The sequence below is a fragment of the Salvelinus alpinus genome, chromosome 15, assembly GCF_045679555.1.
Source record: "Salvelinus alpinus chromosome 15, SLU_Salpinus.1, whole genome shotgun sequence".
Taxonomy (NCBI): domain Eukaryota; kingdom Metazoa; phylum Chordata; class Actinopteri; order Salmoniformes; family Salmonidae; genus Salvelinus; species Salvelinus alpinus.
Window position 1 is genome coordinate 38480577 of NC_092100.1, and position 72089 is coordinate 38552665.

Consider the following 72089-nt stretch of genomic DNA (forward strand, 5'->3'; position numbering starts at 1 on the left):
ACATGTACGGTAGACTATTAGTCACGTTATGACTGACTTGTGATCATTGCACTTGCTGGTTTGATTGTATTGATATTCCCAGTCTTAGTTACAATCGTCCGTCCGTTTTTGTTCAAAATATTGAGTCATTGAAACTGAAATGTTGCATCCCGAATGCGTTGCGGCAGTGTACCAGGCCAGCTGTGAGTTACAACCTGATAGCAATATTTTTTGGACTACAAATACATGTATTGGTGAATTATATGAATCATTCATATGAATCACGCAACTGCATCCATCTATTCTGCCAACAATGTCTTACTGTACTTCGTGGAATTGTTTGTCAAATAGAACCTATTTTTAAAACATTTTATGAAGTTGGTTGTGAAGCATAAACTGGGAATTTGATATTTTTTACTGATATTTTGAATGTCTTTGTTTATTATCGGCAAAGTAGTTACAACGCTGCCAGTTCCACTTTAAGAGCAATGCAATCAATGCATAACAAAAGTAAGGATGGCCACATCAGTAGAGCAAGCTCATCAAGGGAGGTAGTGAGAGTACAATCAGAGAAGGAGATAGATACAACTCTGAAGATGTGGCTTGCAGGTCAAAACCGTGTGTATGGGGCTGGGGGGACGGTTTGGGCTGGGCTGTTATGGTCAAATCTGCTGCAAAACGTCTCGCCGCTGGCCAAGTTTGGTTGTGAAAATTAGCATGTGTTCATCAACCTCGTCGTGATATCAGAGAGACAGTGTAGGAGACAGAGAGGGGGAGGAGGGTGTAGTCTCCCGGGGCACTGGGGGTGGGCGGGTAGTTTAGGAGGCTGAATAAGTCATCTAGTCAGCACTGGCTGCTGTGAGATGTCAGGCCAGTCCAGAACCACCCTGTGCCACAGTCAGTGCGACTGACATTCTGCTTTTATGTAAATACAAAAACAAGTACACCTATTTCCATGTGATAAAACTCCAACAAAGCCGTAGCCTACAAATAACACATTATTTTACATTGAGCAATCCAGTATATGGCAGAAATAACATCTACAATGTTAATATTCATAATGTCAAGATAAGAGGTAGCAGGTGAGAGTAAATATTGACCTTACACATTGATTCAAACATTAAAAATCCCTATCTGTATCAAAGCCCAGACCAAAGCTCCTTCATGTTCCATTTCCTTATGGCATCCTAGAGAATTGGAGCAAAATTACGCTCACTATCGAGATCGGCATCAATCATGGACGTTTCGCCAGAGTTTTGGGAAAGGACTTTAAGAGCAACTTGGATGGGTGACATTAAGAGATTGAAATTGCCTGTTAAAGTGTCCCATATGTCAGCTAGTTCTTGTTGCTATAAAAACAGACGGGATGGAAGGAAGGAGGGAACATGTCAGATGCTGCCCCTGCCAGTCCACTCTCAGACAGCAGACGTAGGTAGCATTTTACTGCTGAGAAAAACAACATCTTCTGATTCATATTTGACTTTCATTTGACACAAATAGATGTACTTTATTATCTGCTTTTTTATTGTTGACTACTGACTTCTATAGAGTCCAAATACAATCTTTCTTCTGCAATGATTTCACACATTTCATTATTCGGTAGGAATATGAAAAACTTAATTGTACAAATATTGTGTATATGTGTCCGGTGAAAAATGTATATTTTAATAGCATTTTCTTTTAACCAAATGTGTTTATTAGTGGGTGAAATAAAGAGTCATCTTTGAAATGGAACTAACATTTCCCTCTGTCCTCCAAATGCAGAATTAATGTACATTTTAAAATCATTAGTTTAATTTCCAGGATGATAGTTCGGTTATTTTGGCTTTTGAACTGCTATGGATATGTTATATCCTCTCAGATTGTTTGCCTCATTCAAGCAGTCTTTTTTAAATAATGAATTAAGCATTATTAGTCAAGCGTGGAGCACCTCATTTAGCAGCGCATCCTTTCCTTGTGTGTGCCTGACAGGCAATCAAAGTTTTTATCAGTGCAGAAAATCTGCAATTTACAAATATACTTGCTGCAATTAGTAGCTATCTGATAACCAAGAATTGGCAGGTTGGTGTGAGAGTTGACAGGATTAAATGGAGTGGATGAGAGCCAGGCAGAGCAAAACAAAGAGTCAGCCTTTAACTTCTCCAAAGTGATAGGGTGATAATAGGTTCTGTTCCTTTGTTATCAACCAACAACCTAACAATCTCTCTGCATGAAAGCAGCCTCATTTCATCGACAAGTTACAGTGACGAACAACTATAGAGGAAGTCACTTCAGGCTGTCTGTGCATCTTCCTGTGTTCTCAGAGGAGGTGTTTTTGTGCCATCTCTCTCAGGCACAATTACAATGCTCAGAATGAAAGGGCAGTCCAGAACCAGAACCCTACCATGTGTAACTGACCTAAATATGTCTGTGGTCCCATGGGGTCTGTCCACCATGGGCTTTTCAGGTAGGCCTTTACTTGTTTATAGCCATATTCATAACCCAATAAACTGTGTAGTCAAAAGCATTTGACATGTTTTTAGTGTTTGTATCGCACATGCGCGCGGGCGCGCCACACGGAGCGAGCCGCAGACCCTGGTGCTTCACGCCGGACAGTAATGTGGTGAGGAAAAACACGGGTCCATTAAAACATCTCCCCACCCTTCTCTGACCCTCATTAAATACACGGCCAGTCTTGTTAAAATACAAGCCAGATTTGCGCTTAATGATCTAGAAAGAAATGTAATTGACTGTGCATTACCATCCAAATGGCTTCCCAGCACACGATGTTTACATATTTCTGACGGGATTGCTGACCAACTCAACATCCGATCGCTGTTGATGAAGAAAGTGTCTGACCAAAGATAGAACCAAGGATTTAACCCTTCGGTCCATTACTCACTATGTAGCCCCAGCAGTTTCAAACATAATTGTGTCGGTGTAAATGCACAAAGAATAACCTACAGCGCATTGCAGTAGACTAGGCTACTAAAAAGGCACACCACTGTTGCGACCTGAAGGGAGCTGTCATTTCAGCACCACAACGTGTCCTCCGGTCCACAACTCAAGTGTTCACTGGAATCGACAGATCATATTGTTGACACAAATATACTCAATAGCGAACACAAATGCATTCACTCAATAGTAGGCTAACACTACCTGAAATGGTTGACATCTTTCAGCCCAGTGCTTGCGTGACAGTGGGAGAGGGACAGAGCTTTTCACGCCACGGTTCTCATTAAAATGTAACATCCCTTGACATACTCTGGGACCTCACAGACAATGTGTGCATATGCACACAGCTCTTCAGTTTTCGTTTTTGTTTACTGCAAGCGGTAGTTATTTAAATATAACATCGTGGAAATAATCACAATTTTGAACATGGGCCAAAAACGTGAAACTTTGTTTCATTGTATCGTGTCTCAGTTGCATTTAAATAGAAACGACAAAGAAAGTGATGTCAGATCATTTTATTATTTTATTCGTATAGACTACCCCAAACGCTGGATAGGTATTTGAAGCCAAGCCATGGATTTCTGATATATTTCTACCGCTAGAGGGCATTCAAACATTATGAACCAGCCAGGCAACCGCTGCAGCATGAGCGTGATAAATTATCCGTGGTGGAGGAACCCTGGCTAGGATGGAGTCAACGGAACAGTTTACCATACTGCCACGGACTCTCAAATAAATTAAAGCAAACCTTCAATCACAAACGTGGACCTTACTAGTTAACTGTATACGAATACGTTGGTGAGGCATAGACAGTTGTAAGCCGCGCTACACGATCACCACCTTGGCTGCCAAACAAGCTCAGAAAAATGCATTGAAACTCCGGCTCCTGGGCTATGCCATGTAGGCTTAGCAGGTAGCTTTAGTGAAGCAATAAGCAAAGCAGTTGTACTATGTAAACACTGGACCACTGAGTTGTATTTTCATAAAGAGTTAGGCTTATTTATCTATTTTTGGTAAAGTGCTTTGGTGAGCCTATAGGACAATCGATTGAGTGTATTTTTATTTTATTTTTTCCATGCAGAACTGCTCCATAGTGTGATTTTAGCAGTTGATTTGTAGAAGAAGTGTGAGCGTTAAGGCCTGTTGGGTATCCTAACTTTTCCAGCTGTTGTCTGTATTAGAGCTAATCAAAGTCCTTAGACCTGTCACAAAGTCCACCATGCCTGCAGGCAATACAAAAATAACAATAACTTTGATTTGCAGATATTTTACGTGATAAGCAGTGGCATGGTTCTCCTGTCTTTTCGATGCGGGACTCATCTCCCTGACTAGGCCTATATGCATTCATTCTGGCAAAGAGAGAGAACACTACACACATCTAAAAACACTGTGTTGATGCTGTGTGGCAGAGGCGTCACTGTATTTGGCCCAGTCAAAAAAAAAATCTTATTTTAGAGTTGTGTAAAGTCAGGAATATTTTGTGTTTTCAGTCCAAGTCGCACACACAGATGAATAAAGACCATATTTTTTTCCCACAGACAATAACATGGTTTTCCCAAGTAACATCAGTAAGTAACCACAATTCATGACAGACCACGGAAATATTAATTTAGCAAACTAAACACGGCCAACCCACAATTACGAACTAATACCTCGTTGCATGAGTTATGAGCAATTATGAAAGCGCGTTTGACTTTTTGTATTGTCTATTGACAACCTCTGTCGTGGAATTAAATGGTTAACATTTATTTAAACCAGTTCCAGTTAATTCATGTTAAATCGTTTGGCCTCTACCATACATGAGCAGCAAGCTGATGTCCTTTAGAGTAGTTGTACATATAGGTTGACAGTCATGGCACAGTAGTCGCCATTTTGGATTCTATTTGTAGCACACAATAAATGTCAGTATTTGCATTGAGTATGGTGGTCATGCAGCTGGGGAGATGTTATGATAACATGAACATGGGTCAATGACCAGGTTATCAGGTGCAGCAACCAGAGGCGATGCCATGCCAGGATCCGATGCTGGATTATAATTGGTCCAACATAGAGAATGTAGTCACCTGACCCCAAAGCATTAGATAGTTTTTTAGTTTGTTGCATATGGAGCTACATAAAGCCTGTACTGTAAAATTAAAAGTGTGTATCATAAAACATGAATGTGTATTGGCAGTGTTTCGGCCGCTAAGGGGTGAATAGAATAGGCATACATAGCCTACTATACAGGGCCTAATCAGGGTTCTCTTTGATGTATTTCTCTCACACATTTACCAGCAGAATGTGGTAAGTGATTAAGACTATTATTTTATGACAAATCTAGTTTAAATCTATTGACATTTCTGATAATAAAAAAATATTGGTTGTATTTGCCTGTTAAATTTGTATAAATCAATAATTACTGGGCTTTATTGTAAAGGAGACAATATACCAGTGCTCATCACGTGGTCACACGATCTCCCAACGTTCGAGTTATGCCATCAAACTAACGCGTTGTGACTGCTCCTCTCTCTTGTGACAAAGTCTTACAGCTGCCTCGAAATCAATAGATGTCAAAGAAATATGAAAACAATCATGACGAAGAACTTAAATCCTGCCTCCGAGCCTGTGTGGGTAATGACAAACGTGTTCCTATTCTCAAGACAACAGATTAATTCAACTCAAACTTTGGTCGAATTGTATTTCGTATAACTTTTTCCTCAAGCAGATAATGGCAGTCAGTCACATCTGTTGGGTTTGTAGTGTAATTTGTAATTACTGCCCTTCATGTGGTCTACAGCTTTGAACCATCTTTAATTAAAAGCTTAATTAAGGGGCTATCTTAAACAAGATCACAACCAGATGGTTTTCTGTCGACAATAGACGATGTGAGGCCTTACGCTGACTTGTCACTAGGCGGCCATTCACGTTCATTCAAAAGAGAAAAAAGACTCTAAACTTTAAAAAACTAATTTAATAAAATTAAACAAGAACATTTAATTAATAACACTTCATGCAAAAAAATGTCCCACAACCAAGGACAGGTGTGTGTGTGACCTGCCTGTTAACAACAGTTAACACTATTCTTAGTCTTGCCTTGGGCTAGATGTTAACAAATAAAAATTATTCTGATAACTTTATCATTCTGATTTTCCCATGCATTACCACGAATTACATTTCTATATAGGATATACGCTATATCTTCTTTAATTGTCTTCAAAATATCTACTTTGGGACAAAATGTGTATTCTACCTAAACAGTCATTATCACTCCTGTGGGTCTATTTTCCAGACGGTTTGTCGTTCATATTGTTTGATTCCGTGGGTTGTTTGGTTATTTCTAATTACTCTGATATATATTATTTTTCCCTGGATGATTATCTCATAGACATAGTAATATTTGGTAACTAAAAGGATAGCGAAAGGAGAGGAAGAAATGTTTAACTCTAATGTAGCATGACTCCTTTGTTCAGTGGTTGATGTAAAACACGTTTTCTTGGGGAGAGATATTGGTGTAATTTAATTTGAGCCATGCTCTCCCCCCTTGCTGTGGTACACAGCACGCGCGCTGTGCATTCACTGCATTCTTCTGGTCTGTAGCACCTGGAGCTGCCTGGACGGGGAAATTAGCATCGATATGGAATTAGTTCAAATGCAATCTTTTAAATCTTTGCAAGAGGCAGGCAAATAATTACACGTTCAGTAAAATGCCAGGGGTCACTGTCTCGGTGGACCTGACATGCTGATGCCCTGACAATACAGTGTACATGGAGCAAAGCACCGGCTGCGATTGCAGTGTTAATGGAAGGAGTCGCTGGGGAATGGGGAGTGGTGGGGGTGTATCAGGCAAAAAAAAAAAAATGTTCAATGCATCTATGCTGAACTTGGTCTGCTATATATTATCATTGAGTCGAATTTAGGGAATGGACTCATGCAACACTGCAAAGGAGAGGATGAGATGCTCTGCTTAAGGCTTTTGCTTTGTGCATGTTATATATGAGAGTAAATGATTTGTTCCTAGTCAGCTAACATACAATGTTAACTGTATATACAAGGCTGGCAAGCCGTTTGTCTGAGCAACATTGTAGTGTGCATATATATTATCAGCTTGGAACTTATACATGCTCATATGCTCGGTGATCCTTATGTCCTGTTCTGACCAGGTCCCAAACCCCCCTTTTCCTGAGTAAACTAAATTCCACTGCTATGCAGCTCACAGTATTAGCATAATGCCACAGGTGGTAAGTCAAGTCAAGTTAAGGCGAATACAGAACATACCATGTAGATAATGTAGGCCTACAGTGGACTATGTGGAAAGTGAACGTGCACAGAGAGAGAGAGAAAGAGAGAGCCTCCAGCTTGGACTGTTTCATAGGTGGTGGCATCGTGGAATGCGGCACCATTTATGGATGTATGATCAGAACCATGAGATGAAGGTCAGCCTGCCTGATGTTACTGATCATGGTAGAGAAAGGAGAAAGGAAATAACCATTTATGGAGTGGAATTTGGTCTGAATACCTCGAACTAAGGTGTGGAGTGCAAACACGTTTTGGATTAAGCATTATGGTGATCAAATCAATAGTTTCCCTCACTATTTTGGTCACAAGTTTTTATTGTATACAGTAGCCTCTTATAACATAGGCTACTGTTACAGTACCCTATTTAAAATCGCATTATGTCAATCAAATTTTCGCCTTAAGGAAGCAAATAATTCCATCTCTCTAATTCAGCGTGCTGGAAGAGAACATTCTACCGACACTGTTCTTGCCTCTGCATGGGCATAGCCCTCATCATACACTATAGGTGATTGAAGCAAGTGAAAATGTTATTTGACAAGTAGCCTATGGGATGTCATTTGTAAAATATGATTGAACAATACATATCATCATCGGCAGGCCTACAACGCGTTTACAAGTCCACTTGATTAATTATGCACGTTGTGGCTATTAATGTTGGACGGTGGAGAGGGGTGTGTGTAGGCCTATCATGTACACTGAGTATACAAAACATTAGGAACACTTTCCAATATTGAGTTGCACCCCCCTTTGCCCCCAGAACAGCCTCAATTCGTCAGGACATGGACTCTACAAGGTGTTGAAAGCGTTCCACAGGGATGTTGACCCATGTTGACTCCAATGCTTGCCACAGTTGTGTCAAGTTGGCTGGATGTCCTTTGGGTGGTGGACCATTCTTGATACACACTGGAAACTGTTGAGCGTGAAACACACAGCAGCGTAGGAGTTCGTGACACACTTTTAAACCGGTGCTCCTGGCACCTACTATCATACCCCGTTCAAAGGCACTTAAATCTTTTGTCTTGCCCATTCACGCTCTGAATGGCAATCCATGTCTCAGTTGTCTCAAGGTTTAAAAATCCCCTTTATCCTGTCTCCTCCCCTTCATCTACACTGATTGAAGTGGATTTAACAGGTGACATCAATAAGGGATCATAGCTTTCACCTGGATTCACCTGGTCAGTCTATGTCATGGAAATAGCAGGTAGTCCTAATGTTTTGTACACTCAGTGAATGTTTAAACAAATAGGCACATAGAACATTGTAAGACATCCCGGTAGAGTGATTCATTTATTAAAGGAGATGTTGCCTACTCATTTGTATTGTCAACATGTCTGATATCCTCATTAGCCTACATTTTCTCCTTGTCAGCTCATGTGTCGTTGGCAACAATCTCACACGCAATTCGTGGCAATATGTACAAAAAGTATTTCAGCAGATTTTGTGTGTGTTTTTGTTTGGCTCAATTTGTGTGAAAAATACACATTTTTGTGCGACTTAATTTGTAGGAAAAGACACATTTTGGTGCGACTTCACTTATAGGAAAATACTTTTTTGGGGGCAAACTTCAGAACAATCGTTTGAAAGTCACTAGAGCAATGCATGATGGGCAATGGTGTTCTACACAGGCTTTTTTTGTGTCCCAAATTTATTTGTATGTAAAACTAATGTGTTAACAACCCAATATTGTTAATCAACCAGGTTGTCACCGAAGAGTATAATATAATATATCAAAATATAATAGTAGCCTTATGTTGTTGTTTTTTTGTTAACGCCAATACTGTTTTCTATGCTTGTTTTTGCTTAATACTTCGGCATACTGGTGCACTAGTATTCAGAAAGGCACATTTTGTCGTGTAGGCAACAGTTGGCCTACATGATTTTCTTCATAACACATTTCATATTTCGTGGAGCCTACATCACACAATTTTCTTCATACTGCATTTAATACAAGGCTCCATTTTTTCCGTGTACATTACACCATTTCTTCCATAATGCATTTTATACAAGGGTTATACAAAAAAAAATTACGAGGGTTGCCAGATTTGTTGTGGGTTAATGATGAAAGAGTGTATTATATATTATCTTTAACTGGTTAAATGTTTGGAGTTTGCATGTTTCAATAATGATTAACATGGTTAAATAGTTGAATCTCTGCTTGATTTAGCTTTTGGTATATTTAACATGTTAATACATATTCTGTATTTCCATTGAATAAAGCAGTAATTAATCAACACACTACTGTAAATAAATGGACACTACCTGTTATGAAATGGAAATAGCTCTCTGTAAACAAAATGGTGAGAAATGCTCATTCTGAAGCCATTTGGCTACGGGTTTCACAGCCCTATAATGATGATACAGTATAAGATATAGCATCTTAAGTTTTTTTTTTTTTTTACAACCTATGGGGTATACATGTTGGGAATAGCAGTATAGGAGTGTCTGAAATGAATTAAGTACCCTAACCGTAAGATATGTTCAGTGTCAGAATAAATCTCCAGTGAGAAATGCCCAGTCTGAAGCCATTCGGCTATAGGTTTCACAGCCCTATAATAATGATACAAGTTATATCACCTTTAATATGGTTTATTTACAACCTCTGGGGTATTTCATGTTGGGCAAAGTGGTATAGGAGAATCTGACATATAACCCCTAACTTAATTTCAGTCTATGCCAATGAGAACCAAGAGGGGCCTAGCTTCATCCTTCATGACTGGGAAAAGCCTAGATTCTAGGCCGTAGAAAATCCTACATCCATCTCATTAGATCAGAACGGGATGGATCAACTATTACTGGTTTTCATCCTAAAAAAAAGGATAGTTGTGTTTTGCTGGATGACACACTTACATTATTTGTCTACCCATATGATGTGAATCATTGTCAGGTTATTAGACGTATACGTTTCATTAACAAAATAACACCATGGTTGTAGGAATAACACTTTAACCTTTTCACACACCTACCAACAAACGGGTGTGACCATTCTACAGCGGTTCCTGAAGTGTACGCTCAAACCGGTGTGATTAGAACGCTTATTTAGAACGTCCAGTTTCGAATGACGCAACAGTCAGCGTTTGAGCTGGCAACACTGTTTCTTCACGGAAACATTTTGCACAAACGCAGTCCTTACAAGATTATGTCCTGAATGTGCCGTTTAATTTTGGATGCAATGTTCAGATTCACAGAAGTAGCTACAGCATAACACAATTATCCAAACCGGAAAATGTAGGCTACATTTGTCCTTGCGCTAACTGAGAAAAGATTGACGTAACACAAGCGGTCATATTTAGATAACTCTCGGCTGACAGAAACCACAATATGAATGAGCTAATAGCCATTACTATTTATAATGCATCACATCACGGGTGAGGAAAGCATTGATCGAAATAGTAGAGTAAAACACTTTCTAGAAATTGAAAGTAATCTGACGATGGGTAGTTTGTGTGCACCACGTTGCTTTTTTCACGTCAACCAAAGACAATAAGAGGAGAGAAGATGAGTTTGGTCTGTTTGCAGTATGTATTTTGGAGGGGGTGTGTCGTCTACGATCATTCACTTCCGGAAGTTTACTCGAAAGATAAGTGAACCATTCCTTCACCTCATTATAACATCTTTGGTCTGACAGATTGTTAGTGACACCCAGAATGCATTGTATAATGTCAACAAACATGGCGCCACACATAGCTGGCAAATAGCTAAGCATTCGATCATTACAATCAGTACAACCTTCAAAAAAGTATTTTACACACATCATATGTGTTCATTACAATCCATGCAATAATCAGAATGCATTATTTGTCACCAGCACTTGAAAACGTGAATAAAACTGTAAATACATTATACTCCAAACATATAGTATGTCAAAAGTTTGGACACACCTACTCATTCCAGGGTTTTTCTTTATTTTTTACTATTTTCTACATTGTAAAACAGTAGTGAAGACATCAAAACTATGAAATAACACATATAGAATCATGTAGTAACCAACAAAGTGTTAAACAAATATTTTATATTTGAGATTCTTCAAAGTAGCCACCCTTTGCCTTGATGACAATTTTGCACACTCTTGGCATTCTCTCAACCAGCTTCATGAGGTAGTCACCTGGAATGCATTTCAATTATCAGGTGTGCTTTGTTAAAAGTACATTTGTGGAATTTCTTTCCTTCTTAATGCGTTTGAGCCAATCAGTTGTGTTGTGACAAGGTAGGGGTGGTATACAGAAGATAGCCCTATTTGGTAAAATACCAATTCCATATTATAGCAGGAACAGCTCAAATAAGCAAAGAGAAACGACAGTCCATCATTACTTTAAGACATGAAGGTCAGTCAATATGGAACATTTCAAGAACTTTGAAAGTTTCTTCAAGTGCAGTCGCAAAAACCATCAAGCGCTATGATGAAACTGGCTATCATGAGGACCACCACAGGAAAGGAAGACACAGAAATTGTTGAGGACTCCAGCCACCCTGGTCATGGACTGTTCTCTCTGCTGCCACGCGACAGGCGGCTCCGGAACGCCAAGTCTATGGCCAAGAGGCTTCTAAACAGCTTCTACCCCCAAGCCATAAGACTCCTGAAAATCTAGTCAAATGGCTACTCAGACTATTCGCATTGCCCCCCACCCCCTCCCCCCTCCATACCACTGCCACTCTCTGTTGTCATCTATGCATAGTCACTTTAATTAACTCTACCTACATGTACATACTACCTCAACTAACCAGTGGCCCCGCACATTGATTCTGTACCGGCACCCCCCTGTATATACAGTGGGGAGAACAAGTATTTGATACACTGCCGATTTTGCAGATTTCCCTACTTAAAAAGCATGTAGAGGTCTGTAATTTTTATCATAGGTACACTTCAACTGTGAGAGACGGAATCTAAAACAAAAATCCCGAAAATCACATTGTATGATTTTTAAGTAATTAATTAGCATTTTATTGCATGACATAAGTATTTGATACATCAGAAAAGCAGAACTTAATATTTGGTACAGAATCCTTTGTTTGCAATTACAGAGATCATACGTTTCCTGTAGTTCTTGACCAGGTTTGCACACACTGCAGCAGGGATTTTGGCCCACTCCTCCATACAGACCTTCTCCAGATCCTTCAGGTTTCGGGGCTGTCGCTGGGCAATACGGACTTTCAGCTCCCTCCAAAGATTTTCTATTGGGTTCAGGTCTGGAGACTGGCTAGGCCACTCCAGGACCTTGAGATACTTCTTACGGAGCCACTCCTTAGTTGCCCTGGCTGTGTGTTTCGGGTCGTTGTCATGCTGGAAGACCCAGCCACGACCCATCATCAATGCTCTTACTGAGGGAAGGAGGTTGTTGGCTAAGATCTCGCAATACATGGCCCCATCCATCCTCCCCTCAATACGGTGCAGACGTCCTGTCCCCTTTGCAGAAAAGCATCCCCAAAGAATGATGTTTCCACCTCCATGCTTCACGGTTGGGATGGTGTTCTTGGGGTTGTACTCATCCTTCTTCTTCCTCCAAACACGGCGAGTGGAGTTTAGACCAAAAAGCTCTATTTTTGAATCATCAGACCACATGACCTTCTCCCATTCCTCCTCTGGATCATCCAGATGGTCATTGGCAAACTTCAGACGGGCCTGGACATGCGCCTGCTTGAGCAGGGGGACCTTGTGTGCGCTGCAGGATTTTAATCCATGACGGCGTAGTGTGTTACTAATGGTTTTCTTTGAGACTGTGGTCCCAGCTCTCTTCAGGTCATTGACCAGGTCCTGCCGTGTAGTTCTGGGCTGATCCCTCACCTTCCTCATGATCATTGATGCCCCACGAGGTGAGATCTTGCATGGAGCCCCAGACCGAGGGTGATTGACCATCATCTTGAACTTCTTCTATTTTCTTCTATTTTCTAATAATTGCGCCAACAGTTGTTGCCTTCTCACCAAGCTGCTTGCCTATTGTCCTGTAGCCCATCCCAGCCTTTTGCAGGTCTACAATTTTATCCCTGATGTCCTTACACAGCTCTCTAGTCTTGGCCATTGTGGAGAGGTTGGAGTCTGTTTGATTGAGTGTGTGGACAGGTGTCTTTTATACAGGTAACGAGTTCAAACAGGTGCAGTTAATACAGGTAATGAGTGGAGAACAGGAGGGCTTCTTAAAGAAAAACTAACAGGTCTGTGAGAGCCGGAATTCTTACTGGTTGGTAGGTGATCAAATACTTATGTCATGCAATAAAATGCAAATGAATTACTTAAAAATCATACAATGTGATTTTCTGGATTTTTGTTTTAGATTCCGTCTCTCACAGTTGAAGTGTACCTATGATAAAAATTACAGACGTCTACATGCTTTGTAAGTAGGAAAACCTGCAAAATCGGCAGTGTATCAAATACTTGTTCTCCCCACTGTATATATATTTTTTTTTTTACTGCTGCTCTTTAATTACTTATTACTTTTATCTCTTATTCTTATCCATATTTTTTTAAACTGCACTGTTGGTTAGGGGCTCGTAAGTAAGCATTTCACTGTAAGGTCTACACCTGTTGTATTCGGCACATGTGACTAATAAAATTGGATTTGATTTGATTTTGATTTGATTTGACTATTAAAGGACACCAATAAGAAGAAGAGACTTGCTTGGGCCAAGAAGCACGAGCAATGGACATTAAACTGGTAGAAATCTGTCCTTTGGTAAGATGAGTCCAAATTTGAGATTTGTGGTTCCAACCGCTGTGTCTTTGTGAAACGCAGAGTAGGTGAACGGATGATCTCCCCATATGTGGTTCCCACCGTGAAGCATGGAGGAGGTGTGATGGTGTGGAGGTGCTTTGCTGGTGACACTGGCAGTGACTTATTTAGAATTCAAGGCACACTTAACCAGCATGGCTACCACAGCATTCGGCAGCGAATCGCCATCCCATTTAGTTTTGGCTTAGTGGGACTATCATTTGTTTTTCAACAGGACAATAACACAACACACCTCCAGGCTGTGTAAGGGCTATTTGAAAGAAGGAGAGTGATGGAGTCCTGCATCAGATGACCTGGCATCCACAATCACCCGACCTCAACCCAATTGAGATGGCTTAGGATGAGTTGACCGCAGAGTGAAGGAAAAGCAGCCAACAAGTGCTCAGCATATGTGGGGACTCCTTCAAGACTGTTGGAAAAGCATTCCAGGTGAAGCTGGTTGAGAGAATGCCAAGAGTGTGCAAAGCTGTCATCAAGGCAAAGGGTGGGTATTTTGAAGAATTTAAAATATATTTAGATTTAACGCTTTTTTGGTTACTACATGATCCTATATGTGTTCTTTCATACGTTTGATGTCTTCACTATTATTCTACAAATAAAGTAAAACCCTCGAATGATTTGGTGTGTCCAAACTTTTGACTGGTACTGTACATAGGTACATACATACATACATACATACATACATACATACATACATACATACATACATACATACATACATACATACATACATACATACATACATACATACATACATACATACATACATACATACTGTATGCTGCAGTATAAACGACAACACGATATACAGAAAATAAGGCACTTACTTTGATAGGAACGCACACATGTCCAAAGCTATTATTCGTAAGGAAAACAACAATGAAGGCAATGCGAGCTCCAGCCAGAAAATGTGCCAGCTCGTGCAAGACTGCGCACATGTCAGCAAACTTGATCTGCGGAAACAATGGGGAAGTGCTTGGGCTCTCCTTGAAGAGAGAAGTTTGTCCGGTTCAGTAAACGCTCAAACATAAATTGTCGGCAATACTGAAATGGGCAACTTCTATGTGAATTAATGAGGAGGCGGAACACACCTCAATTCAAACTGTTGTTAGAAAATAAAACTTGTTCGAAAATTATTGAAACTGACAAGTTTAATAATTAGCAGGCAGCGCAAATTAACTGTCCTGTTGCGTAACAATTACATTGCTGAACAATGAGTGCATTCTGTCATCACGTGAAACTAACAACTCACGCTGAGGTGACCATTAGAGATATTTGGAACTCACATGTGATAAGGTTAAATAGATAGTTTGTAAATGTGTAGAATGTGTTTGTTTTGGTTCCACACCGGTAAGTTAACTTATGTAAATTAGACTGTCACGTAGGATTTTCTTCTCAATAACTGGTCAGGGCCGAGCACTTTCCATTCATCTTCAGGTAACTTTGATGTAAGGTTTGATACACCTGTAGTGACTACTTCTATCCATCACGCCCATTGTTGCTTATCCATTGTTCACTAGATATATCCATGTAATTACACCCACCACAATGTAGAAAAACAGAATGCTTCCCTCCACTAGATTTGTATTATTTTTTATAAATTGTTTTATTTAACTAGGCCAGTCAGTTAAGAACAAATTATTATTTACAAGGACAGCCTACCCTGGCCAAACCCTAACCCAGACGACACTGGGCCAATTGTGCGCCGCCCTATGGGACTCCCAATCACAGCCGGTTGTAATACAGCCAGGAATCAAACCAGTGTCTGTAGTGACGCTTCAAATACTGAGATGCAGTGCCTTAGACCGCTATGCCACTAGGGAGATCACATAACTAGACGTGAACTGGACGTGATCCCAACGCTGCCACCAATGTAGCGGAAGAAAGTGTTGGCTGCTACAGGGTCTCTAACTAGGGCTCATACGTGGCAAAGTGAGCTCTAACGGCTGTTTCCCCACATTTATTGACAAATTATGAAAATGTATCCCCATTCTCCAATCAAAGACATTCATCAATTCCACAAAAAACAGACAAATAAAGTTTTTTTACTCCAATCTGGCAACCCTCATAAAATCGGACATAGCACCAGTATCCCAATGTATTAAGTGAAAACAAGCATAGAAAACAGCATTGGCATTAATTCAAAAAGTAACTATTGTTATATTATAAGTATTTTGGTGATAACCTGGTTGATTAACAATATTAGGTTGTTAACACGTTTGTTTTTTTATATAAATAAATGTGGGATACAAAAAAGACAGTGTAGAACATCATTGTCCAGAATGCATTGCTCCAATAACTTTCAAAAGATTGTTCCCGAAGTTTGCCCCACAAAAATATATTTTCCTATTAATGAAGTCACACGAAAATGTGTCTTTTCCTACAAATTAGGTCGCACAAAAATGTGTGTATTTTCACACGAACGAAGCCACACAAAAACGCACGAAATCTGATGAAATACTTTTTGTACATATTTGCACGAATTGAGTGTGAGATTGTGTTGGTTCTATAGCCTATGCCTTCACTAACTCCCCACTTTCGTGTCGTGGAAATGACAAATATGTCACTTTTTTTCCATAGAATTTGGTTCAATATTGTAGCTAGCCTATTGCATCAAAATCAATGTGAGTGAAGAGTAGTTGGCAGGTGTCAATCTCAGTATTTCGCTTCACCCACGTCTATTACAAGGGTCACGGAGTAAGACCAAATCGTTCTAAGTAAGACATGTCTATGAATGTTATTAAGGGTTTTGTTGTAGGAATACCAACAACTGCGTGTTCTGAGAATGTTTTTGTGCGCATAAAGAATCGTGTTGTCCTGTGAGAGAAGAGGGAAAGTTTAATGATGGAGGGTCTTTCTTCCGGATGCGTTTTCAAACAGGCTACATTGTAGATCGAACTGAGCCTTGTCACGTCGAGACAAAACCATTTCTAACCTACAGGACGTGCCTGTCGACTTTGAGCAAATTGGGTCCAGTCACCCCGAGGCCCGATGGAATGCAGCTAATGTTTCAGTCAGGGCTGGACGACGCGCAGAACAACAAATGAAACACTACATTTATTAGAATATTTCACAGAGAAGAGAAACAGAGAAAAGGAACAAATACACAAATTGCCTACAATTGGCCTTAAAATAACTATGAATTACTTTCTTTAGATTGTTATTTTTCCCGGACCAGTATTTCCTCAAGTAAATTGCTTGATATTGTATGATAAATGTCATAACTGAATGGTGACATGTGCTATGTGTGATCAACTCATGCAGACTGCACATTTCCAGTGTAGACTATTAGCTCAGGAGAGTTGATTGCCAGATTATCATTTTACAATTGATAGCCTATCCTCGAAATTGTCTCCCATGCTGTATTGTATGCTACTTAGCCTACAGCAATCTGATCAAAAAACAAGTTTTGCAAGTGCATAGGCCTATAAATTAGCCCTTCCAAACCACATAGGCAGACTTCTTGATGCACATCTAACCTAGGTCTATGAAGAAGAAAATCCAAATTTTCAAGTATACCTCATTCCATCAAAACATCCAACAGTTATTCCAGTTTTGTCATGAGGTAATCCTTTATCAGCTCACAGCTGTAATGTGGTGACATGGTCAGTCCCTGGACTTTTACCACCAGCTTCGCTGCAAACAAATGCTTGGGGATGTAGGCCACTTGTTATTGCTACCACCGATCTGCATGGCTAGAATCAAGGCTAATAATAAATGTTGGCTTTTGTTTTTCATTTTCTCAGTTTGAGTGAGCACGAGACTGGATCCCTGTAAATGTATGGTGCACTGCATGAGCAAATGTTTTCCCAACCTTTTTTATTAGATTTTTGATGGACATATTTGTATTTTTGTATAAAAAAAACAAAAAACATTATTGTTGTTATGTTAACATAATAATAATAATAACAATACAAAAAAACATTATTATTATTATTATTATGATTAGTAGTAATAGTAGTAGGCCTAATAGTAGTATTAATAATAATCATAATAATAGTTATTCATATTATTATTCATATTATTATTATTTGTGTGCCCCCCCCAAGACAAGTATTAAAGTGGTAGTGATGGGTCGTTCGTGAATGAACGGCTCTTTTTGAACGGCTCTTTTTGGTGAATGTCAGGAACCGAATCACATCTGTGAAAGAGACGTTCATTTGGCTCCCTGATTTGCATACTGTTAGTACTGCCTTTTAAGCTCCAGACTACGATTAGGTCTTTCTGTAGATAAATTATAAAAACGTTCTCTGAAGATTGTAATTCCTCACTGCAGGAAGAATAGATAGTCATGAAATAGCCTTTTTCTTGTCCACACACATTTTTGCAATGTGTTCATTTTTATCATTTTTTTTTTGCAGACGTCGAATAATTTGGTCAGGTAAAAACGTATTTCAACTGACATGTCACGATTTGACATAATGACAGGCATATTGTAAGCTTTACATTAGACATTTGATATTGTTCCATGGTTTTAAGTATAGCCTACATTTTTAAGCGAAACTGAACGAAGAGCCGTTTGGAGCCAAATTAACGGCTCTTTTAGCTGAACGGAGACAAATGAGCCGCATCACTGAAGAGACTCAGAATGCCCATCACTAATAAGTAGGTTTGGAAATCTCCCGCTGCGATTTCCTAGTTAGCGGAGTGATAAGTGGTGTCCAAAGTGACGTGTAGCGGCACTACTGCCAAATAACTGCCAAGTTGTGGATGATATTAGTCGAAAGTTTGTGGTGGAAGCGACATGGTCATTTTATATTCTCATCGACGTGGAAACAAATTGCAATTCACTAGGTTACATGAAAACAACAGAGTCTAAACATCACAATCTATACATTATTATTTCTGTTTTATGATCAACACGGACTGGAAACGCAAGTGGATCTTTATTTTCTATCAGGTATGACTTTATAGATCTTTCTCTGTCAACCAATACTCTTTATAAGCCTATGGCTTTCCATGTGTGGTGGCTTGGATATATAGATCCTTGCTATTAAATAAAGCCGTTTACAAACACATTTCCCTGTGCTTAATTGTTCCCACTGAGCTCCGAGGAAACATGTTTATTGAACCCGAGGTAAGTCTTCACGTGATGCTAGAGAATGGAACGTTGTCCACAAAGATTGCTTAATTAAACAGGCTATATGCCTACATAGGACATAAGGAACGTAAACGTGACCTTTTATGGATTTAATGCAACTACCGTTTTTTATGCAAACATGATTAATTGTTAATAATATAAATAATAGCAATTAATACAAATCATAGTTTTTTTGTGTGTGTTATTAGGTTATATAGTTGATATAATCGTAGTATTTGCCTAGTTAGGCCCTTGTAAGTTAGTAAAATAATGTGAGTATAACAACACGGCAGTGAGTGCACACTGAAGCTTACCTCATGACTAAATTGAGAGCCACTTTCCACACCTCCCTAATTAGTGGCATTTATCGAGGAATATGTTAGTCCTGCTGTCAGGATTAACAAGTGTTTGAAGTAAAGAATCTGGCAATGAACCATGTCCTGAAAAATGACAAGATCTTTGGTTATGCTTACAATTCTGAATATGGGTCAGCATCACAATTAATGAACACATATAGCCTGACCAGGTATAGCCATGACAAGCATTACCCCCCCCCCCCCCCCCTTCAACAAAGGAGTTATTCATGGTTTTATTCCACCATTTTTATTCATTCGGCAGTAGATAATTTCTGTCAAGCATAGCTTAGATACAATTTATAATTTGTCACCGGTAATACTCCAAGATCAATTGCTATACTACTAGTTAGCTGTTGAATATAATATTAATGTTCATAATCTTACGTTTCCCAGAACCGATCCTCTCATTAACCTCTGCTAAATCAATGGGTATATCAACACACATTCGCTTTGGTTGATATTTTAAAGTCTCTTGCTCTCCCTCTCTCTCTCCTTTCCTCCCTCCCCACTCTGTCACTGTGTTCCCAGGGATGACGTCAGCCGTATTCAGTGCGACCTCCCCTTATGATTTTTTGGGGTTCAAAACTTTTTAGGCGGTCGTCAAAGACCACTTTGCCCGAGGGAAAAGGAGCGACAAGATTACAGTCTTCTCCCATGGCTTGATAGAGTACTTTCTGCTTATCCGAAATGCATTAGGCTAATTGATAGTCTTCAACATAGCAATTGCAACTCGTGAATGTCGGCTGAGTTGTTCCAATGAATGGATTTACATTGAGATTTTTTTATTTTTTTTTACACTTGTTGATTTCAACAAATTCAATCCGCAGTCAAGTAACAAGATAACTCAACCACAAGACAAGAACAAGGCGGATTACGTCTTTCCAAATAATTCAATTATCCATTGGTGCTATTGTTACAACAGGTTGATCTGGGATCTTCTCATTGAATTGAGTGAAGAGGAAGTAATTGGGGTTTGTACATTACAATATAGCAAACGTTGTTAGCAGTGCACTGCATGGTTCTTCAGTGGGTCTATGGACATGAAAGACGACTTTTGTTGTAGCCAACTGCAGTTTCAGGGCAAACTTGTAACGATGCCTTTTCGTCCATAGATGTGCATCAAAGCAATTATAACTGTATTTTCAACATTCCTTGACATAGTCATGTTTTGCTTATTTGCATGCATAACATGTTTGACCTATGCAGTGCATGCTCGGAAAGTTTCATAAAATATTCAAATAAAATATCCTATTCAAACGCCCATCTTAACTATTAACAAATATTTTACTACACACAAACCTTCAAATCAATGCAACATAAAAGAGTAGCCTATAATTCATGAAACAAACATTTCATTAAAATAATTGACTATTTTTTCACAGTGTGTGCCAAAGTGTTTAGGCAACAATAAACCGTTCGCGTCATAAGAATTCGCAGCAAGGATTTTAGAGGAGTGGAATGGAAGTTATGTGAAAATATTAAACGAAGTTTCAGAACTTCACCACAGGGCTAGAGATGACAGTGCATGACGGTCGCGGCAGCTCATTATCCCGCTCCCATTCATCCGCCCTTTCATTGCGATGCAAACTCTTTGGCAGTGTCGTTTGTCTCCGCATTGTACTTTAGTTGGGAATGCAATGGTTGTCAGGACTCTTATTCAGTTTCAAGATAGTTTATTGATGAGCTCTGACTTTTACCACTTTTCACATTTCAAAGGAAGTCAAGTGTACGCATCCACGACCACGACTTAATTTTATGGTCTGCGCGTTGCGACACTTTCACCCCTCTTTTAGGTTACCCCACCATGCCACAACCCCCCTCGTTTCTTATTCCACGACACGGAATCTGTTCCATTTGAACAAATGATTGGAACACCCCTAGGCGAGACTGGTTCTCCAAGTGTAACCTAAAATGCAGGCAAGGAGGGGTTGCTTTGGAGTGTACTGAGGTGTCAGGCATTCTACAAATGTAGTTCGGGTGTGTGGTCATGACTGCAAAGCATTTGCTTATATTTACGTCCTGTGTTATCTATACTTTAGAAGCCTCGACGCTGCGTCCTGCCTATCATTTGATCCATAGAAAATTAAGAAAGATCATCAGCCTCGGTATTATATTCATTTAGTCGATAGATATTGTTTGTCATTTAGGGGTAAACAACCAAATCTACCAGATGTGATGTCAGAGTCAACAGCAACACGTGCAAGTTTGCGCTTGCTTCAGTGACTGCACTCTGCCCTTTAGGCTGCTGCGTAAAGATTGTAGGCTATGCAAAGCTTTCAAAAGCTATAGCCTAATAAATTCCTTACTGAAATAATTCAGTAAACGGAATCATTCAATTCAGCCTTTAGATGTTTAAAATAAATACACGTTAACGTATCACACTATGCAAATGAGAAAGCGGTGTTCTTTTGGTCTTTATCAGTGAATTATCAGTCATAAACGATCAAAAAATGAAGATGGACTGCAAATGGTTAATGTTGATCCGTTTGAGGTCGGCACGCAGCATGTGTTCACTGCCCGTACGTCCATTTGCAAGTTCAGGTTCATGGTTAGTGTAGGAAATATTGTATGCGTTCCACGACCGTGGAGCCCTGTGAGTTGCACTTGCCCTCCCTTGCCCTCATCCAATAGCATTTTTAAAGGAAATATTCAGTGTATGTGTGTGCGTGTGTGTGTTTGTGTGTGTGTGCGCGCGCGCGTTTATGTGTGTGTGTGTGTGCGCGCGCGCGCGTTTATGTGTGTGTGTGTGTGTTAGAGAAGGAGAAATTAATGTGCATGTGCAGAGTGATTAGTGGGTTTGAAAAGCAAGCTCTGGCTCTGCCCCGTTTCCCGCTCTGGCACCACGAAGTAGGAGGAAGTGTTTCGCTAGAAGATGATGACAGAGGTCAGGCACTGCTAATGGGCCACTGAAGAGGAGTGGAGGCGAGGCACAGACCAGGAACACATACATTAATACACTAGTACCATCACCAATCAGCATAGGTGCGCTACCGTCTCTCTCTCTCTCTCTCTCTCTCTCTCCCTCCCTCTCTCACGAGCGCACATTTTCAGTCTCGCGCAGTCCTGACATCCCATTTTATTGTCAATATCTGCTTCCTTCACAGGGATTTCCATCTCTATTCAAGATCACTTGGAAAATATATACAAGGAAAATTATTCGAGGGGGCTATCCAGCACTGTGGCTCCGTCTCTTTTGCGCTCAGACTTATCAACAAGGGCTTTGGCTGCAGTGTACACACGATGCCTCAAAAAGGTAAGCTCCGATTTCTTGGCACTTAGGACCTACATTTCAGACAGCACACATTATTCACCCAACCATGCGTTCCCCCATCCAAGCTTACACATTACACCATTTTAGAGTGAAAAATAAAATAAGGCTAAGTGTTGAAAAGGCAAATTACAATTAAGTTAATAACTTGCAAGTTTTTGTTCTAATTTAGAAAGAGAATCCGATTGGCTCAAGTTTTCAGTGATGGTTATATCGGCTTTAATGGATGAACTTCGGTACGCAGACTAGTGGCAACCTAATTGGAACATTTCAGTCCGCCTCTTTCTTACTCTGGTATTGCTTGTATGCCGTCGTTGGTTGCGGATAGCTTAATGCTTATTTATGACAGGAAAGAGTAAAAAGTCACGTTATGCCAGTAATCAGTCCAGAGAATGGGGACGCAATGATCCGATGAGCAAGGGTGTCAAGATGAATCATACAGTCAGACTCACCCGGGCACCATCACAAAAAAATGCTCTGTGAACTTTTTCCTAAAGTTCACAAACCCTAACCCTTTTTCATGTATTCAATTACAATTGAAGTAGTCCTACTTACTGAACACAAATGGTAAAGTGGTTTTAACATTTACAGGATATATAGGCCTATGTGAAAACAGTTCAGAAATCCACTCATAATAAATAATACATGATTAAGCTTAGCCTGTAGCTATTTTTCCATCCAAAATAATGATGATGATAATGATTAGAATGAGCGCGTATTAGGCTACTTTTTACATGCTGTAGATAAAACAAGTAGAATAAAATGCAGACAAAGCTCAACATCAAAACCATTGTTTATATTAGAGGTTACTTTTGATTGGGCTATTTATAACATTGGGATATGCATTACGCTTTTGACTCTTCCAGTACAATAGGCCTATTGCTTTATTCTAATTGCCCAAAAAAGATGGTAGCTATTGGTCTAATGGTAGCTATTTAACATGTTATTGTTGCTATATGGAGTTGATCTGCATATAAATGACGGGAATAATATAGGCCTTACAAGTTTGAAGAAGCATGTTCAGTTGAAATTCCAGTAGTTGTGGGTTAAAACGGGCAAAATACAGATGAGGCCCTCGTATTTTGCGGACTGCATCAAATAAATGATATAATTGTAGCTAGACCTGAACAAAAAGCAAACGATTGGCTTTTCATCATCTCATCTTAGTGTACAGTAAGAAAAAAGAAAAAATAATTAGATTTACAGGTAGGCTGCTTTCGGGTTAAGTTCATGCTCAAAACATTTGATTATTTTAGAAATCAATATCAATATAAACTCAGAACCCTTTACTTTGCTTTTCCGACATTTTCCATTGCATCATTACATTTGAAAGCAATTAGCATGAGAAAAATGCAAAGAAATGCTTTGTAGCTACACCTATCTACTTATAAACATCTACAATGACTGAACCAATAGCGCATGTGATTTTTTTACATTTTATTTTTAAGGATTATTAATTGTGAATTGTAATGATGTCTTAGTTGAATTTACACAGTTTCTTTAGAATATTCTCCATTCATAGGAATAACACGTGCTGCACAGCTTGGATGTATAGGCTATTTATTTGTGGATGTACACTGTAAATACACACACAGTCCATCTCCTGTTTAAAAAGGAGGTGATAAAAAGGGAGAAAATCAAAGCTTGGACTATTTCCTTCGTGGCCTCCTTTTCGGCAAATGTTGTGAATGGACTCTATGGCAATTGTCTTTTTCCAATTGAGCACCCTACTGAGCTGTTGAATCTTTAAAAAAAAAAACTTAACCAAACACCAGTAACATAATTATCTCCAGATATTTATAACAATAAATTGCGTTTCTAATTTATAAAAATAAAAAAAAAGCAGAGGGATACGGGCACCGGGTCACGGCAAGCAGCAGTGTAACTGTGGCGGTGTGAGGGGTTTGTTGTTGTGCTGGGCATGGGTGCAGTGGGAGGGGGTTGCTCCCTTCAGCTCTTTGTATTCCTGAGAGTTATTGGTACGGTTAGTACGAGGCTGGGTATATAGTTAGGGAGCCTCAGTTATACTCTCTGGGTTCTGGTGTAGAAGCAGAAAGGACGCCATTGTTGAAATTCTGCAGGCTTTGTTGGAGAGCCTTCACCCCCTTCCCGATGTCACTTTCCAGAGCAGCCAACCGAGGTAGACAGCGTATGTCACTAGACGACTACATCTAAAGACATCTGAACGTATATTACTGACGTTTATAATTGTATGGAAAGGGGATGGACTGAAATGTTCATGGCCAATATAATAACAGTAATATTAGCATGAAGAGCCCTGAACAATTTTGCACCTCTAAATATGCACATTTATTCAGAAATCCTTAATTTTATTTCTTAAAGGTAGCCTACTCTCAATACACCTAAAATACACTTAAAGCTGTTAATATTTAACGTTTTCTCAAATTACTGCAATGCTATTCATCTCATGAAATGAGTTGGAAAATACTGCAGTACGTCTGACTTTATAAAAACGAAAGCTAAGGTGTACTAATAAAATGTTTTGCTTTGTCCATAGGGAGAATATATTAACTAGTGAGAAGCAGATGAGAGAGTCTTTAAATTGTTTTAAGCGGACAGTCCACACTGTTTCCAGGCAAGTTTAAACACTGAATATATATATTCAAAAACCTATAGAACAACAGACGATATTATGCTCTCGTATTATAAAATATGAATGAATAATAGCCTAATGCATCCTGAGTCATTAATGAGTAATAATAGTGCCCACCGTAATTTTCTAATTGCACCAAATCAATGTCTGCGATGTGTATGTCCCCTTTGTATTGTATTAGTCTATTATGATCAGCATGCCAATACTGATCATTGTCATTCTTTTCCCATGACTAATAGAATACTATAACCGGGCCACGTGGGAATCTGGCGTTGCGTCCATGATGCAAAACAGTAAGTTGTGTTTTTTTTCTGAGTAACTAAATGGCACATGCCATTTATGCTGAAGATGTTGGTTTGCATGTTTGTGTAGAATAAGGCCACTACTTTTGGGCTTGTTTAAATTTTCTGAATTAGAAATGATTTATATATGCTCATTCTCATATTTTGTTCCACACAGTGGTCATTCTGTCATTGGACTTTGACTAGTATGCTTCTATTAACCTGTACGTGTAAGAACTGAAATAGAGCCCAATATCTGCAACTGTACTATCATATCAGAGAAGAGGCTAGCAGGAAGTAGAAGCCCTAGAGTATTTTATTTATTGGCCAATTGCACAACTTCCAATGCAGTTGTTTTGACACACACACACACACAGAAAGAAAGAAAGAATATTCTTGATATGATAAAATAGCATTTCAGAAACGCCTGTTGGGGTATGCCAATTTCCGTTGTTCATTATATGCACTAACTGACATTGCATTCATCTTATGGAGAATGTGTAATGTTTATGAAGAGGTTATCCCTTCTATATTACCACAGTGTGGGCTACAATTGTATGCTTTGATGAGACGTTGAGTCTTTTTTTTTTTTTACGAATGCATTGGACCTATAAACGTTAGAGCAGATTTGACATATTTGAGATGTTATTCAGTCATTCATAATGAATCATGTTGTGTGGTTGGCAGAGTGACAATAAAATACATATATTTTCTTTCTTAATGCTGGACAAGAGGTGTATGACATCTGTAACGAAGGTGTGTGGAATAGCTTACCTCTCATTCTCTTAACTGAACGACACGTTTGTGCTGCAAGTGTGCTTTCATATCTATGCCAATACATTATATTGCCTTGGCTTAGCCTTGAACTTCATGTATATTTCCATATCAGGCCTAAAATGTATTACGTTATAGAGGTAGGCTCAGATGGAAGGTGTGACGCTCTACACTTGAAAGACCTCCAACCAAACAAAGCATCTGAATCTAGGTCAGTTTAAGTAGGCCATATGAAATAATTGAGCAGTGATGTGAAGTCCTGTATTCCCTCTCACATTTAAAAACGAAAACCGAGGCCTTCAAAATAAACGCAATAAAGTGTACGAGTTTTTTCTTCGCCCATTCATTTTATTCGAGATTTTTTTTTTTAAAGACCAGACATATTGTGTCTGTTCCTCGCCTTTTAAATTAGTCTACTGGCTACCAAAATATTAGGCCTCGGCTATATATTAGCCTGTAATCAATATTGCATAGGCGTATACCATTATTCATATCTTGTTACATTTTTTAATGTGATGGCGATGTTAAATGGGGTGGTCTTTTGAGCGAAATGCTGAGCAGATATGATTCCGGTGAGGCCTTTAGTTTGTCTGAAGGTCGCGGCTGGCTCTGCAGGCTTTGTGCTAATAACTCCTGGGTGTATATGAAACTGAGCGTCCAAATTGACGCCATATGTTTTCCTATTAATTGACTTGCAATAGAATACAAGGCGCATAATCATTGCCACCCGGCGAGATCGACAGCACTTACCGTTGGGAATTATATAATGATAAAGAATTAGGCCTAACCTTTCTAGTGAAACTTTTATATTGTTATCTCTGTGTGGCAGTGATCAAGTGGATTTATTTGAGCACTATACGGGAGCCGTGTTCAAATCCAATAAATCTTCAATATGCTTTTCCCTGCTGACCTATCAAATGCACAAACACAATTGATTTAATCTAATCCTGGAATTAACCTAAAAAAAATGACATAGCGATGGATTTTCTCTTACAGCAGTCTACTCCTAAGCAAATAGCCTATATTTCCACCCTGATTTTGGCTACAATTTGTGACTTTAGCCCTATGGCAGTAGACAACAAATTCACAAGCACATGTAGCCTAATGTTCTATTTGTAAGGCCTAATATAATATTATAATTGATGTAGGGCCTACCTATTTTTTAATTCGTATTTGAAAACAGTAACAAAACAGATATTAAACAAGGGAGTCTAACGTCTCCAGCAGACTCATAAAAACAGTGTAAATATAGGCTGTGTTGTTTTTTTGCATGAAAAAAACGAATGTCACTTTTTATATATTAAGAGCGACGCGCGCTCCCATCCTTGTGCCCGCGCACAGCCCCCTGGCTACCATAAAAATTAAGCTTCCCTTGAAGGGTAAATGAGTAGGGTCCAATTTAGTCTGAGTGATATCCAAATGCAGACAGCTAGGGTCGTTTTATCATGCTACTATTTGTCGTGATGATGCGATTTTCAAAAGCAGAGCAGTGTCATAAAGTGACATGCCTGCCACAAGTGCTCCAACTGATCTTTTCAATTAGCCTTCCATGCATGATCCAGGGCGACTTCCGCCTATTTCTAGAAATTAAACTCAAACTTGACGTGCAGCTAGCTTTATTTTAAAGACAAATGTCAGCCAGGCTCATCATATTTTCCCACTCTTCTATATTTGGAGCTTATTTATTGCTAAGGAGCTTGTGCTCTTAGAGTCAATTTAACGTGAGGCTTCGAAGGGAAGGGAGCGGAGAACTAGAGCAAACGTAGGCGACTACAGGGAGGCTCCTTTTCCATTTGACTTCAGGTTTGGTCTGGTTTTCTGGGCTATCCTAAGCTGGATTTTGTTAATTGACTCGCATGAAAGTACTTGTTTACACGAGCGTTTATGATGTTTTTGGCTAGTGCAACAAACATCAAGTTGATATACATAGGATTAGGTGATGATTTGTTTGAAGTGTTGACATTATACTGTAATTACTACTTTATAATGCTGTGCAGCAAATAGCATTACGCTATTTGAGCTAAAGCTTTGCAAAGATGCGCAAATCTCGGCTCAGTGGGCTAGATATGTTTTGGTCCAGCTCATACAACACCGCTGAGGCTAATCAATGTTCTGCATGTGTGATTAGAACAATATTGTAGAAGATAATGATATTGCGTGCATATCCGGAAAGCATTTCAAACATCTGACAAATGAACAATGGCAATAATTACACACTACGCTACGCAAAGTCCTGGGTGATTTCCTCTATGTTTGGTGCTGAACGTTCCGTTTTGTTTAGTCTCTTGTTTTCGGCTTGATAACTTTTCTTTTTTTGCATAGTTAACCACTAAACGCTTGCATCGGAGACATCTGTAGTGAAGTGGCTAGCAGTTTTTAATCACAGCTCTTGATTCGTGGCTTAACTAAAGAGAGTGCAACCCCTGTCTCTGCCCAGGTCACAGCGGAGTGAATCAGCTTGGCGGAGTGTTCGTCAACGGCAGACCCCTGCCCGACTCAACCAGACAGAAAATAGTCGAGCTTGCTCACAGTGGCGCGCGGCCGTGCGATATATCCAGGATTCTGCAGGTGATAACACTGCATTCTTCTCTCTGTCTGCATCAGTAAAACGCTTTAGAATAACATTTGCCTTGTGTGATTTGTATTTGGAATATACAACTAAATGCACAACCAACTATTGTTATTTCAAACCGTTTTAAGTTGCAGTTTTGATTTTGGATGGTGAATTACGAATTATGGTTTGTGGTGATGCCAGGATAGGTTAGGACACAACCTGCAAACATATCCATCCAAAGTAGAGATCCGCTATCAGATGCATTTCAACAAAGTGCAAGTAAAATTACCGTATACCATTCAAGGTATATTTCTTGTGTTATAGACCCATGGTGATGCAAAAGTCCAAGTGCTGGACAATGAAAACGTAAGCTTAACAATGTTTGTAGTATACACATATATTACACATTAGTCTTGAATAATGTATGTGATTTGTGTCTATTGTTTTCTATTTAGGTGTCAAACGGCTGTGTGAGTAAGATTCTGGGCAGATACTATGAAACTGGCTCCATCAGACCAAGGGCGATCGGGGGTAGCAAACCAAGAGTAGCAACTCCCGAGGTGGTCGGAAAAATTGCCATATACAAGAGGGAGTGCCCGTCAATCTTCGCGTGGGAAATTCGTGACAGACTGCTTTCAGAGGGGGTCTGCACAAACGATAATATACCCAGTGTAAGTTCATTGAGTGTAAGTTACTACTCATACCATTTTATACGCATTAAAAAATGAACTGAGTTAAATTACAATGAACAACTGACCTTAATATTGGTTATGATTATGCACCTGTTTCAGAACAATTACGCATTGCGATTGACGACATACATTTAGTTGATATTTTGTTTATTTCCCATTTTGATACCGAGTTTCTTACCCAAATACATATTGTGAATGTGAGGGTATGCATGCAATTATGTGACAGATCACTTACAAGCCAATGTGCCGTCACAATCAAGGGAAACGCGTTTAATTAATGTCAAGCATTTTGGGTTTGTCTTTCAGGTGTCATCGATAAACAGAGTACTGCGCAACCTGGCTAGCGAAAAGCAACAGATGGGCGCAGATGGCATGTATGAGAAGTTGAGAATGCTGAACGGTCAGACTGGGACGTGGGGAACCCGGCCGGGCTGGTACCCCGGAACCTCAGTGCCAGGACAGCCCAACGCAGGTAGGAAAATCACTGGATTTGGCGTAAGGAGCGAGAATGTCTTTATTATGTCATTTTATAACGAAAAAGTGTTATTATTAGGTATTTTTTTAATTATCATTATAATTATTATTGTTGTTGTTGTCGTATATCATCATATCAGGCCTAATATTACTGTCATTATTATTATTACAAAAAATAAACAAAATAATATTTCCTTTTTATTTTATTGTTACAGCCTTATTAGACTACATTATTGAATGTAGCAGGGGAATAATATACTTTTTTTGTTGAACATCTTAGAGGATATCAAAGTTCAGCTGATGTTGTTTGTCACTAATGCATCGGCTTTATTAGTCTTATTTGACCTATGCGTGGAACTGAAATTCATCTGCTGTTCTATAGGCCTGTGCCATGCCCCGAAAATGATTCCAAGATTAGGCTACTTGGTATGATTCGACAAATTATTAACTTGCAAATTGTCGACATGTTTTTCGACAAAGTTTTTTTTTTTACAATATGGTTGTAATTTCACGATTTAGTCTGCACGATTGATGCATTTCTAGGCCCATACTGTAGGCCTATTTCTGGATGAGTTTGTCAATAAGTCCACATTTTCCCCATCCAACCTGCTTTAAGATGAACAAATTTGAAGCAGTGTGCGGTAGGCCTATCTGTACAAAGGATGTTTCTGTCACACTCAAGAATTTGTTATGGGAACAGTTCTGTCGCTATGTAATTGCTCATTAGAGAACGTTTTGTTTCTCATTAAGGCGACATGAATAAGCGTCTAGTTGGAGGAGACAGCTGTAGAAATGTTCCACGGGAGACCCATGGACACGATATGGCACAACTTGCCAATTAGACACGTCAGTTTTAAGAGAACTAAACAATAAAGGATGGACACTATTGAAATACAAATAACAGTTTTTTTGTTCTTCATAATATCTGCGTTTTTTTGTTGTTGTTAACTACACCTGTCTCGAATGAGGAATCCCCAACAAATACATTTAGGTGAAAGGTGACCAAGTGCCAATAGTAACACATATATATTTTTATAGCAATTATTATTATTATTAAGTATTATTATTATTCATTTGGGGCGGCAGGTAGTCTAGTGGTTAGGCCAGTAACCGAAAGGTTGCTGGATCGAATCCCAGAGCTGACAAGGTAAAAATCCGTCGTTCTTCTCCTGAACAAGGCTGTTCACCGGTAGGCGGTCATTGTAAATAAGAATTTGTTCTTAACTGAATTACCTAGTTAAATAAAGGTGAAATAAAAAATAAGTAGGCCCTAGTGTTATTATAATAGTATCCTAATTCTCTAATTATAGACTATTAAGGTTGTTATAAATGAATAATCACGATGATAAGAAGTGCTTCTGCTGTTGTCGTTTGTACTTTGAATGTATCTCTGTTATCCTGTCTATTCAAAATATGCCCAAAATGTGTGTGTGAACACCACAGCCAGCTATACCAACATCGTATGTTCACTTATGTTCTGCCATAAGTGTCTATACTTCCATGGAGTGCGATTTCAGGGAAATTAAGAATCCATTACTCCGGAAGCATACGGCAGGGTGAGGTCTCAGAGGGGGAGAAATATGGTCTCAATCTGATAAACGCCACGCAACAGTGAATAAAATAGTGGATTCATCGGAGTGACAGGGCCCAAAGAGAGACAACTCTTTCATAAGTAGAGGGTGAAAGCTCTCGCTTGCGATTTCGTGTTTTTAGAGATCAACGTGACAGTTTTTCTTATCTTTTTTTCTTTATAGAGGGCTAAAGCTGTCTATGGGGTTTAGCCACTTTCTCTTTCAGGGGGTCCCAGAATGTTTTTAGTTTCTATTGCTGAAAGATGCCGCAGTTGGTTCTCTATCTTTTGGCTTGTTTTACGCCTGACTGATTGCGACACGTGATACTAAGGAATGGTTTTATTTCCCAGCGCCTTTTATTAATGAAAACAAATCCCAAATCTAGCGACAGTTGGTCTGACTGAGGGATAATAGAACGCTCATTCACTCCTTTTTTTTTGACGGATTAGCCTCCAAAACTATAGCGCACTGGTCACTGATAATCTTTCTCTTTGGACACAACAGGGACATTTAAAGGGGATAACTTTAATCTTCGCGTATGTTTATAATAATCTAATAAGACACCTTGTTCTGAATAATGCATTTGGTTTTGAAACAACGAACCTGTCAGAAGAGCATCGGCATAACTTCAGAGCAGAGGGAATAAGCTAGCCACGTATGATGGTGGGTCTCTGCTGATGTATAGTTGTTCAAACGTAGCTTCACCTATATTAGTGAGCATACCAATACAGATTAAGAATAGGTATACTGAGCAACCTGCCCGTGCATGTAGAAAAAACACGAACTGTGAAATGGTAATCAGTCACACAATAAACTGCCAAAGCAGATGTATCTAGGCCTACATACATAGGTATACCGTTTGCCACGTAGGCATAATGGAATGGGTAAAAGGTATGCTGAATAAAGTGTCTAACAACGCCACTGACTGAGGCCCCTCAACTCACAGTTGGTTTCTCTGTCGCCTTTATGTAACAAACACTGTCTGAGCATAGAGATGTCTCATTCAATGTGTGCAGGTTTTTTCTTCTTCTTCCATGGCCAAAAGAAGCCATAAATCTGAACTGGCGTTGAACAGGGCATCCTAGGAGACAGTGATTAATGATAGTACTGCATAAAGGTTAACATACTGAGCTGAAAAGTCTGTTGACTGGAATCCTCCATACAATGAGGGACACTGCGAGCCTCGAGAGAATCCTTTTGTGGCCTCCAATTGTGTCCTCAAAATTCTGCCCACGAAAGTTTGCCAACCCCTCCACAGACCATGAATTTAATAGTTCCCCTTACTCTCCTGGTATTGTGTGGTCGTGAAAAACGGTTTTTATTCAAGTGTTGGGGTTTATTTCAACGGGTGTACAAACGCCCATGTGGAAAAATGTTACATTTTAAAAGGATGGTTTGGATTTTAAAGCATTTCATGGAATCTGAATAGGTTCTACCATGTTGTCTTATATTTCATGACGACAAGCATTGCTACATGGTCAGAAAAGATCTAAGCCAAAAATAATAATTTCCCCCAACATTGTATCGCCATTTTCTATAGCCTGATGTAACTAATAATATCTGGTCAAAATAACACAATGAATTGTCAAACCCAGTCAATACCAGTTGGAAGAAGCAGAGAACGCAACAAGTCTCAACATTTCATATATTATAAGATAATGTTTTAGGCACAGGCGGGTTAGGCCTCATTAAACTCCATGCAACGCTAAAGAGACTCCAATGCAAGAAAATGAAATAATTGCGCTAACAACAGGTGCACCTCCTGCTATGCATGAAAGCTGAACAAAGAGTGATCGTTTGTATTGATTGATTGATTATTTATTTTTCAGATGGTTGCCCACAGTCAGACGGCGGAGGTGAGAACACTAATTCAATAAGTTCGAATGGAGAAGACTCGGATGAGACCCAAATGAGACTTCAGCTGAAAAGAAAATTGCAAAGGAACCGCACTTCGTTCACACAAGAACAGATAGAAGCGCTTGAGAAAGGTAAATTATACCGCCACTGTCACGTGTTCTCGTCCAACTGTCGGCCAAATAATCTCATTAATGAGCTGGTGATACTAAATGAGTATATTTTAAGCATAATTAAGGCATCAAGACTGACTCATAACTAGGCCTATTCGTTTGGAACATTACCACATATTGCTGTTTTCATTGGCATACTTTGAACTGTTTCACTGCAAATTAGATTTTTTCCCCAAAACTGTAATAGTCTGAATGCTTTTGTAGGCATATTTGATGTATATCACATTTAATTACTTCCATTCTAGTTCTAACTAATGTATATATTTTTTCAGAGTTTGAAAGAACTCACTATCCAGATGTTTTCGCAAGGGAAAGACTTGCTGCAAAAATTGACCTCCCAGAGGCCAGAATACAGGTACCTCTCCTTCTGCCTATTAATATCACCTTGAATGTAGGGATATTGTAATCACATTCAAAGAAGTGACCCATCCAACACTAACCATTGCAACATGAATGTGGTTTCAGGTGTGGTTTTCAAATAGAAGGGCAAAGTGGAGGAGGGAGGAGAAACTCCGGAATCAACGGCGGCAAGCCAGTAACTCCTCCAGTCACATCCCTATCAGCAGCAGTTTCAGCACCAGTGTCTACCAGCCCATCCCACAGCCCACGACACCAGGTTGGAGTCAGTGATCTTTCTCTTTAACAAAACCTTTTATTACATCATGTGCATTCCATCTTAATATATTGTTGTAGGATCCATTTATGGGATTTTAGAACTGTAGCCTCATCAGCATGTAAAACAAAAAAAATGTGTACAAATGTGGGTGATAGTCAGGAGTGCCACACAATCCATTCTATGTTCCTGCAAATCAATGTTGCAAATGGCAATCAGGTGCTGACTGGTCTCTAAAATAAATGTATATATCCTACCCCTGCAGTATCGTTCTCGTCAGGATCCATGTTGGGAAGACCAGACACAGCCCTTACAAACACGTACAGTGCCCTGCCACCTATGCCAAGCTTCACCATGGCCAACAACCTGCCTATGCAAGTAAGTACATCACCGTCAGATCCAATAATAAATGTAGCATTTTGGTGTTTTTTTCCCTAATGACTTTGCATAGCATCCAAGTTATTTACCACAATAAATGTAAACCTATACAAAGTATACATACATGTCACAAGTGAATGCTAAGAACTGGCAATGCTGTAGTAAATACTATGTTGAATTTGTAAAGTAAATATGATAGTGCATTATTTACGTTCCCATGGCTTAGTGTGGCCCATCCCTTAGTTGTTGGGACCATAGATATGAGATGCTGCTAGGTGACAGGTGAATCTGACTGTCATGTGTGCTGTTTACCCCCCAGGCTCCTGTGCCCAGCCAGACCTCTTACTCCTGCATGCTGCCCACCAGTCCCTCAGTCAACGGGCGGAGCTACGACACGTACACCCCTCCTCATATGCAGGCACATATGAACAGCCAGTCAATGGCAGGCTCAGGAGGCAACTCAACAGGTAGGCAGAGAAACGGGTCATGACAAAATAAACAAAATCCAAGACATTACGAATCACCATTTGCGAACATGAGTAGGTATACATGGTGCCTGAACTGATTCACCGCTCTGTGTTTGTTGTGTCAGGTCTCATCTCTCCTGGAGTATCTGTTCCTGTCCAAGTGCCAGGCAGTGAAGCAGACATGTCCCAGTACTGGCCCAGGCTACAGTAGAGACACGACTACCGTCAACGTGTGACTCCTCGGATATTGTCTTGAAAGAAGAGGCTGTCCAGCAGTATTTAATTACAGACAAGAGAAAATAGACTCTAAAAGACACTATTTCGTACTGGGATTGTGCCATTCTCTATCATTCTTTGGAGGCAAAGACTTGAAAAAGAAAAAAAGAGAAAGGACTTCTGTAAAGTGCCCGGTGTAACATCCTTAATGGGGGGAAAAAATATCTCTATTCTCCGTTTCCAACTTATGTCATTTTTGGTGTATTTGTGTATGGCCATTTGTATGTCATAATGAAAAAACAACAGTGTGGATGGACTGTGAAACTGAGTTGTTCCTTGCTTCTGCTGAGAAGAAGATCATTTGTGAAGAATTTTCTGCCATGAATAGTTTTTGTCAACATATATCAAGAAGCTCTCCCAGTCTGTGTACAGAATGTGGACTCTGGTGAAACAAGTTTGTATCATTCAAAGGCAGAGCTGGACCAGCAGGTACCAGCTGGGTACGAGAAGTCCATTTCTCTGTTCTTTTCTTTTCCAAAGCTTTCTGGCAGAATCATTGTAAATGGAAAGCATTAACCGCTAAAAAAGAGGTGAAAAAAACTTTTGGTAGCAAAAAACTGTAGATTGTGTCTTCGATATAATTCAGTTTGTTATGTCGAAATGTAAGTATTGGTCTTCCCTAGCAGTCTCCCGGACACAATTTCTATAATAAAGTTAATTTCATTTATATTTCTCTGAATATTCTATTTATGTTTTATACACATTTTCAAGTAATTTCATTCAATTGGGTACAAGTTCTTTGTTATAGTTGTAGTTAAGAGTTTTACTTTATCCTGTCTTACTAAAACCTTTCACTGCAACAATGCATAGTAGCGCAAGGCCTGCAAGAGTTTAAAGCCTTTTGAGGTTTGCATCTATTCATGTCTGAATTAACCATTGTTGACTGTACAAACAGACCAAAGCCTTTGTATATAATTTATGACACAACCTCCATTTCCTTTTGTAGTCTTCTGTTGCCAATTTTGTAAAGATTTTGGTGACTTTTACGTAGGCACAGTGTTTTAAATGTTAGTTTATCAGCTAGTATTTCACTTATGAGCGAAAACCAGACATGTCCTTATAGTGGGTTGACCAGACCTTTGCTTGTCAGCGCTTTTATTTGTCTGACATGAGAGGATGATGAAAGTTACTTTTCTCGAAAAGTTTTGGTCTACGACCCCCACAAGCTTCATGAGAGTCGCCTGAAGTCGGTGACGCTGACGTACCAACTCCAAACAGGTCTTCTCACAAAATCGCCTGTCTAGTCTGAACGGTTTGAGGTAGAAACTATTAGGACCCCACTACCGAAAGCTGAGATTCACACGAACACGGAAATGTCGTGCTCTACGACCCACACAAGCCCATTGCTGGGTGGTGAAAATGAACAAAAGTGAATGAGGGGTAGAATGTTCCAAAAACAAAGGGGTAAATATGGGTCTAAAAATAGCTAAACGATCCATGGTATGACCATCTGAAAACAATTCCACATGTTAGCTTAGTAGAACATCCCCCCTAAGGCTTAGACTCAAGAGGGTTAACTAGTAACAAAACATTTATTTAAAAAATAGGTCTCCAAATTATTGGCACCCCTGTTTTGAATACTCCGGCACCCTCCCCTTGCGAGGATAATGGCACTGAGCTTTTTAAAATATATATTTTATGAGATTGGAGAACACATTGTGAGGGATCTTAGACCATTGCGCCATACACAATCTTTCCAGATGCTTATTATCCTACTTTCTGTGCTTATGGACTGCCCTCTTCAATTCAAACCACAGGCTTTCAATGGGGTTCAAGTCCGGAGACTGAGATGGCCATTGCAAAATGTTGATTTTGTGATCAATGAAGCATTTCTTAGTGGATTTTGATGTGTGCTTGCCGTTATTGTCTTGCTGGATGATCGATCCACTTGCGGCCAAGTTTCAAACTCCTGGCAAAGCCAACCAGGTTTCTGGCTAAAATGTTTTGGTACTTGGTAAAGTTCATGATGCCGTTGACCTAACAAAGGCCCCAGGACCAGTGGAAGCAATACAGCGCCATAACAACAATGATCCACCACCATATTTTACAGTAGGTATGAGGTTATTTTCTGCATATGCATCCTTCTTTCAATGCCAAACCCACCACTGGTGTGCGTGGCCAAAGAGCTTTATGTCGTCTGACCATTGCACTGGTTCCATTCCAAGTGCCAATGCCATTTAGCAAACTAAAGGCGTTTACACTTGTTGGTTTCACTCGATAAAACCTTTTTTCTGGCAACCATTTTAAAGAGTCTCATTGTAGATTTTGAGACTTGGTGACCCGAAGATGTGACCAAGTTCTGTATTTCTACAACTTTGGCCCATGGATTTGTCTTTGCTTCCTGTACCATCTTCCTCACTGTGAGGGGAGACAAGATACATTTGCGTCCAATAGCAGACAAGTTTACCACTGTTCCAGTGGTTTTTCATCTTCTTAATTGTTGCCCTAATAGTGGTAAGTGGTATATATATACATATATACCACTTGTCCCGTGTGGCTCAGTTGGTAGAGCATGGCGCTTGCAACGCCAGGGTTGTGGGTTCATTCCCCACGGGGGGACCAGGATGAATATGTATGAACTTTCCAATTTGTAAGTCGCTCTGGATAAGAGCGTCTGCTAAATGACTTAAATGTAAATATATATATATATATATTATTTTTTGGTATTTTTTGGTACCCATTGCCTGGTACTCATTTCCTGACTTATGAAGGTCAACAACCATTTGTTTCTTTTCCTTTGTGAGCTCTCTGCCATTTCCCATGGTGATGAAGGACAAAGGGATTTTACATGTGTAAAGCCATAAACTGAGCTTAATTTAAAATAATGAACATATTAATGCAGATTACATTTTGTTTGATTTTATCTGTAATAATCTTTAGGGGTGGCAATAATTTTGACACATCTTTTTGAGAAGAAAATGGCATTACTTGTTAACTAAAATGTATTTCTCTGAACAATTGTATTAGTATAAAATCAGATAATTTCCCCAATTATTTTTAGCATGCAATACGCTGAGCATTTTGTATTATTTGTTTTATACAGTCTTGTTTTGCTCATCTTTATCAAGAGTGCCAATCATTTTGGAGGTGACTGTAGCAATTTAAGAGTTCATTTCCAAAAAGCTATATATACCAACTTTTCACATTTGTGTTTTTTCATCAAAATTGATTGCTTATGGGTACCTTCATATGTGTGTAAATGTTACTGTTCTCAGATTTTTAATTCATAGATTTTAGATGTGTATGAAAATGTTTGTTTTTTTGCAAAACACTATATATACATTGTTTAGCTGGAATGGAATTTTCATATCCTGTATATTTGACTGTGATATGTGGTTGTCTCACCTAGCTATCTTAAGATGAATGCACATTCTTTAAGCCGCTCTGGATAAGAGCATCTGCTAAATTACTCAAATGTCAAATGTAAATGTTTTACATACAGATCTCATACTACTGTATTTAATTATAATTTGTATTTTTTTTTTTTATATTGATGTCACAAATGTATCATTTGTACATTTCTTTATTAAAAAATGTACGTATTTGTTACATTTGACTGTGTAAAACCAAGCAGTACTACTTATTTCTCTGAGTGTAACCAGGTTTCCATCCAAACGTTTTATGTGACAAAAATTGTCACGACAGGCCTGTTGGAAACAGCCAATTTGTTGGTAAACCTTCCAAATGTCGACAAAGCAAGATGATATCTTTAACCATCACACTAAAGTATACTTGCAGTCACGCAGTGATACGTTGTGTGGTCCTCCCACTACAACTCAGGAAAGCATACAATTTATTAGGCCACAAATTAAATAAATGATGATGAACTGAAAGTGCACATGATGAGCTTGATGCTCCTTTCCAATACCTATTGAGGGTCTTATTCTGGTGACACGATGATCAATACTTGGCTGCCGTTTGACAAATAAAAAAAATCTTGCTCTCATGTTTATAACAATCTGATCCTGTAGGTAGCATATCTGCATATTTGCGAACTGTTGGCTAGAGCGCACGTGCCAAGACAAGAGTGGGCACATTCACTATACAATGCACATTTTTTTTATGTCAAAACCAACAATAGAGTTGACAATGCGATGGAAAACTATTTAACTTCTATTTTTTATTCGGTACATGGGAATTTAACAGCAAAAGTTATTTTTATATGCACTACATCATCACCCACAGCCTTTTATCTGCAACAAGTCTATTTGTTGGATACATCTTTCGTGGGAAAATGCAGATTTTGGAATATTTGCATGAAGATCTGGCGCTAATTGGATGGAAACCTAGCTTGTGAGGTGGATATAAGGCATTTTTAAGTTATTTTATTTGTGTCTCTGAAATGAAACAATCAAGTGATAGATTTTAAACAAACACATCTGTCACTGAATCATGCCATGATTAGATAGTGAAAAAACACACCAATCTCTTTCATAATTTCTAATAACAATAAAAGCTAATTTACAAACATTTCTGAAAATGGATATATCGCGTTTTGGAATGAAACTCTTCAATTGTTATTCTCCTGCAAGGCTTCAGGCCATGCCAGCATGCTACCTGGCCTCAAGCCTCAGTTCTGATGCTGTACAGAAGGATGGTCAGCCATTGGTGTCTAACCTATCAGAAACATTGCACTTCACCCATTTGAATGGTTGAGTTAGTTCAGTCTCTGCTGAAGAATTTCTTCTGTAGTCTTCTATGTAGAGCAAACCTGTGGACACAGAGGGGCTAATGTGTCACCGATCGTGGTGCTACTGGACACTGACACCTGACATTTGTAAAAGTGAGTCAGTTTGGGGTCATGAAGAATAGATACTGTTCCTTTGTGCTGTCTGATATATGAGACAGGGCAGAGGGGAGAAGAGACCCCAAAGGGACACAGGTAATGCTCGGAAGCACAATGTCAACAGATTTTTTTTTTACCATAGCAAGTGACATCATTGACGACACTAAACTGGAACCAGTGAGACATCAACACACATCGACAGCCATCATTATAGAAACAACAACGCTGGGAACATTCAATGTTAAATGATCATGTTCTCTTTCTGAGTAACAGAAAAAAAATCTACTGCGATTTCCTAAGGCAGTTGGTGGTAGCGGTCAAATGATGCTTAAATTATTATTATTATTAGTAAATTCTGATTGACAGCATTGGCATAATAATTAAAATGCAATGTATTAGTATGTAATCAACAGTGGACCTGTGGACAAGTGACAGCCAGCTGGAATGAGTCAAAGGTGTGAAACAATGGGCAACGCTGATCCCCCTCCTATCAACATGATAATAGTCTCACACCCACTAGACTTACATTGGTAGACTCTACATTTGTAGAGCCCACAATGTGACACATATCACCCAGCCGTGCGTGTGATTCGGTCAGGTTTGGCTCTGTCAGGACAGGAGCAATGTTTCTGCTCAATGGAACACAGAGCTGTAAGAATTCTCTGACGATATGCATGTTGAGCCGGTAGCACGGCCATCACAAAATATTCAAATGAAGCACAGAGATGCGGCTCTGCTGTGTACACGTCTGCCACAGTTTGATCTGATTCGTTCCCGTGCTTTTGTTGTTGTTGGCGAACAAGTCACCTGAAATAAGGTATTTTCTTAATGCCTTGAATGGGTTTGTTTTTGTGCAGGTCAAAACCTCATAGAACTAACCCAAGATTTGGACGATGTGCTATAGGTGTTCCTGTAGCTCCACTGCTGTACTCTTGCAGAGAGCCATATTGATCGGGAGAGCATGGTATGGGAGTGAGGGGGTGTAGTTGGAAAGACTGATTAGCATGGTAGCAGAAGTGGTTTAAGAGAGTAGGCAGAGGTAATACAGGTGCATCTTACTTTTGGCTTAATAATGCCTATAGGCCTTTGATTCTGCCAAATTGAGTTTTCTGCTCATATGACTAACTGTACTTGACACGTTTGGAGGCAATCTATCTACAGAAAAGGAGGAAGATAGTGGAAGAGGGAGAGAGAGAGAGCGAGAGGAAAAGAGAGAAGAAAAGAGAAAGACAGTTTGTCATAGATTTAAATATGACAGGACATGATTATGCTCTGCGATGTCGACCACTGCAGAAGTGCTCACTGAAATACAGAGCCTTCAGAAAGTATTCACACCCCTTGAATTTTCCACATTTTGTTGTGTTACAGCCTGAATTTAGTTTTATCACTGGCCTATACACAATACCCCATAATGTCAAAGTGGAATTACGTTTTTCAAAATGTTTACAAATAAAAAAAAAAAAGAAAAGCTGAAATACCTTGAGTCAATAAGTATTCAATCCCTTTGTTATGGCAAGACTAAATAAGTGCAGGAGAAAAATGTGCTTAATAAGTCACATAATAAGATGCATGGACAATAGTGTTTAACATGATTTTTAAATGACCTATCTGTACCCCACACATACAATTATCTGTAAGGTCCCACAGCCGAGCAGTGAATTTCAAACAGAGATTCAACCACAAAGACCTATTGGTAGATGGGTAAAACAAAGCAGACATTGAATATCCTTTTGAGAATTATGAGTTACACTTTGGATGGTGTATCAATACACCCAGTCACTACAACGATACAGGCGTCCTTTCTAACTCAGTTGCCGGCGAGGACGAAAACCGCTCAGATTTCATCATGAGGCCAATGGCGACTTTAAAACAGTAAGAGTTTAATGGCTGTGATAGGAGAAAACTGAGGATGGATCAACAACATTATAGTTACTCCACAATACTAACTTAATTGACAGAGTAAAAAGAAGGAAGCCTGTACAGAATAAAAATATTCCAAAACATGCATCCTGTTTGCAATAAGGCACTAAAGTAAAACTGCAACAAAAAGTTAGAAAATAAATTAACTTTATGTCCTGAATACAAACCGTTATGTTTTGGGCAAATCCAACACAACACATCAATGAGTACCACTCTTCATATTTTCAAGCATGGTGGTGGCTGCAACATGTTATGGGTATGCTTGTCATTGGCAAGGACTTGTTTTTGGATAAAATATAAATGGAATAGAGCTAAGCACAGGCAAAATCTAGAGGAAAACCTGGTTCAGTCTCCTTTCCAACTGACATTAGGAGACAAATGAACCTTTCAGCAGGACAATAACCTAAAACACAAGGCCAAATATACACTGGAGTTGCTAACCAAGATGACATTGAATGTTCCTGAGTGACCTAGTTAGAGTTTGACTTAAATCGTCTTGAAAATCTGTGGCAAGAATTGAAAAGGGCTGTCTAGCAATGATCAACAACCAACTTGAAGAATGTTGTACAATCCAGAAAGACTCACAGCTGTAATCACTGCCAAAGGTGATTCTAACATATATTGACTTAGGAGCATGAATACTTTGTACATTTTATTTTTCACTTTTATTTTCAATACATTTGCAAACATTTCTAAAAACATGTTTTCACTTTGTCATTATGGGGTATTTTTTTTTAATCCATGTTGAATTCAGGCTGTGACACAACTAAATGTGGAATAAGTCGAGGGGTATGAATAGTTTCCGAAGGCACTGTAATTCCACACCGTTAGCTCGTCAGAGAAGCAAACCGTTCCATCGTGTTTAAGCAGATGTGTATAACATTATAAACTTTATACAGAGAGCAAAATGCCTGATTTTACGACAAACTAACATCCGGTGAAGGCAGGTAAAGAGCGTTCCAGTGTTTCGTTAGCCTACTGTGTTTATGCTAAACACATGTAGGCTACTCATCTTATCAATGCTGAAGCTGTCAGTGTTTATATATACAGGTTGGAACAACATTACAACGTTTGTGTGTGTGTGTGGACATACAGACATTAGCCAAAAGTTTACATTGATGATCCCAAATTGGAACCACAGTCAGATTGACAGTCATTGGAGTGTAGAGGTGGCTAACTCCACACCAGCAGCAATAAACTTCCCCCAAGCAGGCCAGTGCCAACAGTCATAACAAAGCCAGAGTTTAGGACAATATGCAAAAAGACGATTTTTAGATAATTGGATTTTAAGTTCCAAACTGTCATTGGTTTGAATGGTGTCAGCTATTTTGTATCTTGTATTCTTTTGAACTTAATATGAACTGCGGTATTTAGAGCACTGCGTAGGTACAGAACTTTGAATGGAACAAGGCTATGTCGATAACTACATTTTGACAAAAATGCAGAAAGAACCTTAAAGTCCCAAACTCTCAAAAGGGCAGTTTAAGCACTGCCCTGTGTGTAAATTCACATAAGGTAATGTAGAACGTGTTAAAAGTGGTTAAGAGTGGTTGTGTCTGAGTGGGGATTGGGTTGCTGGCCCGTGGCACTTCATGAACAATGCTGCGGAGATGAGGAGGGAATGAGGAGGGTGCTTTTTCCCCTCCTGAGGGGTTTTTGGGTACTTGTAATTTGCGGTAAGAGCCACTTCATCCGTCCCCTTCCCCACCACCACCTCACCCCTCCAGCCGTGCAGATAAAGGACCACTCCTATCCTGTCCACACGAGCATGCTTATCTCCTGGCTAATGAAACTGCCTGATGACCCTCCTTTGTGGGTGTTCACAGGGACACAAGTGAAGAGTGGAGCTCCGAATGGAACAGCAGCCACTGGAGTGGAACTGAAGTGACTCTTCAGTTCCTGATCCCTTTCTCCAAGGCTGCTCCACAAACTACACTGTCTGGTTGAATGGTGGGTCTGGTTCACAGGTTTTGTTTACACAAGAACAAGTGGAGATTTGACTAATTGGATGACAAACCACTTCTGTAATGCTTAACTTACTAGAATTTCAGTACTATATATTAACCCTCATAACATCAACTATTTTACATACCAACTGGGGAACAAACAATTGGAAAAAGCTACAACCATAGCAACATATCAACTTAATTTGTATCAAAACATCATTAGACATGTTAATATTTTTTATATGAAAAAAAACTAAAAAACCTAACAGACTGATTTACCAACATTTGATTGTTGTATAATTTAGTTTTTAGAACTTTGAAGTAAATACTAATTTTGTCATATTTATGTGGTAAAAAAATGATTGCCATTTAAAGGGCCGGCACACCAACATTTGATATATACTTAATTTGATTGACAAAAAGTGATCCATCCATTGATCCTATTTCTCTACCCCACAGGCAGCATTAGCATCGCTGCTGGTGAAACAATGGAAGTGGTAGGGCCTACGGCAGGATGCTTCCAAAAGCATGCCCAATTCCTCAAAGTCACTTCAAACCAAAGTTATAGCAACCCAACTACCATAACAAGTTGCACATATAGACTATTTGAGGATATTATAAGAATTCTGTATTTATATAACATTACCCATAGAATAACTATGTTTCAAAGAATACACACCAATACAGCACTATGTGTACATTTAGAGGGTAACTGGTTTCTGTATTACAGTTCTACCAAGTATTCATATCACTGACAGACTTCTATGAGCTGTTTTGACTGCCACTTCAGTGCCTTGCGAAAGTATTCACCCCCTTGGCATTTTTCCTATTTTGTTGCCTTACATCCTGGAATTAAAATATATTTTTGGGGGGTTTGTATTATTTTATTTACACAACATGCCTAACACTTTGAAGATGCAAAACATTTTTTATTGTGAAACAAACAAGAAATTGAAAACTTGAGTGTGCATAACTATTCACCCCCCCAAAGTCAATACTTTGTAGAGCCACCTTTTGCAGCAATTACAGCTGTAAGTCTCTTGGGAAATGTCTCTATAAGCTTGGCACATCTAGCCCCTGGGATTTTTGCCCATTCTTCAAAGCAAAACTGCTCCAGCTCCTTCAAGTTGGATGGGTTCCTGCTGGTGTACAGCAATCTTTAAGTCATACCACATATTCTCAATTGGATTGAGGTCTGGGCTTTGACTAGGCCATTCCAAGACATTTAAATGTTTCCCCTTAAACCATTCGAGTGTTGCTTTAGCAGTATGCTTAGGGTTATTGTCCTGCTGGAAGGTGAACCTCCATCCCAGTCTCAAATCTCTGGAAGACTGCAACAGGTTTCCCTCAAGAATTTCCCTGTATTTAGCGCCATCCATCATTCCTTCAATTCTGACCAGTTTCCAAGTCTCTGCTGATGAAACACATCCCAACAGCATGATGCTGCCACCACCATGCTTCACTGTGGGGATGGTGTTCTCAGGGGGATGATAGGTGTTGGGTTTGTGCCAGACATAGCGTTTTCCTTGATGGCCAAAAAGCTAAATTTTTGTCTCATCTGACTAATAATAATAATAATGTAATGTACCTTCTTCCATATACTGTATTTGGGGAGTCTCCCACATGCCTTTTAGCAAACACCAAACATGTTTGCTTAATTTTTTCTTGAAGCAATGGCTTTTTTCTGTCCACTCTTCTGTAAAGCCCAGCTCTGTGGAGTGTACGGCTTAAAGTGGTCCTATGGACAGATACTCCAATCTCCACTGTGGAGCTTTGCAGCTCCTTCTTTGTTGCCTCTCTGATTAATGCCCTCCTTGCCTGGTCTGTGAGTTTTGGTGTGTGGCCCTCTCTTGGCAGGTTTGTTGTGGTGCCATATTCTTTAAATTTTTTAAATAATGGATTTAATGGTGCTCCGAGGATGTTCAAAGTTGCTGATATTTTTTTATAACCCAACCCTGATCTGTACTCTCCACAACTTTGTCCCTGACCTGTTTGTAGAGCTCCTTGTTCTTCATGGTGCCACTTGCTTGGTGGTGCCCCTTGCTCTGGGGCCTTTCAGAACAGGTGTATATAAACTGAGATCATGTGACAGATCATGTGACACTTAGATTGCACGCAGGTGGACTTTATTAATTAATTATGTGACTTCTGAAGGTAATTGGTTGCACCAGATCTTATTTAGGGGCTTCATAGCAAAGGGGGTGAATACATATGCACGCACCACTTTTCCGTTTTTAATTTTTTTGAATTCTTTGAAACAAGTTATTTTTTTCGTTTCACTTCACCAATTTGGACTATTTTGTGTATGTCCATTACATGAAATCCAACTAAAAATCCAATTCAATTGCAGGTTGTAATGCAGCAAAGTAGGAAAAACGACAAGGGGGGTGAACATTTTTCGCATGGCACTGTAAGCATATCTGTAAGGTCATTTAACCATAGGTGAGTACATAAAGTGGTTTGATTTCTGCAGATGATCCGTCTAGCCATAATCACTGATACAGGTTCCCCTCCATCCTCTGAGGATATGTATAACTTAATATTATACCTCCAAAGAAACATGGATTCAAATAAATAAGTTTTTAGATTTGCCTTAGAATATTTTTCAGAGAATACACACCAATACAGCTCTCTGTGTAGATTCGTTTCAGAGTGTATCTGAGTTCTGTATTGCAGTTCTATCAAGTACTTATACCATTGGCAGTCTTTAATACCATTGACAGATTTTTGTATGCACAAAATTTGGGTTTTGTACACAGTCATACAATACATGGTATAGAAAAGTACAATATTAGGAGAGTACATGGGGAGTTATATCTCTGCAGATGATCTGTTGATCTGGTCAAAATAACTGATACAGGTCCCACTCCACCCTCTGGTTGTATGGATCACTTGTTATTACGTCTCCAGAGAAATCTAAATTCAATTAAAGGTCCTATCTATCAAATTACTGTAAGCGGAATTAGGTGTTTTTGGCTGGGGTCAAAATGACGCAATATATACTTTTTTTGAAGTCTATATTGATGCAGAAACACTAAACAATGATTTAGATTTCTTAAGAACAACTTCATTGACATGATAATGAATAATTTGAGGAATTTTATGAAAAACCTTTGGGCTATGTTCAAAAATATGCCTCAGTGGTCAAAATGACCCCAGTCGGTAGTTTGAGGGTTAATTTAAGTGAAATAGTGGTCTGAAAATAATAAAATGTTACTGTGTAAATAAAATGGTGCGCGGTCACACAGCAAAGCTCAACTACAAGGCAGAGATGACCCTCTGATGGGCAAAAAAAGGATATTGAAAGAAAATTGCTCTAATGACATGCTTTAAAGAACAGAACAATTCACATCACTGTGTATTAGTCCAGCTAGGTAAGTGACAGTGGTGTAACAGTGAAGTGACAGCAGAGTGATGGTGGCCGGCTGGGGAGCAGATCAGGGCCATGATGACCAGACCAGAGGAGGGATGGAGGGAGAGACACAGAGAACAGACACACTTGTAGCAGATGGAGAGGTGGGGGGGATGAATATCTTGAGGTCTCCGCTCTTCGCCCACTCCTGCTTTCATGGGCCCTTTGACTTGGGGCCCAGAGAGACAGACAGAGAGCGGGGCATCTCTGGAGCTTGGCAGCAGTGGACAGGGGGAACTGAGGGAAGAGTCCCACTGTCACAGCCGTCACAGCCAAGGGGCCTCTGGGAGGTGGCGGGATGGCAGTTGCTCTCTTTTGTTCTGTTCTTCCCACCTGTGGATGGAGGAGGAGGCAGCAGGAAGACTGCTCAGCTGGAACCTGCTCCAGACACAATACTAAATAAACAAATGTGCATGTTTAACAGTTCTAAGTTGATATGAAAAACAAATACAACTCAGTAAAACTTGATTAAATACTTAAAGCAAATACATTTAGCTTTTTTTTTCATTTTTCCCTTTCCTCCAATTTAATATTTTTTCTGCAATACTTTAACACGTTGGTTTACAAAGGTAGTATTAGAGCATGTGCTCTCGGTCATGCTATTAGAAAATCCCCATCCACATACAAGTGGGAGTGTGTGTAAGTGAAGCCAGGATCCGGAGGGATCCAATCTGAAGACTTTGTAGAGGTTTAACAGTGTTTATATCACTTATGTGAGTGAATAGTTTGTGACCTAAATGCCATAATTCCCCCAAATAGAGATTAGGAAAATACCCTCACTATAAGAACAGCATCAAAGGAATTCCATTGGCTGGGGTTTACGGCTAATGACATAAGTATTAGGTACTAATTCAACACAGTACTTTTTCCTGGGACTTTCACCTCCAATTCTCAGACCATACTAGAAATGTTTGAGGCAAATAAGCATATAAAATGTATATAATGTACATGTAAGTAATGTTTTATATAAAAGCACAGCTGATACGAAGGGAGTTTAGACAACTAAACTCAAACTTAATCCAAGCCCTCGGTGCAAACCGAACTCCTTTGCTCCAATTAAAACTTTGACTCCAGCTATAGACTTCTACCCTAACATTAGCCTGAATCTAAACCCCTAACCCCTACCTCACTGTAAGCCAGGGGTAATATTGCCCTCAAAACTTGTTTCACAGCAATTCTAAGCCCACTGTCTCCTCAAAGACCTCTGGTTCTTAAATCAGCTTAAGATGAAACTCAACTCTACTGTTGGTCACATATATAGAATTGCAACGTGTTGTTCTGGGGCTGTTCCAGGGATTTTCCTCTTGTCCTTCTACTTACAAAAACTATTGTAAGGGCTGTCGCTCTCCTCATCCTCGGACGAGGAGAGGAGAGAAGGATCATCAGACCAAAATGCAGCATTCGGGAAGTAAGCCATCTTTTTATTTGAAACGACGATGGCAACACGAAACAAAACACTTTCAAATATACAAAACAAGAAAACGACGTTGACGAAACCTGAACATAAACTTACATAACTAAACGTAAACTCACGGACAGGAAACAGATGACATCAAAAATAAACGAACAGCCAAACAGTCCCGTATGGTACATACATTCGACGACACAGGAGACAATCACCCACAAACAAACAGTGAGAACACCCTACCTAAATATGACTCTTAATTAGAGGAGAACGCAAAACACCTGCCTCTAATTAAGAGCCATACCAGGCAACCACAACCAACATAGAAACAGATAACATAGACTGCCCACCCAAAACACATGCCCTGACCTAAACACATACAAAAACAACATAAAACAGGTCAGGACCGTTACAACTATAGCACACAAGAGAGAGGTTTGATTTTAATGGTAATGTCAAGAACCAAAAATAAATGGGTAAAACGTTATTCTCACAGAAAAAAATAATATTGGTGAAAATGTTCAGTAAACTGTGGGTATTTCCCGTGCTAATTCTTAGAATTCCATGCAAGTCCGAAGAAGTGAATCTATGTACTGTTTACAGGTCTATGTTCTACTTAGCTGATAGTCTGCCTAGTCCAAAGTATTGTCTGTAGCTTGGGATGTAGGCCTAGTACAGACTTGAGGCAAGCTTGGCCCGACAGGACAGTAAATATTTGATCATAGCGAGCACTCGCCCAGAGGCTTGGGGGAGGCAGGAAGACAGCACAATGTGAAGGGGGAAAATACATGTAAGTGCTGCCTTCACATTAAATACACTGTCCTGCAAAAGCTGCAGCCCCATGCATTATGACAAGCTACTATATCTAAGGGGTGATCACTCCCCTCCTCATCCTCATCTCTCTATTCCCTTTTATTAATCTCTACTGGTCATTTATTAGATTAGAATCACTCCATATAATAGCGCTACAAACAATGTCTCTCTTTGTTATATAATTTGTTATTTTCCATAACTACTATTTTTCCATAGCATTATCAGCAACTCTGACCATTCCATCAGGTTAGAGAAAAGTAGAGATTTTTAGAAAACATTGGAATGTAGTGATGTCATCTACAATTTGGAGATAGGATTTGTAATCTACTAAAAAACTACAAATGTTCTCTGGCCACTTAGCTATATATTATTATTTGTCTAGCCAGATATCGCTGATAAACATTTCTCTGTGCTAAAATGTTCTTGTTCCTGTTAGTAGAGAACATGCAGAGGCTTGTGCAGAACAGACCCTCTGATTGGCTGTGCCCTCTACGTGTACATCTAGCCTGGAGACATCCGATCTGGCTTAATAAGCCGTAAAACGAGCAAAAGCAAATACTTAGCAGGCTTAAAGAGGAGCTGGGGCGCGTTGTCTGTGGTGATGGTCTTTGCTGTACCCCAGCGGGAGAAGAGGGACTGAGCCTACCACAATGACCTTTGTCCATTTTAAGTGTAGATTGTAGGCCACCACCAGGAACCATTGGTGGTGGGGAACCCCATGGATCTCACCACAGATATCCAACTGCAGGTGCTCCCAGGGCTCAGCAGGCCAGGTGAGGGGTTGCATGAGCGGAGGGGCCTGGTGGCCAGTTTTGCCACTCACCAGGCAGGCTGCACAGTCCTTGACCAGAGCTTCGATTTCCGGGTCGATGCCTGGCCCCCACACCAGGTCTCAGCATCTCTGTCTGAGCTTCACTATGCCCAAGTGGCCTTCGCTCGCCAACTGAGCTTGAGTTTGGCCAGAGCGGTAAACACCCTGTGTAGGCGCTCGTCATGAGTGTAGGTCGTGGGCCCATGCACAACAATGTTGTCCAGGTAGATGGCCACCCTGGAGATGCCTGCCAGCACTGAGGTCATACTTTTTGAAAGCAGCTGGGCGCAGAACTCAGTCCAAACGGCATCTTCTTGTAGCAAAAGATACCATCACGAGGTTCCTGCTGCTGGGTTGGAGGGGCACCTGGAGATAGCCTTACCGCAGGTCCAGTTTTGAGAACACGTTAGAGGTGTAGAACAGGGCTGTGAGTTCCTCTGAATTTGGCAGTGGATATTTGTCAGGAATGACGGTCTTATTCACTGGTTGAAGGTCCATGCAGATGCGTAAAGCGCGAGACCTTTTCCTTTTTTTCCTCACTAGGTTTGAGATCGAAGTGGAGGCCTCAACTGGCTCAATTACATCCTGTTCCAGTAGGTTCTTTAGATCAGCATGACCTATTCACGAATAGTCATCTGAATGTGACGCAGTGGCTGAATGACAGGATAACGGTGGGGTCGATCAGAGGCTGGTGGGTGTAGGATAGTGAGACAGCCCAGACCATTGAACAGCGTTGGCCATCTGTGTTGCCACAGTTAGGTAACATGCAGAATCTCTGACCCACCGGTGTCCAAGAGGGTGAAGCCCTGAGCGGTGAAGAGGCCCAGTCCCATCGGGTTAGCGCCACAGCGCACTACATGGAAACAGGAGTCGGGCAACACTTTTGTACCGTCGCAAACAGTGAGTTGGAGTGGGCCCACTAGGTCGATTTTTGAATCACCATATCCACAGAGGGAAGTGGAGAGTGTAGAGAGCGGTAGGGAGCAAAAAAAGTGATTGTACGTGTCCACATTCAGCAGTGATACACTGGCACCAGTATCCGACAGCAGGGGAATACATACATCACTAAGGTTGACTGCGTGATTTGTAAGCCACTGGCCCAGAGCTCACATTGTGGATCATAGTTGGAGACTGAGAATGATGTTCTGTGTTTTTGTGGGGCTACAGGGGGAGAGCGGCAGACATTGGCAAATGGTTTGGTCTTCCACAATTGTGTCAGGTTTGGCCGCACGCAGGGCAATTCTGAGCTCTAGTAGCATGGGAACGGGATCCACTGTTTCAACACTGTTTCAACACTGTTTCCGTGGTTGTGAACGTTGCTGTCGCGTGAGCTGCACTGATTCGGTAGAGCTGACATCAGGGCAGAGAGAGCTGTCAGTGAGTGTAGGCAGCAGCGTGAAGTGGTGTGAGAAACCAGCGGGGAAGGGGCTGGTCACTCGCTGTGTTATCCTAGCACAGGGGTGGGCAACTCCAGTCCTCGAGGGCCGGATCACACTTTCTCCATCCCTAGCAAACACAGCTGATTAATCAAATTGCATTCTAAACTGAAGATCATGATTAGGTGATTATTGGAGTCAGGTGTGTTAGCTGGGGCTGGGTCAAAACTGTGACACCAATCAGGCCCCCGAGGACTGGAGTTGTCCACCTCTGACCTAGCAGCACACTCGGTTGCTGACTCGACTTAGGAAGCAAGATCAATTGCTCGTGTCAATGTATAATCGGCTGGGTCGAGCAACAGTCTTTCCGGCACTTTAGCATTGTTTGTGTGTTCTATCAGTTGATCCCGAACCATCTCGTCTTGAAGTGCGCCAAACTTGCACGAGCTAGCTAAGACCCTCATGTTAGCTACTGTACATAGATTTGCACAGACTCACCGGGGAGTTGTTGACTCTGTCTAAAGATGAACCGCCGGAGGAGAGCACTTTGTGGCGTGGTGACGTGGGCATTTAAGAGTGGCATAGACGCAGTGTAGGTGTGTGCTGTTCCCAAAGTTCCCGAGCACACACTGGCCTACCGCTCCCAAGCAATGGAATAGAAGTGCCTTTTTCCATGCAGCATTGACATCATGACGCTCAAGCGCTATTGTACGCGTCAAAGCACTCTAACCAGCGACCCCATGGGATCGGGGGCCTCACCTGATAATGCGAGGAAGGGAGGAGGTGGTGGGAGAGTTCAGCCATCCTTGTCGTCAATGTTGTGTTGAGAATGATAACTCAGTGAAGTTACAAAACAAAGCAATCAATCATGTATCACAGTACATCAGACATAACCCAACAATAGCAGCACTGTCGAACTGTGTGCTAATGTAACTCTCAATAAAGCACTGTAAACGCAGTTTGCATATCCACTGATTGTACAAAACATTAAGGACACCTTCCTAACATTGAGTTGCACACCCCCCTTTGCTCTCAGGACAGCATCAATTCGTCGGGGCATGGAGTCTACAAGGTGTCCAAAGCGTTCCACAGGGTCGCTGGCCTATGTCGACTCCAACGCTTCCCACAGTTGTGTCAAGTTGGAGGCATGTCTTTTGGGAAACTGTTGAGTGTGAAAAACCCGGCAGCGTTGCAGTTCTTGACACCGGTGCGCCTGGCACCTACTACCATGTCCCGTTCAAAGACACTTAAATATTTTGCCTTGCCCATTCACTCTCTGAATGGCACACATACACAGTCCATTTCTCAATTGTCTCAAGGTTTAATAATCATTATTTAACCGGTCTCCTCCTCTTCATCTACACTGATTGAAGTGGATTTAACAAGCGACATCAATAAGGGATAGTAGCTTCACCTGGATTCCCCCGGTCAGTCTGTGTCATGGAAAGAGAAGGTACTCTTAATGTTTAGTACACTCTGTGTAATACATGAACATCTCATTGCAATCTCTTAGAACATTTGTCACTATTACGACGTAATAGCATCAAATACATCAAGAATGTTGACATTTGTTTACATGGCACATCAGTTCTCTCATCTCCTTTAAACATGTGATTTTCCATCAATCACAATCGAATGACCACAGCCACATGCAGCATACTATATAACAACTAGTGTTGTCACATACCAACATTTTACTAACGATACCAGGCCAAGTATCACAATACAGAGTAGTATCGAAGAAGGACGTATCGAGAAGGACACTGTCTACCGGTTGCTCCTGCCTCCCGCTAGCACAGCAGGCAGGAGGCTGCGGTGACACTTTGTGCTAACTAGCTAGCTTGCATAGGACACTCAACCAGTGTATAATAGCTCTTGTACGAGTGACCCTGCCTCCTGCCTATGTACTGGAGTCATAGCTGAAAAATAGACCAATTAGACCAGGGTTTCCTGCAGTTGCAAGAATGCCCACATGCAGGAACGCCCTGAATTGTGGCTGCAGATAAACCCTTCTGGAGTGTGGGCTGATAGTGGATTTAATTATTTGATTTATTTCACCTTTATTTAACCAGGTAGGCAAGTTGAGAACAAGTTCTCATTTACAACTGCGACCTGGCCAAGATAAAGCAAAGCAGTGCGACACAAACAACACAGAGTTACACATGGAATAAACAAATATGCAGTCAATATTACAATAGAAAAAGTCTATATACAGTGTGTGCAAATGAGGTAGGATAAGGGAGGTAAGGCAATAAATAAACCATAGTGGCGAAATAATTACAATAATACAATTAAACACTGTTGTGATAGATGTGCAGAAGATGAGTGTGCAAGTAGAGATATTGGGGTGCAAAGGAGCAAAATAAATGAAATAAATAACAGTATGGGGGATGAGGTAGTTGGATGGGCTATTTACAGATGGGCTATGTACAGGTGCAGTGATCTGTGAGAAGCTCTGACAGCTGGTGCTTAAAGTTAGTGAAGGAGATATGAGTCTCCAGCTTCAGTGATTTTTGCAGTTCGTTCCAGTCATTGGCAGCAGAGAACTGGAAGGAAAGGCGGCCAAATGAGGAATTGGCTTTGGGGGTGACTAGTGAGATATACCTGCTGGAGCGCGTGCAACGGGTAGGTGCTGCTATGGTGACCAGTGAGCTGAGATATTGCGGGGCTTTACCTAGCAAAGACTTATAGATGACCTGGAGCCAGTGGATTTGGCGACGAATATGAAGCGAGGGCCAGCCAATGAGAGCATACAGGTCGCAGTGGTGGGTAGCATATGGGGCTTTGGTAACAAAACGGATGGCACTGTGATAGACTGCATCCAATTTGCTGAGTAGAGTGTTGGAGGCTATTTTGTAAATGACATCGCCGAAGTCAAGGATTGGTAGGATAGTCAGTTTTACGAGGGTACGTTTGGCAGCATGAGTGAAGGATGCTTTGTTGCGAAATATGACGCAGATTCTAGATTCATTTTTGGATTGGAGATGCTTAATGTGAGTCTGCAAGGACAGTTTACAGTCTAACCAGACACCTAGGTATTTGTAGTTGTCCACATATTCTAAGTCAGAACCGTTCAGAGTAGTGATGCTGGACGGGCGGGCAGGTGTGGGCAGCGATTGGTTGAAGAGCATGCATTTAGTTTTACTTGCATTTAAGAGCAGTTGGAGGCCACGGAAGGAGAGTTGTATGGCATTGAAGCTCGTCTGGAGGTTAGTTAACACAGTGTCCAAAGAAAGGCCTGATGTATACAAAATGGTGTTGTCTGCGTAGAGGTGGATCAGAGAATCACCAGCAGCAAGAGCGACATCATTGATGTATACAGAGATAAGAGTCGACCCGAGATTTGAACCCTGTGGCACCTACATAGAGACTGCCAGAGGTCCGGACAACAGGCCCTCCAATTTTACACACTGAACTCTGTCTGAGAAGTAGTTGGTAAACCAGGCGAGGCAGTCATTTGAGAAACCAAGGCTGTTGAGTCTGCCGATAAGAATGTGGTGATTGACAGAGTCGAAAGCCTTGGCCAGGTCGATGAATACAGCTGCACAGTAATGTCTCTTATCGATGGCGGTTATGATATCGTTTAGGACCTTGAGCATGTCTGAGGTGCACCCATGACCAGCTTGAAAATCAGATTGCACAGCGGAGAAGGTACGGTGGGATTCGAAATGGTCGGTGATCTGTTTGTTAACTTGGCTTTCGAAGACCTTAGAAAGGCAGGGTAGGATAGATATAGGTCTGTAGCAGTTTGGGTCTAGAGTGTCTCCCCCTTTTGAAGAGGGGGATGACCGTGGCCGCTTTCCAATCTTTAGGAATCTCAGATGATACGAAAGAGAGGTTGAACAGGCTAATAATAGGGTTTGCAACAATTTCGGCGGATCATTTTAGAAAGATACCTGCTGGCTGATTACAGCTGCCACACGTGATATGCGCATGAAAGGGAAGTGGATATTACTGTACCTGCGCATACAGGAGACTAGTGGCTGTTGCTTCAGTTCAACAGAATTTATTAACAAAATTGACTTGGTAAACATTTTGTAACAGATGCCAGCAGGTTCATTAGATCGGAAGGACTGAAACGTGTTAGTATCATATGAAACGATACTACGGTATTCTAAAATGTTGGTATATTGACGTTTTTGGTACCGTGATATTACCATGGTACCGGTATAACTTGCAACACTACATTTTTCACATAAAGGAAGAGGCTATCCAACTAAGAACAGCAAAAACATCCCAGGTCTGGAACTGGTTTCCCCCATTCATTCTGTCCCTGTCACAGTAGGCCCTGTACTGTATGTGAATACAAGTGGTGCATTAGAGCAATATTTAATTCATGCAGGTTTCTCAGGCAGGGCCTTACTGGGCCTGGATGTGACAGTATTTACAAACAGATCTCTGCACGGTGGTGACTGGCACTCTGTCTTCTGACGAGGCATTTCCAAACACACAACGTGAGGTTCAGGCACAGTTTAAATTAGCTGCGTTTCACAGCTGAAAGGTCACCCAGGGGTTATTGTGTCAGGCAGCTCCAAAAAGAGGGGCCCTATCTGGCCGTGAATGTATGTGTGTGTGTGTGTGTGTGTGTGTGTGTGTGTGTGTGTGTGTGTGTGTGTGTGTGTGTGTGTGTGTGTGTGTGTGTGTGTGTGTGTGTGTGTGTGTGTGTGTGTGTGTGTGTGTGTGTGTGTGTGTGTGTGTGTGTGTGTGTGTGTGTGTGTGTGTGTGGAGAAGAGGAGAGGAGAGGATCTTTTTTATAAGACCCTCCAACATAAAGGAGCTGTAATGTTAACTAGGCCTTTTGGTGAGCACCAGTGAGGTGGAAGGACCCATGAATCAAGCTTAGAGAGGGCAGGTCGCGATGGAGGGAGTCGGGTCCGGGTGAGAGGGCCACTAGGATAGGGAATAATCCATCACAAGCTACTGGTGACCCTTCAAAAGAAAGCTTGTGCCAAGAGGACAGCACTCCTGAGAGCAAACCCCACCACACTAGGGGCCTTTGCAGGCCTGCGCTGAAAAGGTGTTGCCTATAGTAACCTCCCATACCCTAGCAGGCATGCTGGACACTGGTGCCTATTGTCCCCCTCACTCTAACCAGCCTGGGCTGGGCCTCACAATAGCACACAGCACCTTCATGGTTCAACTATCCCACCCATCTACCCTGTCTTATTCCTATCTTAACATTTAGCAGTGTTTACCATGTTTTTGTTTTGTTTCTTGGAATACTTTACACTTTCCAGTACTGAAATTCATTGAGTATGTTGCAATCTATTACTTTCCCATCACTATAAGCAGACTGAACTGACGTCACTCAATGTTGGGAAGCATTTGGCTTTTGCCTCAGCTTGAGTTAGTCCGCTCTGTGTTGCTGTCCCTGTGGTCTAGCTCTTCTATCTGTTTAGCCACCAGTAGGTGAATCCTGGGTGGACTCATTCAGCCACATTTAGAGTTTACAGGGTGTTGCAGCAAATGAGACATCACCACAACCAGCTTGTCAGAAATTCACAGCCTGCACTTTTTGCACATTCCTAAAGTCTACCCATTCCCATGGCTCTACCCTATTGCATTGTCTTTTGTCATGCTGTTGTTGTTTGGAATCCATTGTGTTTGATGCATTTTACGTGTGTTGTAGCCTGAGGTTGACTTTCTATGTCCCAATACAATTAAACTCAGACTTGATTGCCCCTAAAGCTAAACTGAATCCTCAATAAGGTCAAAATCTGTCGTTCTGCCCCTGAGCAAGGCAGTTAACCCACTGTTCCCTGAGCAAGGCAGATAACCCACTGTTCCCTGGGCACCGAAGACGTGGATGTCGATTAAGGCAGCCCCCCGCACCACTTTGATTCAGAGAGGTTGGGTTAAATGCAGAAGACACATTTCAGTTGAAAGCATTCAGTTGTACAACTGACTAGGTATCCCCCTTTCCCTTTCCCAATTAAGATATGGAGTACTGGGGGTTAATGGTGTGAAGGAGAACTGCTGCCCTGCATTAGTCCTGGGAGTATTACCAGGGAGATCGCTCTAGTTCGAAGTGGAAGTTAGACGTCCATCCAAGTCCCAAGAAGGTCTACAATCGCCTTCAAAACCACTGGTGTAACGTACTTAAGTCAAAATACTTTCAAGTACTACTTAAGTCGTTTTTTTGTGGTATCTGTACTTTACTTTACTATTTCTATTTTTGACTACTTTTACTTTTACCTCACTACATTCCTAAAGAAAATCATATTATTTTTACTCTGTACATTTTCCTTGACACCCAAAGGACTCGTTACAATTTGAATGCTTAGCAGCACAGGAAAATGGTCCAATTCCTGCACTTCTCAACAAACATCCCTGGTCATCCCTACTGCCTCTGATCTGGTGGACTCATTAAACACACATGCTTCGTTTGTAAATCATGTCTGAGTGTTGGAGCATGCCCCTGGCTATCCGTAAATTTAAAGAACACAAGAAAATAGTGCCGTCTGGTTTGCTTAATATATGGAATTTGAAATGATTTATACTACTTATGATACTTAAGTATATTTTAAACCAAATACTTTTAGACTTTTACTCAAGTAGTATTTTACTGGGTGACTTTCACTTTTACTTGAGTCATTTTCTATTAAGGTATCTTTACTTTTACTCAAGTATGACAATTGGGTACTTTTTCCACCACTGTTCAAAACCGGCTACTAGTAGCAACGGTGAGCACTATTACCTTGAAATAGGCCAATGGCTAGCTAGGGTTTGGACAGGGCTTGTGGTTGGCTGTAAAAGCTGCGCTTTGGCACAGACGGTTGTGTGCTTGGTTTCACTTTTGCAGAGTTATGTAACAGTGTCTCAACTTAAATGTCAAAAACCTGCGTTTACCTTGACTTCACCCATAGACGTTTGGAAAAACGTGACAATGGTCAAATTTCGAAGTCAAAATGTGATACCTTGTTGAGTATTACAGTATGCGCTATCCACACCAGGACTAGCCCTGAGACAGCAAGCCAGGCCCCTGACAGACTGTAGGTACATTAGACATGTATGGAGTGTGACACAATATGCCTTAGTTATCAGTGGTGAGGTCCCTGGTGTTGGTGTGGTGGTGCTGGAGAGAGGGGCAGTGTTCAGGTGCTCTGTGCCTGTCAGAGGTGATCTCTCTCTGGATAAGGACTGCCAGAGCCGGGCACTGCTGATGGGATGGACAATGGCCAGTTTATTTTTAGAAATGACAGAATCATGGTCATCACACTGGACAGAAAACACTGCTCTGTATGTGAGGGGGTAAGGCCAGAGTGGGTGAGGCCAGGGGGGGGTGTACGCTTCTCTCCTCTGTCTGCTCTGTCTACCCCTAATTAAAACTCTGTTTATAACATAACCACTCTGGCCTCACCCAGGTCTCCAACTAAAACCTTTTTAAAAAAAGAGTACAGACCAGATCGACAAATTAATAGAAGTTAAAAAAAGAAGTATTTGATATATATTACACAATTCCCCAACATCTACTGAATGCATGTGTGCTGCAAATAACTGAATATGTCTCAACCTGATATTCTACATTCAGCAGTACAAGAAAACACGAGTCAGACTACTAAAGCATTCTCTTTTCTTTACAAAACCATCCCTGTACTGTGGGGTCAGTTACACTAGTCCATTTCTCTCTGGAACACCGCCCTCTCTCTTCTTACTGAACTGATCCACCAACTCTGAAGCCTCTGATTCCTCATTGTCCAAGCAAGGCGTAACCAGCACCATAAACACTTCTTCACAGCCCCGAATACCAACAGTTCTCTTTCTGGGAAACTGTTTCTGAATCTAATAATTATCCTCTTCCTCCTCTTAATTCAGACTTTAGTGTGTTTGGCTGTGGACTGGGCTGACTGGGCTGTCTGCCAGGCTGGGGCAGAGTTGGCGTTGTCAGGGGGATTACAGTCATACGCAGCGCTCAGCAGGAGGCCGAGTAGCCCGCAATTACCCAGCCCTGCACGGCGCCTTTGATTTAGAGGAAACTTTCAGAAAATGGCTAAAACATTGAAGTCCAGTACAGAAAAGAGCCCCCCTTCCCCTCTCGGTATACACTCCAAACTGTTTGTTGCAGACTGCCCTACAATTACCGGCTGTCAACAACAAGACAAACTAACAATGTACAAATGTATCTACCTACTAGGCTAAACACCTGGGAGTAGAGCAAACATTTTAATTTCTCTTTCCAAATCAGTGGAAGTTATAAAAAAAAACTCCTTGCGAGTTGTTAAGTGTTAATCACTTTCCTCCCCCCCAAAATATATCAGTATATTCTATTGTGACAAAGCTCTGAATGAAATCTTTTCAAACGGAATCTTTTATATGATGGCCTGGATTTTTAAATTAAAATGGGGGTCAACTTCTCTCATTTTCCTCACAAAGGAGTGAAAGGGGGGACTGAGCGGACTTGATGGCTGCAGCAGAAGGTGATGTGATAAAAAGGAGACTGCGAGCGCCGCTCAGCTCACATCAATGCCGCATTGTGAGCTCTGCCTGAGACAAACGAGCACTGGCCACAATCTGAATGCTGTAATGAAATTTCACACAATATGAGGCAGCAAATGACATGTAAATTATGAATGGCGGATTCCTTGCTTTCCATGACAGTGTTAAATAAGGGAGGTGTAAGTGAAATCATTAGATTATGCCAGTTGGGCGGGAGGGATGCTTTTCAAAGGTTGTCTTCGAGGGCCCACAGCCAGCGCAGCTATAAACGATGTAGTCGGAGACCATTTCAAACGGCACTGAGAGAATGAGGAACCAGACCTTGATTGTGTTTGTCCACCAAGGTATAAAATAGACATTATGGGCATATTGTCCTGCCCACCAAGATGCTCCAGCTTGCTCTAAAGGGAAGTGAGATAAGTGGATGCACTTCACTAGCTCCTTGTTTCTCTCACCAATTACCCCTAAATAAATAGACACAGCCCACTGGCACCAACAATGAAATATGTCTTGAAAGGGAAGAAAAGGCCATTTTGAAACCATAGGCATGCATATAAAAGTACTGTTGGGTAATTGCAGGGAGAGAGGGACACAGCAGAGGAGATGGAGCTTTTCATTCACTGTTTCCTTCAGAAGGAAAGAGAAGGCCAAACAAGAAAAAAAAACTGACCTCAGTTCAGAAAAGTTGCTGCTTCATCCACACTCAGTTCCAAAGAGTGACCGTTTTATCCCTGCTACATAGAATATTAGACTGACAAAACACCGTATGATACTGGACAATAGCTTCACATAAACTCAAAACACAAACCAAATAGAATTGAGATCTGGCTCACTAACAACATTTTTAAAAAAGACTTCAAGAAAATAAACTTTGAAACATAAAAGTGCTAATAATGTTACATAGGTCATCAAGATCACAAGTTTGATCTTGCAAAGGAAAACTCCCAAAAAGCGATTAAAAAGTCATATGTGAGCGGCACTGTGGGCTATCATATACAACCCTAGCCTATTTAATTAGGACAAGTCTCTTTTGAGCCTGCTCCGAGGAGAGAAGAGAGAATAGGCTAGCCCACAGTGTCTGTAAGGAAGCTCATTAAAAATGTGGAATGCTGCAGAGAGAGAGGAGAAGGGAGGGGAGGGAGAGAGAGAGCAAGAAAGAGAGAGAGACTCTCTCCCCACACAGCATCTTTCTGCTTGAGTAGCTACAAGAGGCCTGCAGGATAAATGTCCCTCTCTCGTCTCAAGTAGTTGTCTTGCACTCACCGCCGAAGGAGAAAAGAGCCACAACTTGTTAGTCAACAGCAGCTCTGAGGGGCTGGGGAGGGATGTAGAGGGAGAGGAAAAAGCCACTGTGGGTCCACATACTGCACACGGTATTCCAGAGTGAAAGAGGCCTCCTCCTCCCCTCCTCTCTGTATCATAACCATCAGTGAGAAGACATCACAGGAGATTTGGTAAATTTATGGGAAAATCACGATTGAGATGGAGATTTACAGCAAAAGTTTTGAAATGTGAAAATACAATCATTTAGCAGAAATAGCAATAATCCATATAAAACGGAGTCAGCAAATATATACTGAACAAAAATATAAACGCAACATGTTACAATTTCAAAGATTTTACTGCGTTACAGTTCATTACAAGGAAAACAGTCAATTGAAATAAATTCATTTGACCCTAGTCTATGGATTTCAAATGACTGGGAATACAGATATGCATCTGTTGGTCACATATCCATAAAAAAATAGGTAGGGGCGTGGACCAGAATACCAGTATCTGGTGTGACCACGATTTGCCTCATGCAGCGAGACACATCTCCTCCGCATAGAGTTGATCAGGCTGTTGATTGTGGCCTGTGGAATGTTGTCCCAGTCCTCGTCAACGGCTGTGCGAAGTTGCTGGATTTTGGTGGGAACTAAAACACGCTGTCGTACACGTTAATCCAGAGCAACCCAAACATGCTCAATGGGTGACATGTCTGGTGAGTATGCAGGCTATGGAAGACCTGGGACATTTTCAGCTTCCAGGAATTGTGTACAGATCCTTGTGACATGGGGCCGTGCATTATCATGCTGAAACATGAGGTGATGGCAGCGAATAAATGGCACAAACTGGGCCTCAGGATCTCGTCAATGTATCTCTGTGCATTCAAATTGCCATCAGCAAAATGCAATTGTGTTCGTTGTCCGTAGCTTATGCCTGCCCATACCATAACCCCACCGCTACCATGGGGCACTCTGTTCACAACATTAACATCAGAAAATCGCTCGCCCACACGGCGCCCTAAAAGCTGTCTGCCATCGGCCCGGTACAGTTGAAACCGGGATTTATCCATGAAGAGCACACTTCTCCGGTGTGCCAGTGGTCATCAAAGGTGAGCATTTGCCCACTGAAGTCAGTTACGACGCCGAACTACAGTCAGGTCAAGACCCCTGGTGAGGACGACGAGCATGCAGGTGAGCTTCCCTGACAGTTTGTGCAGAAAGGACGACGAGCATGCAGATTAGCTTCCCTGAAACATCGGACCAACTTTTATTTCTGCTCATGAAACATCGGACCAACACTTTACATGTTGCGTTTATATTTTTGTTCAGTGCATTCGGAAAGTATTCAGTTGAAACCCGGGATTTATTGGTCACCTACAAATATTTAGAAGATGTTAATGCGAGTGTAGCGAATGCTTGTGTTCCTAGCTCCAACAGTCCAGTAATATCTAACAATTCACAACAATACACACACATCTAAAAGTAAAAAAAATGGAATTAAGAAATATACAAATATTAGGACGAGCAATGTCGGAGTGGCATTGACTAAAATACAGTAGAATAGAATACAGTAAATACATATGCAATTAGTAAAGCGGTATGTAAACATTATTAAAGTGACTAGTGTTCCATTATTAAAGTGACCAATGATTTCAGTGTGTGTATGTAGGCAGCAGCCTCTATGTGCTAGTGATGGCTATTTAACAGTCTGATGGCCTTGAGATAGAAGCTGTTTTTGAGTCTCTCGTCCCGGCTTTGATGCACCTGTTCTAACCTCGCCTTCTGGATGATAGCTGGGTGAACAGTCCGTTGCTCGGGTGGTTAATGTCCTTGATGATCTTCTTGGCCTTCCTGTGACATCGGCTGCTGTAGATGTCCTGGAGGGCAGGCAGTGTGCCCCTGGTGATGTGTTGGGCAGACTGCACTACCCTCTGGAGAGCACTGCATTTGCGGTCGGTGCAGTTGCTGTACCAGGCCGTGATACAGCCCGACAGGATGCTCTCGATTATGCATCTGTAAAAGTTTGTGAGGGTCTTAGTGGCCAAGCCAAATTTCTTCAGCCTCCTGAGGTTGAAAAGGCGCTGTTGCTGTGTGGGTGGACCATTTCAGATTGTCAGCGATGTGTACGCTGAGAAACTTGAAGCTTTCCACCTTCTACACTGCTGTCCCGTCAATGTGGATTGGGGCTTGCTCCCTCTGCGTTTTCCTGAAGTCCACGATCAGCTCCTTCGTTTTGTTGACGTTGAGGGAGAGGTTATTTTCCTGGCACCACTCCGCCAGGTCCCTCACCTCCTCCCTGTAGTTTGTCTCATCATTGTTGGTAATCAGGCCTACTATAGTTGTGTTGTCTGCAAACTTGATGATTGAGTTGGAGGCGTATGTGGCCACGCAGTCATGGGTGAACAGGGAGTAGAGGAGGGGGCTGAGAACGCACCCTTGTGGGGCCCCTGTGTTGAGGATCAGTGGAGGTGTTGTTTCCTACCTTCACCACCTGGGGGCGGCCCGTCAGGAAGTCCAGGACGCAGTTGCACAGGGCGGGGTTCAGACCCCGGGCCCCGAGCTTGATGATGAGCTTGGAGGGTACTATGGTGTTGAAGGCTGAGCTATAGTCAATGAACAGCATTCTTACATAGGTATTCCTCTTGTAAAGATGGGATAGGGCTGCGTGCAGTGCAATGACGATTGCATCGTCTGAGGATCTATTGGGGCGGCAAGCAAATTGAAGTGGGTCTAGGGTGTCAGGTAAGGTAGAGGTGATATGATCCTAAAACTAGTATTTTAAAGCACTTCATGATGACAGAATTGAGTGCTATGGGCGATAGTCATTTAGTTCAGTTACTTTTGCTTTCTTGGGTACAGGAACAATGGTGGACATCTTGAATCAAGTGGGGACAGCAGACTGGGATAGGGAGAGATTGAATATGTCCGTAAACACACCAGTCAGCTGGTCTGCGCATGCTCTGAGGAAGTGGCTTGGGATGCCATCTGGGCCGGCAGCCTTGCGAGGGTTGACACGCTTAAATGTCTTATTCACGTAAGACGGAGGACGATTGCCCACAGTCCACAGCGGGTCGCGTCGATGGCACTGTGTTATCCTCAAAGCGGGCGAAGAAGGTGTTTAGCCTGTCTGGGAGCAAGACTAATGTGTCCGCAACGTGGCTTGTTTTCTCTTTGTAGTCCATGATTGTCTGTAGACCCTGCCACATATGTCTCGTGTCTGAGCCGTTGAATTGCGACTCCACTTTTTCTCTGTACTGACGTTTTGTCTGCTTGATTGCCTTACGGAGGGAATAACTACACTGTTTGTGTTCGACCATATTCCCAGTCACCTTGCCATGGTTAAATGCTGTGGGTCGCATTTTCCATCTATCCACGGTTTCTGGTTTGGGTAGGTTTTAATAGTCATAGTGGGAACAACATCCCCTATACACTTCCTGATAAACTCAGTCACCGTGTCCGTGTATACATCACGGACACGGTGACGCACGGACTGGGAACATATCCAAGTCTGGGTGATCAAAACAATCTTGAAGTATGGATTCCGATTGGTCAGACCAGCGTTGAATAGACCTTAGCACGGTTACCTCGTGATCTGATTTCCCAAAGGGGGGGGGGGGGCTTGTAGGCATCCCAGAAAAGAGAATAACAGTGGTCGAGTGTTTTCCCAGCACGAGTACTGCAGTCAAAGTGTTGATATAACTTCAGTAGCGTTTTCCTCAAATTTGCTTTGATAAAATCCCCAGCTACAATAAATGCAGCCTCAGAATATGTGGTTTCCAGTTTGCAAAAAGTCCAGTGTAGATCCTTGAGGGTCGTCATGGCATCGGCTAGAGGGGAAATATACACGGCTGTGACTATAACCCAAAGATAATTCTCTTGGGTGGTAATGCGTTCTGCATTTGATTGTGGGGTATTCTAGGTCGGGTGAACAAAAGGAAATGAGTTTCTGTACGTTGTCACAATCACACCATGTGTAGATTGATGAGAGTAAAAAAAAACAATTTAATCAATTTTAGAAGGCTGTAACGTAATAAAATGTGGGAAAAGTCAAGGGGTCTGAATACTTTCCGAATGCACTGTAAGTATTACTTTCTAAAAACATAAAACTAAGGACACGTAAACTATACATTTGGAATAATCCAGACTGTTGAACACACAAAACACTAATAAAACACGGTAAAATCTACAACAATGTATCAACATGACTGTATGAAAAGAACAACGGGGAAACTTCTACTGCACTTCAGATAAACCAATGTGACTTTCCATTTAACCCTCAGTATCCCCACTTCTCCTCTCATCTCTGTGTGTGTGAGGAGAGTGGAGGGGGGAGACTCTGGCCCCGGCACTGTCAGCTCGTACTGCTCTAGGTTTGGCGTGTACATGGATTAACTCTGATAGAGCCCTGGTCCCCAGGCCACATGGCTGGCCTGAAGCAACTTCAGCTAAAGTTCACCCTCATAGACTCAACACCAACTCTCCTCTCCTCACCGGACAGGCCCACAACCATTCATATACACTCTTACACTTGCACCACTGAGGCTTAGGATTGTATTCTCAGTGAAGCCCAATTTGCCTTGCTGTGTGGCTAATGGCTACGTCTCCACAGAGGTGGGTTCCCTCTCTCTTTGAATAGAACCCAGAAACAGCCGTATATGATTCAAAGGTAATATTAAAGAAATGCCTGATTATCTTTCCCCCAGTAGAGTTTGAAAACATTAAAACAATGTCAACCGCTCATTCGCCGGCTTTCAAGAGAGGAAAATTAATTATTTTGAATACATGCGCTCCTTTTATAAACGCAGACTTATTTGCATTGAGGAAAATTCAGCAGAAGTAATTGATGCACACTGAATTAACAACAGTTTCATTCCACATTTCCTACAAATCCCCAGGCACAAGTGTGTTGGCTGCAAGCGGCCTAATAAACAGAGGTATTCTGAAAAGGGAACACGAGGAGGGAATACTGGAACAATCGGTGGACAAAAGGAGCGCAAAACTGTTCGAACACCGTAAATGAACGATGAAGCCTTCATTCAGCCAGTGGATTAAAAAAACAGATATCATATGGCAAGTTGACAGTTGATGTCTTCATATAAATGTAAGAATTTACATTCTAATTAAAAGGATTTTCTAAATCACTGGCGGTACTCATTGTTCGTATTTTCCAACAGTAATGAGCAACAAGACTGTTCTGCTTTTTCAGACAGAAATCTAGCAGGCTATTCACTTCTGGGAATTGTTCGAATATTGTTTGGCCATATTTAAATGTATGCAAATGAATTTCAAGATGGAAAAAATATCTTACACAGTTTTGACAGAGATATTGAGATCCGTTATAAAACATAGGCTGCATATAAAATGGAATGAGTTGGTAAATGATTGAATGATGTATTTTGTGATGGCAATGTGCTGGAAATTCAAAATGTAAAGTCATGAAAACAGTATACTTTCCCTAAACAGTTTATCCTACAAACAAACAAGCAGGACATGTTGTGTTATGTTACTTATGTGCCCCCGTGCCCTGAAGATACTGTCACACCTCAACTCGGACTATTGTGATTCAAAGGCCAAAACAGAGCATTGCAGCGCTGCGTCTCATGGCCTTTCTGCTTTTTATAATCAGGTCCTCCAGGCAAGTCCTCCTGTACCTTCACATGCTGAGAGAGAGAGAGAGAGAGAGAGAGAGAGAGAGAGAGAGAGAGAGAGAGAGAGAGAGAGAGAGAGAGAGAGAGAGAGAGAGAGAGAGAGAGAGAGAGAGAGAGAGAGAGAGAGAGAGAGAGAGAGAGAGAGAGAGAGAAGAGCATGAGGACTGCTCCACAGCATCAAAGGGCTCTCAGTTCCATCCAGTCTCTCCCCAGAGGCCCACACCCTAAACTGGCCCTGGCCTGGAGAGAGAGGCCCCTCATGCAACCACAAAAGCACTGATGGAATATACATGGACAATAAAGCGGAGATGGGGTGCATTCAAAACTCGACTACAGAAAAGCTGTACTGTGTGGCCTGGTGTGCAGGCCTGTGTTGTTGATGAACTACAGCGAGACAGGAGAGAAAAGAGGGCCACTCCCAACCTTATCTCCTCTAATAAGAACTCTGAGATAAAGAGCCGCAGCAGACTCCTTTAGTACGGCTGAAATAACGTAACCATCAGTTCCAAAACGCTAAATCAATTTAATACACTTTAACACCATTTCCGCTTGACTTTAAAAGTCATCCTCCAAACATTAGCCCACACAAAGACCAGCGGGTAAATGAGGCATGAGTCATGAATCAGATACCTTTTATCATCCCTTCGAGCCAAAAAGGTTATTTAGTATATTATATCTAAGTGAGCAGCTTATCCCTGCTTCATTACTGATAATTAAGACACGTCGTATCTTCTCCACAATGTGTCTATGGTGAGCCATGGCATCTGGCATAAAATAAGCATCAATTTCCTCGGCGGAACGAGGTAATTAAAGCCAGGAGAGAGACCACAGTGTCATCGAGTGGTGAGGGGAGCCAGACAAAGTCTAGCATATGTAGAGTAGAAGGCCTGTTCTATACTGAGTTTTATTGGCTAGCAATACAGAGGAATCTGGATTCAGGCAAGATCTAGTGTTGTCTTCTGACATGATTTGACACAAACAAACTTAACTTAAAGAGTCACTGCCTATGTGGCATCGATGAGTCCGAGAAATGTGTTCCAGTGTCAAAACTGACTACAAAAGTGAGAATAGGATCATTTTCTCTCGTCTAAAACCGAATTTGGAACCTCAGTGCGTCAGAACAAGTAAATGAAGGTTGGGTTTGGATTATAATTAGGTCAACAAATCATGCCCCCTTTTGCCAATCTCCACGTGCATGTCGCTCCTCCGCCCACTTCGCTTCCCTTCATTGAATGGGGCTCCGTTGTTTCATCGCCCCCAACGCATTCAAAGGATGATTGAAAAGCCTTATATGCATTAACATTGCAATGCATGCTTCTCGGAGAGGATGCACAGCCAACACCAATGGTTTGCATGTCCTGCATGAAGGACCCTATCATGCGGAATATATTGTTGGAGTTCGTTGGTCTCCAGTGGTGGTGAGTATACAGGTAGCTAAACCATAGACTGCTGGTTATGTAACTGGTTATGTATATTTTGATAATCGTTATTAGGAAAACCTTTTGCCATAATTGTGATGTTGCCAGATTGACTTTAGATACAGTGTAACTTTAGCCATCTAACTAAGATTGAGGGGACCACTATATTTTAGCTAGCTAACATTAGCATTGCTAGATATTTTTGACAAACGTTGCTAGGAACAGTAATGGCAACATTGCCATCTCTCTAAAGTAAATTTGACGACATCATAATATGGCAAAGTTGTTTCCTCCTAAATATTTTCCTACTTTAGCAATGACATGGGTGCAACCCATGTCTAAGGCACAAATGAATATTGGCTGCGGCTATGTTGGTACTAGCTAACTCATGTCTGACTACAACTCAGGGCCATAGCAAAACATGCCACAGTTGGTTGCGTTGTAACGGCGTCACCGGCCTGAATATAATCCAATCTGGAGCCAGTCAGTCTACCTCTGTAAATCATAGAATTAGCTTCCAAACGAGATTACTTTACTTCTTGAGCTATGTTTCTAATTCAGGGATGATGACAAAGTGCACAGTTGGGTGCCAGACAGATTCCCTGGTTATGAATGGATGCCTGCACCTATCAGAAAGAGCAAAGGTGGCTATCATAGCATGCCCAGCAATGTGATTGCAATGGTTTAGCGACCTCCAAAAATCATTTCATTCACTGTTCACTTGCTATTTTCACAGCTTGTCAGGCAAGACCTCCGAATAAAAGTGTGTCATGCGAGACAATGACCCTTGTGACACCTCCTCTGTTGTTGCCAGAGTCTCCCTCGACTCCTATGAAAAGGACACGCCATCATGAGGCCTCTGATAGTGACCCGAGTTACTGCCCTGATGACACAGGCAGTTTGCAGCCGAACATGCAGCATAGAGATGACCAGCAAGGGGGCCCTCATCAGCATCATGCAGACATGTCCTCGCTGTGATCATTCCTATGAATGCAACAGTCAGCCACATGTTGGCAAGTATCCGGGCAGCAACCTTCACCTGTCAGCGGCAACAGCTTTTCACAGGCAAATCACTTTTACAAATACAGAAGGTAACCCACTTCATTACTTCGATACATTTGATAACCCAATTGTGAAACATCATTTTTGTAAACTGACATTACTTGTTGCTTATATTCTACTTCTTAGAAGCGTATAATGTCCAGGGAATAACCGAGCCTGGTGGAACCAGCCTGATCACTGTGTTGATGATATCTGAAGTGAAATAGAAAGGTGAACGCAGTGATCAGGTTGGTTCCACCAGGCTAACCATAACCACCACTGATAACGTAATCAGTGCTCTGTGTGTGTGTGTCTGACCAGTGTCTTTGATGAGGGACCAGGAGCTGATCTAACCTTCTATGCCCATCAAGGGGACTCTGGCAAAGACCTCCCCACCAGCCTCACCTCTTGCCTGGTCACCAACGGTCGTCGATGGGGAGAACAGAATTAGGTAGGTTCAGTCGGACTTTTTCAAACTTCAACATAGCACCTGTTTGTGTGTCAAATATCACCTATCCCTAACTGCTGTTGGTAATACAACAGTGGCTGTGTGTATGTGTACACAGATACATGAGACGCAGAGAGACCTGGCACTCAACACATCCACCATGAGGTGATTAATAATAATAATACAGTAGAGCATAAATGTCCAATAATATCAACCCCCTTTTCATTCCATGTGTCACTGATAAATAAACTCTGCCTATTTCTAGAGATGGACTGGAGATGCTTTGGCCAGATGGCAGCCTCAGTCGTTTGATGAGGAAACCATAATTGGGTAGGTTTTTAGCTTGGCTGTTCAAACTTCAACATAGCACCTGTTTGTGTGTCAGATATGACATATCCTAACTGCCATTGTCAATAGAACAGTCGCTATGTGTGTATGTGTTCACAGAAATGTATGGAGCCGGCACATAGAGACTTGCAAGATGATGTGACGAAGTCCAGACTGACATACGGGCTTGATACTGATGTCTCTGAATGGAGAGAGACCTGGCATTTCTACTTTAACTTCAATTTTTTATTGAATTGAATGGTATCAGTCAATATGGGGAGGGACAAACTCTGTGTTTTCTGCAACAGGATCAGGGAACTCCTGTGGTATACGGGACACCGCACAATGGTATGACCACTCTGACATGTTTGCCAAGGTAGCCCCATTACCACCAGACAAAATACTGATAGGAACAGTATCTGTATCGGATGGGAATGACAATGAAAGATGAAAGGTGCACATTGTTATATTAGCAGAACACTGCTTCTGTGGTATTAAGTAAAGGGTTGGTTATTCTACATGGACCTGTTACTACATCTGAAAGTTATGGAAACGCTTAGTTAAGAATATCTACATAAATTCAGCAATTGCATTCTTACCCCTAGGCCAGCTCACATTTGGCTTCTGTCATGGCCACCAGCATTTCTTGGGGAGTAAGCCAAAAAACAAGGCCAAATCAGCAGGTGCAGTTCCCTTTTAACAACATTATCAATAATATCGTAAACTTTGTTGATACAGTGCATTCGGGAAAGTATTCAGACCCCTTTACTTTTCCACATTTTGTTACATTACAGCCTTATTCTAAAATGGATTCATACATTTTTTTCCTCATCAATCTACACACAATACCCCATAATGACGAAGCGAAACAGGTTTTTAGGCATTTTTGTAAATGTATAAAAAATAAAAAAACAGTAATACCTTATTTACATAAGTATTCAGACCCTTTGCTATGAGACTTGAAATTGAGCTCAGGTGCATCCTGCTTCCATTGATCATCCTTGAGATGTTTCTACAACTTCATTGGACTCCATCTGCGGTAAATTCAATAGATTGGATATGGCACACACCTGTTTATACAAGGTCCCACAGTTGTCAGAGTAAAAACCAAGCCATGAGGTTGAAGGAATTGCCCTTAGAGCTCCGAGACATGATTGTGTCGAGGCACAGATCTGGGGAAAGGTAATACAATTAGGCAGCATTGAAGGTCCCCAAGAACACAGTGGCCTCCATCACACTTAAATTGAAGAAGTTTGGAACCACCAAGACTCTTCCTAGAGTTGACCACCCGGCCAAACTGAGCAATCGGGGAAGAAGGGCCTTGGTCAGAGAGGTTACCAAGAACCCTACGGCCACTCTGAAAGAGCTCCTGAGTTCCTCTGTGGAGATGGGAGAACCTTCCAGAAGGACAACCATCTCTGCAGTACTCCACCAATCAGGCCTTTATGGTAGAGTGGCCAGACGGAATCCACTTCTCAGTAAAAAGGCACATCACAGCCCGCTTGGAGTTTGCCAAAAACAAGATTCTCTGGTCTGATGAAACCAAGATTGAACTCTTTGGCCTGAATGCCAAGCGTCATGTCTGGAAGAAACCTGGCACCATCCCTACGGTGAAGCATGGTGGTGGCAGCATAATGCTGTGGGTATGTTGTTCAGTGGCAGGGATTGGGAGACTAGTCAGGATTGAGGGAAAGATGAACGG

At 41.2% G+C, this 72089-nt stretch overlaps 1 protein-coding gene across 19 annotated transcripts; it reads left to right on the forward strand.

Annotated features, from left to right (window-relative positions):
- The first annotated feature begins 19951 nt into the window (after positions 1-19951).
- LOC139540026 (paired box protein Pax-6) lies at positions 19952-36004 on the forward strand. 19 transcript variants are annotated; one of them, XM_071343524.1, is made up of 15 exons: positions 19952-20317; positions 22195-22328; positions 22451-22599; positions 25468-25521; positions 26236-26265; positions 28721-28851; positions 29162-29203; positions 29293-29523; positions 29836-30001; positions 33404-33562; positions 33874-33956; positions 34067-34223; positions 34480-34592; positions 34912-35059; positions 35185-36004. In XM_071343524.1, the coding sequence occupies exons 3-15, from the start codon at positions 22587-22589 to the stop codon at positions 35268-35270; spliced, it is 1413 nt and encodes a 470-aa protein (XP_071199625.1). In that variant the 5' UTR covers positions 19952-20317; positions 22195-22328; positions 22451-22586; the 3' UTR covers positions 35271-36004. The 19 variants fall into 19 exon arrangements, with proteins under 19 accessions (XP_071199625.1, XP_071199626.1, XP_071199637.1 ...); XM_071343536.1 differs by lacking the exon at positions 19952-20317 and adding an exon at positions 25133-25210 and having other exon boundaries at positions 21595-22328; XM_071343537.1 differs by lacking the exon at positions 19952-20317 and adding an exon at positions 25133-25210 and having other exon boundaries at positions 21597-22328; positions 26242-26265.
- Positions 36005-72089: the final 36085 nt, after the last annotated feature.

Bases quoted from the DNA above. Each gene is read 5' to 3' on its own strand.
- LOC139540026 (XM_071343524.1), top strand. The intron at 25,522-26,235 runs GTAAGTTGTGTT...TTCTTAATGCTG, and splicing joins TGCGTCCATGATGCAAAACA to GACAAGAGGTGTATGACATC. The intron at 33,563-33,873 runs GTAAATTATACC...ATATTTTTTCAG, and splicing joins GATAGAAGCGCTTGAGAAAG to AGTTTGAAAGAACTCACTAT.